At 49.3% G+C, this 60370-nt stretch overlaps 2 protein-coding genes and 1 pseudogene across 2 annotated transcripts; 2 read left to right on the forward strand and 1 right to left on the reverse strand.

Annotated features, from left to right (window-relative positions):
* Window positions 1-10153: 10153 nt before the first annotated feature.
* On the forward strand, window positions 10154-11736 carry LOC148108592 (uncharacterized; annotated as a pseudogene).
* ENHO (energy homeostasis associated) lies at window positions 10506-12395 on the forward strand. The gene is made up of 2 exons (XM_045780499.2): window positions 10506-10623; window positions 11594-12395. Exon 2 carries the CDS (start codon window positions 11751-11753, stop codon window positions 11979-11981), a length of 231 nt encoding a protein of 76 aa, XP_045636455.1. The 5' UTR covers window positions 10506-10623; window positions 11594-11750; the 3' UTR covers window positions 11982-12395.
* Window positions 12396-12453: 58 nt separating this feature from the next.
* DNAI1 (dynein axonemal intermediate chain 1) lies at window positions 12454-53639 on the reverse strand. Its single transcript, XM_045780600.2, has 20 exons — window positions 53610-53639; window positions 50930-50962; window positions 47938-48036; window positions 47663-47743; window positions 45633-45759; window positions 45243-45364; window positions 44880-44999; window positions 43828-43887; window positions 42239-42373; window positions 39211-39295; window positions 35573-35690; window positions 35281-35324; window positions 25339-25586; window positions 20675-20764; window positions 20457-20544; window positions 19712-19791; window positions 18346-18494; window positions 18138-18237; window positions 15785-15970; window positions 12454-12784 (listed from the first exon to the last, which is right to left on the reverse strand). Exons 1-20 carry the CDS (start codon window positions 53637-53639, stop codon window positions 12686-12688), a joined length of 2094 nt encoding a protein of 697 aa, XP_045636556.1. The 3' UTR covers window positions 12454-12685.
* Between the last annotated feature and the right edge of the window lie 6731 nt (window positions 53640-60370).

Genomic DNA, 60370 nt, shown 5'->3' on the forward strand with positions numbered 1-60370 from the left:
CCAGGACCCCGAGATGGTGACCTGAGCCAAAATCAAGTGTCAGATGCTCAACCAACTGAGCCACCCAGGTGCCCCTGAGGTATTAATTATATTGTTATTTATTGTTGTGCAACCATAGATTTCATTTTTTAAAAGATTTTATTTGCGGGGGCGCCTGGGTGGCACAGCGGTTAGGCGTCTGCCTTCGGCTCAGGGCGTGATCCCGGGGTCCTGGGATCGAGCCCCACGTCAGGCTCCTCCGCTATGAGCCTGCTTCTTCCTCTCCCACTCCCCCTGCTTGTGTTCCCTCTCTTGCTGGCTGTCTCTATCTCTGTAGAATAAATGAATGAAATCTTTTTAAAAAAAAAAAAGATTTTATTTGAGAGAGAGTGAGAGTGCGTGGCAGAAGAAGAGGGGCAGAGGGAGAGGAAGAAGCAGGCTCCCCGCTGAGGAAGGAGCCTGATGTGGGGCTCAGTCCCAGGACCCTGGGATCATGACCTGAGCCAAAAGCAGATGCTTAACTGACTGAGCCACCCAGGAGCACCTAGATTTCATTTTTATAAAACAGAGAAACATTACCAATTTTACATACCTAAACACACCACCTCTGGGCTCAGTGTCACAGGAAAAACACATACCAGGTGTGGGGGGCACTATGAAGAGGCAGAGGACACCCCTTAGCCCTGGAGGGAAGGGCAGGCACAGTGAGGACCCTCCCACAGTCAGTAGTGGGACAGCTGAGAGCTGGGGCTGCAGAGGGCATGGGGCTGAAGTCTGGAGGCTTCTACTGAGAGTCGGGGGCCCTGGGAGCTGGGGAGACCTGGTCAGATTTGTGTTTGGGAAAGACCACCTCTGGAGGCCATGCAGAGGAGAGCAAGGAGGGAAGAAAATGCAGAAGCTTCAGTAGCCGAAAGGTGTTTTGAAAGAATGACGCAGAAGGCCTGAGAGCAGGTAAGAGAAAAACCAGGGCCAGGTCGGTGAGAACAGTGCTTTTTAGAGCAGAGAGTCACCAAATCTTGATGAACGTGGGGTGAAGAGGGAAGGGAGAGGGAGGAGCCGTGCACAGCGCTGCTGACTGGGAGATTGTAGCGCTGTGTATTGAACTAGTTAGCAGAGGGAGGACAGGCTTTGGGGAGGCTGATAATAATCATGGCTCCTACATGTGGTCACTTGCCTCTGGTCACACAGCAAGTAAGCGGCACATGGGCTCAGATTAGACATGTCAAGTGTGAGGCACTAGTTGGGACTTCTTGGTAGAAGGCCTTTAGGTCAGTAGTTAAGAGAATGGATTCCGGTCAGACAAACCTGGGCCCCTGTTGACCTTGGACAAGGTGGTTAATCTCGCTAAAGCTCAGTTTCTTTAAGTGGAAAATGGGAAAGACTTGTACCTCATAGGATCGTTGTAAGGATTTAATGAGATGATGTATATAAAGAAATTAGCGCGGTGCCTGTCATGTTGTAAACACTCCATAAATCTTAGCTCTTAGTACCAGCAGCGGCAGCAACAAACACCAGTCCGCGACTCAGGAGTGAGGGCTGGGTCAGCATTTAGGCGTCGTCAGCATCAAATGGGCACAGAAGCCATAACGCAGAGGAGGACCTCACTTAAGGAGAGGAGAGGAGAAGAGTGGGTGCGGAGAGCACAGCCCAGTGGAAAGGAGGGGCCAGGGAGGTAAGGGAGACAGAATGCGGGAATTGAGGGCAATGCAGCAAATCAGGGTTTAAATCTGGACTCTGTCACTGCTGCTCTGGGGTCTTAGGAAAAACCTCTTGATGACCTTCAGCCCCAGTTCCTTCATCTGTCCCATGGGCCTGTCTTGCAAGCAGGTGAGGGATATCTATGATGGATGTAAAGTTCTGACACAGTCTAGGGGCTTAATTAACAATAGTTGTTTTAGGGGTGTCTGGGGGGCTCAGTTGGTTAAGCGTCAGACTCTTGCTTTTGGCTCAGGTCATGATCTTGGGCTGTGGGATCTACTGATCAAGCTTCATGTTGGCTCTGCGCTGGGCGTGGAGCCTGCCTGAGATTCTCTCTCCCTGTCCGTCTGCACGTCCCCTCCCTCCTCCTCTTCCCTAAAAAATAAACAAAACAATAGTTGTTTTAGGAGGAGCAATAAATGTTCCCAGAGAGCGTGGCTTCGAGGAAGACAATGAAAGATGGAGTTTCAAAAAGGGATCAACAGTCTAACTGCTGCCAAGAAGTCAACAAAGAGAAGGACTAAAAAACATTCATTGGATGTGACAAGGAGGTGAAAGTGACCTTGGTGAGCCAGCTCCAGGAATGATGAGAGCAGCAGGTGGGGGCAGCGGCTGAGGAGTGATGGGAGGTGGGGGACTGGATCTGAGAAAGCAGGTGACAGCTTGGCAGGGATGCTGAGGAGTGAGTGGGAGAGTGGGGGAAGCAGTAGGTATGGTTTCAAGGTAAGGAAATCAAAGCATAGTCGTGGCAAGGCTGCTCTCCCAGAGTATGGCTGCTGTGTGCTCACCCTGCCCCCGCCCGCTGAGGCCTGGCTCCAGCCTTGGGATCCTTTGCTCTTCACACAAAGCCTCTCTGTCTGGGAACAGACCGCAGTGTAATCCCAGGGCCCTGGCTGTGTCCTGGGGCCCAACCTGGGTCACCCAATGCTGAGGTCAGTCACCTCTTATCTCTGCCCTACTTGCTATTATGGCCTAGGAAAAGTTGAAGTGGTTCATACCTTCTTTTCTGCCAGATTTTAACTTCCATCCCTGTCCCTGCCTACCTGGATCTGCACAGCCCAGGGGAGATGGACAGTATTAATAAAAATAGCTATCAGTTATATTCTTTTTTAAAAAAGATTTTATTTATTTGAGAAAGAGAGCACAAGCAGGGGGAGGGGCAGAGGGAGAGGGAGCAGCAGACTCCCCACCGAGTAGGGAGCCCGACACCACGGGGCTCCATCCCAGGACCCTGAGATCACAACCTGACCCGAAGGCAGCCGCTTAACTGACTAAGCCACCCAGGCACCCTAGCTATCAATTATATTCTTTCTCCAGGTTCTTTTCCACCAGTAGTTAAACATGCCCATGTAAGAAACACATAAGGAATTTTTAGGGGACACCCGGGTGGCTCGGTAGGTTAAGCAGCTGCCTTTGGCTCAGGTCATGATCCCAGGGTCCTGGGATCGAGTCCTGCATGGGGCTCCTTGTTCAGCGGGGAGCCTGCTTCTTCCTTTGCCTGCAGCTCCCCCTGTCTGCGCATGCTCTCTCTGACAAATAAATAAATAAAATCTCTAAAAGACAAGAAATTTTTTAGAAATTGAATATAAACTTCCTCTGGTTCCACATCCTTGCATATCTATCCTCCTTTCCCCGATTTTTTAAAATAATCATCTTGAGTCATCTCTACTGTATCAGCTTGTTACTCATCAAACCACTCAGATCTGGTGGCCAGCACATACCCCATCTCCATTGCCCACTGCCCATTGCCCACTGGAACAACTTCTTGCCAAGATAATCAACAACCTCCTTTCCTTTAAGTCCAATGGTTTCCTTTTCTATAACTACTAGACCTCTCTTTGACATTCTGGATTGCTGACCTCTCCCTCTTTCTTGAACCTTTGTCCCTTCTTGGCTTCTCTGAAACTAGGTTCCTTCCTGGTTTTCCTTCTACCTCTGTGACAGCTACTTCCTTGTTTATTTTGCAGATTTATCTTTTTTCCTGCATCCATTAATGTTAGTGTGGTGGACTCCTTTATGTTTTGTTTGGAGGGCCCACCCTCCTGGTGGGAACTGCCTTTTACTCAAATGGTTATCATGGGAGCCAGCAGATTATGACTTCCCTACCCCGCCATGGATCACTGATACGGGGAATGGCATCTGACCAAAGCCAGCCTGATGAGAGCAAGGCCCTGGGAATTTTGAACCCGGAACTGAGCAGGGTGAGCTGGAACTGAAAAAGATGAGCCAACATCTTGCTGGGTACACCTGGATTTAAGCTGTAAAGCTGAGAATTGTCAGAAGCTGGCTTTTTTATTACATGGACTGGAGAAGCATGGAAGCTTGTCTGGAGAGAAAAAAGGAGGCGAGACAGGGTGGGGACAACAAGCAGGGCTTCCCAATTTCTTGGACTCTCCCTGTGTCCCACCATCCTGATTGCTAGGACCTCTCAGTTTTCTCATCGTCAACATTCGAGAACGGCTAAGAACTCAGCTTCTGCGATTCAACATGATGATGCAGGGAGATCTAGCCCCTAGCAGTCTGAGGTCAAGACTGAAACACACTTCCTTTCCCAAGCAATCTACTTACTCTGTTGGCCCCCTAACTGCTTGCAGACCACCCATTTTGGATGTTCCTACCCTGCCAGGCAAACGTGACGGTGCTTCTCATTGTAAAGTGAATTGATTAGAATGCAGGGGAGAGAAGGGCATCATTCCAGGGCAGGATGAAGAAGAAAGCCTTCTAGCCCTGTCACTCCAGCCTACGGTTTCCCATGAAGCCAGAAGGCAGAGTCAGAGGGATTGAAAGTGCCCTGTTTAGCACCATGAAAAACATAGCGTTAGAAAAGAGAAATTGCTCCAAGAGCTCACACAGGTCCTGCATTTTTGTGGCAAACCTGAGGATTCAGAGAGCATGGTTCTACAAATTTCTAGTATTGATTATGGTAGTAGAAATATGTTGTATTCATAGACGTCCTTCATCTTTTAAATAGCTTTCCTCTATGGGAAAATTCCCATTTTAAAACCCAGTCTCCTTAGTGCAGGCGTCAGAACCAAACTTCGCAGAGCCCGATGCAGCTTGTGTGCAGACGCGCTCCTTGCCCCCACGGGAGACTTTGACTTGGAAGTGAGCTGTAATACGCGTGAGGTAAATAGCACTGGAGTTCAATATCCCTGGTTCTCCTTTCCTTCTGAGCACCGGGAGGGCTGCCCTTCTCTTGTCTCCCGATGTTAGGTATGGCCATGAGATTGGTTTCGATCGACGCAATGTAAGCGGACGCCAACGTACATTTTTCCTCACTCTCTTTACCACAGCAAATGCCGAAGGAGCCTGTCAAGAAAGTGGCATGGGGTGCCTGGCTGGCTCAGTCCACAGAGCATGCGACTCTTGATCTTGGGGTTGTAGGTTCAAGCCCCACACATGGGATGTAGAGATTACTTTTAAAAAGTCTAAAAAGAAAAAGAAAGAAAGAAGAAAGAAAGAAGAAAGAAAGAAAGAAAGAAAGAAAGAAAGAAAGAAAGAAAGAAAGAAAAAGAAAGAGAGAAAGAAAAGAAGAGAAAGAGAGAGAGAAAGGAAGGAAGGGAAAGAAAGAATTAGAAGAGGAAGAAAGAAAGAATTTGAAGAGGAAGAAAGAAAGAATTTGAAGAGGAAGAAAGAAAGAGGCATCATCATAAGATGGTAAAACCTCCATCAGCCTAGATCACTGAGTGACCACAGTGACCAGTCTCCTCATCCTTACTTCACCCATGCCACCCGCGCCAGAACCGTAGCATGAGCAAGAAATACATCTTTGTAAGATCTGGGGGTTGTTTATAACCATTGTTACCTGCCTAATTCTGACTGACGTAAGAAGGAAGCAGGTTGGACAAAAGACTTCAATTTCTGCTACTGCTGGTAGTGTAAGTGTCCACTTTTGGGGGGGGGGTTTCCCAGTGGTGGCAATATCGAGTTCTTACTGCAGAAGTGCCACAGAGCTTGTAAAGATGGCAGTCAAATTAAACCCTTGGTACTTAGTATTTGGAGAGGCAATGGCTGTGGTTTCCTCATCAGGTTGTGTGGTATGGTTTGAGTGTTGTTCCTAGAAACTGAGCCTCAAGTTCATTTCTCCAGTCCTCCTAACGCTTCTGAGCTAAATAATATCTTTTAACAAATCCCTTTTGTGTTTTAACTATCCAGGGTGGATTCTATTATTTGTGAAAAACAACTCTGATGAAATTACTATATTTAACAAATCTCATGCTCCATCAATTACAAGAGGCAATTTATTTTATGAACTACAGTTGACCCTCAACACAGGTTTGAACTGCACAGGTCCATTTATGTGTGGATTTTTTTTTATAATACTGTAAATGTATTTTCTCTTACGATTTTCTTAATAACATTTTATTTCTCTAGCTTTATTATAAGAATACATTGTATAATACATATACAAAATATGTGTTAATCAACGGTTTATGTTCTCAGTAAGGCTTCTGGTCAACAGTAGGCTATTAGTAGTTAAGTTCTGGAGGAGTCAAAAGTTACACATGGAGGGCGCCTGACTGGCTCAGTGAAAAATGCATGTGACTCGACCTCAGTGACATGAATTCAAGCCCCATATTGGGTGTAGAGATTACTATAAAAAAAATAAACTTAAAAAATGTTTTTAAAAAAGTTATACATGGATTTTTGACTGTGCAAGGGCTTGGTGCCCCAACCCTGCATTGTACAAGGCAGGGTCAACTGTACTAGAAGAGGCTAAAAAACTATTACATCCCATTAATTGTAAGACTGTATCCTGATCTCAGAGTTGTTTATTTTTTTTAAAGATCTTATTTATTTATTTATTTATTTATTTATTTATTTATTTATTTATTTATTTATTTGACAGAGAGCGAAAGAGAGAGAGAGGGAGCACAAGCAGGAGGAGCGGCAGAGGGAGAGGGAGAAGCAGGCTCCCCACCGAGCAGGGAGCTCACTGAGGGGCTCCATCCCAGGACCCTGGGATCATAACCTGAGCCAAAGGCAGACGCTTAACTGACTGAGCCACCCAGGCGCCCCTAGAGTTGTTTAAACTAGGGGGGGAAATGTGCTTTAGGATGAATAAGTTATTAGCAAAAGGAAATCTCCCCCAGATGAAACTGACAGACAGCTGATTACGATTTGAAAAGAATTGTATCATCTGGGAGGAAAATAAAACCACACCCAATCCTCATAAATGCAGAGATCTGTGATTGCTCAATGCCGGGATAATCCCTAAACCACCACCAGAAAGTGTAGTGCTAATCACTACAGCGCCCCCCAGAGAAATCCTCCACAGTGATGCTCACAGAACACTGGATGAGGGATCACATCCTTATGGGCAAAACCTGGGGCAGCCAGATTGGCTGAGAAACTCTGTAGCCAAAGAAGTGAGTCAACAAACAGATGCCATGAGATTTCCCAGTTCCACCATGCTCACTGTCATTCATGGCCAAACAATATATGATGCTCTGGATTACTGACCACATTACAGTGCCTTCTTTTTATTTTGTTCTTCATTTCTTCCATCTCTACATATCAGGAGTTTTGGGGTTATTTTTGGGCAGGGGGGTAGTGGTTTAAAGGTAGTTCAAAGGCAGTTCAAACAAAGGTAATGAGGTTATCAGTAGCCATATTCACACCTTATAGAAACCTGACTGGAGCATGAAGAGACATTACCCAGAGAACTTCCATGTGAAGAACAGTGGTCCTATGATATAATCCCCAGAAGCAGGAGCTACATGTGTCACCGAGCTGCCCTCCATGAGAGAGGTGGTGAATTTATTGGCATATGTATAGTGGAATGGTTGGAATATGCAGGTGAGGACGTTTTTGGAATCATATATATGTAGGAAAATAATGTGTGTGTGTTGGGCAAACAAGGGGAGGACTACAGCGAACACCTGCCATTCTGCATTCTCTCTTCTCTTAGGACACCCCCCCCCCCCGCCCCGCCTGCCACAATGTCCATGGGGTTTTCATGTGAGCCATGTTAGGGAATTTGGGCTTCATCCGTCCCTTGGCCACAGCTGATGGGGTCCAGAGTTAAGTATCTACCTAAGCTGAGCCAATCAGAGCACTTCCTGAGGAATTTGCAAACTGCAACCAAGAAAAAGCAGCTAGTGTCTTGCTGGATGCCTAGACAATAATATTTTTAAGCTTTGGGATAGTGCGAAGTGATGTTTTTCACCACGTGGACCAGAAAAACATTAGAAGCTAGTCTGGTGGTGGGGATGTAGGGCTGGGCAGGGCAGGGAAGGAAAGGAAGGAGCCTGGCAGAGAGTAACAGAGATGAGCGCTGGAGAGATCGTAATGGCTTGTGTGTCTTTAGTCCCAGTTATTCCTGAGGCGTCCCTGCCTTTAGGTTTCAGTATCTGATGCTGTGTTTTTGTTTTTTAAGAGAGGGAGAGAGGTGGGAAGGGGCAGAGTGAGAGGGAAAGAGAGAATCCTAAGCAGGCTCCATGCCCAGCGCAGAGCCAGACGTGGGGCTCGATGACCCTAGATCATGACCTGAGACAAAATCAAGAGTCAGAAGCTCAACTGACTGAGCCACACGGGCAACCCGCTCAAGTCACTTTTCTGGTTTGACTATCATTTATTGATAACTCACAAATGCGTCTTCAGCCTGAACCTCAGACCTACTTATCCTACTGTCTATGGGACATCTCAACTTGGTACTTCAAATCTAGCATATCTAAAATGGAATTCCTCATCCTCCACCTCCCCCACACATCACCTCAGGCCCCTGCTGAGACACCCCTCTCTCGTGTTTTCTATCTCAGTAAAGGGAATCACAGTATTCCTAGTCACCAACCTGGAAGTTACCCCAGACTTTTCGCTCCCTCTTATTCCCCATATCCTGTAGGTCTAAGTGTCTAAGTTCTGCCAATTGTAATTCCCAAACATCCTCAGTGCTCTCTTGTTCTCTCCAATCCTCTTCCCCTATATCATTTCAGTCCTTTGTCATTACTCAATTGCCTTCAATCTCCCCTTCCACCCAGCAGTCCAAATCATCCCTCTAATTTCTGGATATGATCCCCTTTACTCCTCTGCTCAAAATTCTTCAGTGGCTCCCCACTGTTTGCAGGATAAAATCTGAACTCCTGCAGCTGGGTCACAAATTCACTCACATTACACTCAGATGTGCAACAGTATATGTCTCCTCTCTTTCCTAGAACGGATTTGATCTTGCTCACAATGCCCCCACCCTGCTGGGTAACAGGGGCAGGGGAACTAAAATTAATCTATTCTGGTAAACTCAGTAGGGTCCAAAAATTTATTTTAGACAGTCTGTAAGCATGACTCAGTCCTTCAGATTATCTTTCCCTTCCCTTTCTTGTTTTCAAGATAGCATTTGGATTTATAGGGATCTCATGTAAATTTCATGGCATTGAGGGAAGGGGCCCCCTTAGGCATATGGTCCTTGGGGTTGTGTCCGTTGGCATTTGCTGAAATGTGGTGGGTCGGGTACAAATGAATTGGTGAATTATAACCCTGAGAGGTAGCTATTACTAAAATAACTTTACAGACGAGGAAGCTGAGGCTAAAAGAGGGTAACTTGCCCGAGGTCACAAAGTTAGTTAAGTGGCAGAACCAGGAATCAACACCTCCCTGAGTCTGGAAGGCACTTGAATTCCAGGGTAATGTTGGATTTGGGAGCACCGGGAGTCTTCATGGTATAGCTTTAGGGACGTGCGCATCCATGGAGAATATGTAGAGTAGAATGAGAAAAGGGTGCAGTTCAGAACACTTAGGAATCACTGACCTATAAGGTACGGTAGGAAGGCCTACCTGACAGCTTCTGCCCAAACTGATCTTCCTCTCAGGAGAGATTCTGGGACGGAGAGAGTCAGAAGCTTCTAGGAGGGAGAGTCATGCCTAGTCCTGTTCGAACCATGGCTGACCGATCTCTCGGAATACTCCATTACTGTCTATCCTAGGCGCCCCCACAACGCAGCAAAGCACCAACTCGCGGCCGATACGGGGTAGGAACTCAAAAAATACGCCCAAAGAACCTGTGTTGGCAGAGCTGCTCACACCTCCTGGGGCCAGGGAATGTAGAGCCACCTACAGACCCTCTAAAGTGGGGATGTAGAGTCCACCCCCAGCTGGGAGTGGTTATCTAGGGGGCTTCCAAGATGCGGACGTTCAGTCTCCTCCTAGATGTGGGGACCCCAAGGCCTTCCTCCAAGGATGATGCGGGCAGAGGCAGCTATGGAAGGGCAGTCTCCTCACGTATGAGGGTACAGAGGCCTTTCTCAGATGCTGGATGTGCAGCTCTTCCAGGTGTTGAAGGTGCAAGAAATCCCCGCAAGTAGGTGGGCCTGGTTCCCACCCCCTTCCCCCACAGGGATCAAGACCTAGTAGCCCCTTCAGGCTTCCTCCCGCCCCCGCCCCACGCCTGCAAAAGGGGCGAGCCAGTCCCCACCCCAGCGCGCGACCAATCGCCCGGGAGCCTGGCGCAGTCAGCCAATTGAATGACGGCAGCGGCGCGGAGATGGCTCCACCCCCCACAGGAGGCCGGCCGCCGGCCTTCCAGGAAGCGAGGTTCTCAGCTGTTCTTGCTGCCTGCCGAGCCTAGCCGAACCCAGCCGAACGTAGCCGAACGTAGCCGAACACAGCCGAGCCTAGCCGAACCCCGCGCCCGGGCCGCAGCCGCCGCCCGAACGCCGCCGAACGAGTTAGCGAGCCGCCGCGGCCGCGGAGGAGGCACCGCCCCAGGGGGAGGAGGTGCCGGCTCGCCGCAGACCGCCCGCGGCAGAGGCCGCCCCGGTCGCGCCGCGGCGGGAGCGGCGGGCGGAGGCTGCGCGGCCGAGGGGGAGGGCCGGGGGAGGGGACATCGCCCCTGCCCGCCTCCTCCCGCCCCCCCCTCCCCCGCCCCGCGCCGGCAGGCTCCCGAGGCTCAGTCGGCGCCCAGCATCCCGCTGCCCCGGACCCTCCCGCGGGTGCGCACCGGGCTCAACTCAGGTAAGGGGGGCCCTCCCCCCATGGGCATGGGGGTCGAGAACCAGAGACAGAGATAAAGAGACCCAGACCCACATGGAGACATAGAGACACAGCCGGGGAGAAAGAGACAGACACAAAGAGACACATGAGACTCACAGAACTACAGAGACAGACCCCACGGAGAAGGGGAGAGAGACACGTCCACGGGGACAGAGTGACCCACAGCAGGGAAGAAAAGAGAGACCGAAAGACACAAGAGACCCATACACACAGAGACCGGTACAGAGGTACACAGAGATAGACTGGGAGGGAAAAGAGACACCCTCAGCCCCTCAGAGATGGGGACACGCGGAGACAAACACAGAGGTGGGTATGCAGAGGAGGGGCACACATCTAGGCAAGGGAACGGAAGATTAAGAGCCAGACACACAGACACACACAACTGACCGGGAGAGAGAGTCCCACAGAGAGGCACACCTAGGTACACAGCCTTGGATACACAGACCCACACATGCGTGCCAGGGCCTCCACAAAGTTCCCTCTGTCTGAGCTGGCACCTCTGGAGGTCTCCTGGGCTGGCTGGCTGGAGTCCTGAGAAGGGGGAGGCGCCCAGGCCACACAAATGCTGGTCACAATCCCCATCCTCTAAGGCCTTGGGCTTCCTCAGTCTCATCCACTCACACAGTGCTTTTGAGAGCTGGACTCTTGGTGGGCAGGGCCAGGCCATGCCCACTGGTTCCAAGGAGAATGAGATGTAGGCTGTCTGCTCCAGCTTCCCCGCTGTGGCTGCACCGCCATCCAGGTGCCCAGAGCCAGGCCTGAGGATGGGGGCGTTGGCTCTATGGGGTATTTAGATCTGCTGGGACCCAGAGTCCTCTGCCAGGGAAGCCAGACATGTGGGAAAGGACTCTCTTCTATACCCCGCTCCTCCTAGGCCTCACACTACCCCTTCCTCCTCACCACCCTTTCCTCTGCTCTCTACCTGCCACAGGCTCAGGACTGCAGGTGGACATCCACTGCCCAGGAATCACTGAGTGTGGACAGGACAGCCTCTTTGGAAGGCCAGCTATACTGGAGTTCTGCCTCGGCATGGGCCTTGCCATCGAGCCAGCCCCGTGGTCTGTGCTGGTCTGAGGGTGCTGCCTGTCATGGGGGCAGCCATCTCCCAGGGGGCCCTCATTGCCATCGTCTGCAACGGCCTTGTAGGCTTCTTGCTGCTGCTGCTCTGGGTCATTCTCTGCTGGGCCTGCCATTCCCGCTCTGCGGACATCGACTCTCTCTCCGAATCCAGTCCCAACTCCAGCCCTGGCCCCTGTCCTGAGAAGGCACCCCCGCCCCAGAAGCCCAGCCATGAAGGCAGTTACCTGCTGCAGCCCTGAAGGCCCCTCACCTAGCCTGGAGTCTGGGGCCTAAGTCTGCCCCACCCAGAGCCTGGAATCAGGATCCCAGGGTCTAGCCAGCCTGGGGTCCAGAACCCAGAGTCCAGCCTGTCTGGAGCTGGACCTGGCAGCCCAGAGTCTAGCCAGTCTGGCTCCATGAGGCGCTCTGGTGGCCCTGGTAGACAGGCCTGGGGTGGGGGTTCATGAGTTGGTGCTAGGGCCAGGGCCATCTTGACTCTGCTCCATACTGAGGGCCAGGGACTGGGGCCACCTCTCCCTAGGCCAATTGCCTCCAGGCCCTTGAGGTTGGGGAAGCAAACTGGAATCCATGGCAATAACGGGAGGACGTCCAGGCTGGGCCCCTCCTCGGGTCCTCCCACTGTTTGTTGGATAATAAATGGAACTATGGCTCTACCCTGAGATTTCCTCCTCTTCCTGAGGGCCCCGCGGTAGCAAAATTAAAGGTGTGCGGTGAGCTTCCAGACACAGGTTTATTTGTGCAAAGTAGGACGGGATAATGGTTGAGGGCTAAGTCCTGGGGTGAGGTGCTGGGACCCGGGCTGAAGTAGAGTGCTGGTGGTAGATGCTGGGACCTGATCAAGGGTGGGGTCACATACTGGGTACTAAGGCTGGGCTTGGGTACCAGGGTCAGGGGTTACAAGTACTGGGTTCAAAAAAACGGGACAGAGACTGAGGCCAAGCGCTCAGGTCTTGGTTTTCACTTCTCTCACCAGGTTCAGCAGTTTATCCAATTTTGCGATCTCCACAGCTGGACCCTTCTGTACCTCCTGCCCCTTCTTTTCCTGGCGGGGAGGGGGGGAAGTACATGGAGGGGAGGAATGGTGAGGGATGGGCCACCTTTCTCTGGGTCCCAGCTCTGCCTCTGCCCAGCCTGCCCCCGCTTTGTCCCGCCCCTCTCCTCGCCAGTTAGATTCTGGATCCCTGCCTCTCCTCATCCCCAACTCACGTTAGGAGACCCAGGCCCAGCTAGGGCCTCTGAGAAGCATCCAGTCTGGCTCTGAATCTCAGATCAACAAACGGTCTTGATGCTGGGAGGAGTGGCAGGAGGTATCTACGTGCTAACCCTCAGAGGAACTAGCCTTTCAGGCTAGGAGAACTGTAGCTCTGGGGAGAGGTAAGGCCTCTGACTGTTGGGACCACCCTTCCCACAGGAGGGGTCCTGGCTGAGTCCCAACAAGGAGCTAAGAGGTGTGTGTTTGCGGACGGAGAGAGGTGTGGACAAAGCCACAGGTGCCCTCACCTAGTACCAAAACTTTTAGGTCAGGTTGGGAGTGAGTGACATTTGGGGCCAGGCCTGCTGTTTCAGACATACCCAGGGTGGAGGAGGGTGTCAAGAGACCCAGGAGGGCAGATGAGATGTCCCATGTGATTCCGGATGTTCTTAGCTGGGACCGTCCCTTAGAAGAGCAGATCCTAAATTTATGAGCCCTCACCCCAGCCTACAGGGCACTTTAATGCCCTGAGAAAAAGAGAACTGGGACACTGGGGTATATGTCACTCACAGGCCCGAAGAGCTCCATGGCAGACCAGCACCAGTCCCATCCTCCCTTCTGTCCAGGCAGCAGGGTGTGGGCTAGGCTGGGGCAGCTGCCATTTCCTGCCTTCCCTCTGCTCCAGAGCCCCCTCTCCCCCGCCCTCTCAGCCACCTGTGCCCACTGTTTGCTGGCACCTGCTCCAGCCTTGCCTGCTGAGGGCCCAGCCCGGGTCTGGCCTGGGCTGCGAGGAGAGGAGGGAGTGCATGGCCAGCAGGGCCCTTCCTGGCCCCATCCTGGCTGCTGACACCATGCAGAGCTCAGATTTCCTCCTGGTGTGACCACTGCAACTGCTCTCAAACCTGTCTCCCCTTCCCCTTGTGGCCCAGTGCCTTTGTCACCACCCAACTCACTCCTACACTCTCTAGGCAGAGGACAAAGACATCTTTTCCTTTAACTACTCTCCTTTCCAAATCCAGTTAGTGTTCTCTTCTTGGCCTCACCCTATCCCCTGGGAGTTATGGGACCTGGCTTACAGTTCCAGCTTTGTCATTAACTCCCTATATGACTTTGGGCAAGTCCCTTGCCTTCCTGGGCTCAGTTTCCCATCTATACTGTAGTGAGGGAAAGATAGTCTTTGACCTTTGACAAGCTGTGCTCTGACACCAATTAGAGGAAGCTTCCCAGGTCAGGAAGTTGGGCCTCTGTGGCCAAACCCTCCTGGAAAGGGCAGGGAGACTGCAGCCCAAAGAGGAGAGGCAGTAGGGATGCCCAGAGGATTTCCTTTTGCACAAGTCACTTGGCTACTGATAAGATCAGATGACAATTTCACAGGAACCTCCAATCCACCAAAGCATTAGCCCTCAGCTGTCTCCTGCTCAGGTCCTCGGCTCCCCAGGTACCCATACACTCAGGTCTTCAGAGATAAAGTTCCCCAGATACAGATACACAGAGCCCAGCTCTCTTAGCCATGGCTGACGCTTGCTCAGAGAGGAGTTGGGACCGTGGGAGATCCTTGCCTCCCTGGGTCAGAGTGGGCAGGGCAGGCCCCCACCCAGATCTACTACCCTCCAGGTGTGATGGCCATACCCTTGCCCCAAAGGGTAACCACCGTCCCTCCCACTGGGCTGTCCAGTTCTGCCAGCTCAAGCCTGGGTCTCCTTCCTAAATTATGAGCAGATTTACTGTCTCCTTCCCCCTCCTTCAGACCAACTAGCTGGGCTCAGCAAAGAGCTTCGGACCATGCCCGACCCCACCCCCTCATCCCTTCCCATCCCCCCCCCCCAGCCCACCACAGCCTCTAGGCCACAGCTGCAGGCGCTTAGCAGCCTTCTGAGTATTTATAGCCAAGTCCACCCCCTCCCCCAGCTGGCTACAATTACAGGCCCGGCCAAATTCCCAGCCCTTGTCTCTGGTCACGGTAGGGAATAGACCAGGCAGGTACCAGAGGGACGTTGCGGTGACCCCTGCTTTGGTAAGGGTGTAGGGGGGCAGGTATCAGTAGTTGAAAGCGATAGGGCCCTGCCCTTGCCTCAAACGGCAAATAAATGCCTTATATTGCAACCAAGTATATTCATCAGGGCAACTTGGCCCAGCCCTGGCCCAGCCCTGATCCTGGCCCAGAACCTGGCAGAAAGCAAATTCTGTATCTTCTCTTAGCACCTAAATGGGCAGGACTGGGCTCTGGATTTGAAGGCCTGGATGCTCAGGTCTGAATCCGGGCTCTTCGGATTTTGAGGTGCTGGCTCTGGGCTCCATAGCCTGTTTTCAGGGCCTTGGGCTCTGGGTAGGGTCTCCAGATCAGCACAAATCCCAGAAAGGAGCCAGAGCTCACAAGGAGGACTGCCAGCTGCTGATGTAGTTACCCTCTTTTCCTTTTCACATTCTTCCCTGTGTGGACCCACAGCTCCCAGCTCAGGGACCACTGGAGCAGAGGCCTGTGTAAGTCCAGCCAGTGAAGCAGTGACTAAGCCCCAAGCCCCCTTCCCGGATAACCTGGTCTACACCAAATAAGCCAATGATGTCTACGTGCTCCTCCAGCCTTTGGACCCATACTGTCGCCTGCTTACCGGATGTCTCCACCCGGAAGCCCCACAGGTAACTGAGTTTCAGCATGGCAAAACTGACCGCGTTGTCCCTCCACAAACCCACTTCTCCTGTGCTCCGTATTTGGGCAATGACCCCACCCTGACCCTGGGTTTCCCTAGCTAGAAAGCTGGGGGCCACCCCCTGACTCCTCCCCTTTCTCTCAACCCCCACCATCTTGGAGACTTTACTCCTTACAGCAGCCCAAGCTACCCAAGCCTGTACCTTCGGCATCTTGCGCAAGTTGGGTGAGAGCTTGAGGCAAATGACGTGCCCACGGTCATCACCCACAATGATGATGGGGTGGATAGGATTGAACTGCACGTGGGTGATCTTGTTCTTCTTTCTGGCCACCACGGGCTGGTTGCAGATGGCCTCATACTTGTTGATGGACAAGTCAAACACATGGGTCTGTGGAGAGGTGGGTGTCAGCACACTCAAGCATAAGGGGGCCCCTGTCCTCCACCTCAGAAGAATCAGCACATGGGCTTTCTGGGGAAACGCAACAGAAGCCCAGCATGCTGGAGCTGGAGGCAGTGGGAGAGGGGATTTGTGTCTCCGATCATGTTTTTCCTGTGGTTGAGGGAACGAGCATAAAAAGCTCAGGAGAACATGTAAGTCTATGAAGAATTAACAATACTAGCAGCTACCATTTATTGAACACTTACTATGGCCTAGACTCTGGGCAAGCATGTTACATAGTTGTTTCACCTAATAATCCTCACAGACCTTCTATAAGGTAGGTTCTGTTATTATCCCTGTTTTATAAATGAGGATATAGGCCTCTTAAGGGTAACTTGCCAGTAAGTGGCAGAGCCAGGGGTTATAGCAGTTAATATATGCAAGGTGCTTAGACAAATGTTTAATCTTATTTTTACCATTCCTTGAGTCCAAACCATTAGTAACTCTTGCCTGGACAACCGTGGCACTGTCCTGACCCGTCTCTCCTCTTCCACGCTTGCCCCTCTACCATCCATCCTCCATGCAGCCACTAGCCTCAGCTTAAACGATCTAAAATCTTCCAGTAGTTTCCCTTGGCAGTGTACATAAAATCCAGATTCCTCACTCCAGATTGCTCCACTCTCACTTCCTGCGCTCTCCCCTTTGCTTCCTAGATCCAGGCACACTTGCCTGCTTGTCTCTGAAACCCCTTCAAGCTCATTCTCACCTCAGGGCATTTGCACTAGCTTTCCCCTCTGTCTGGAATGCCTTTCCTCGTCTTCACCTGGCTAGCTCTTGTCATTCAGCTCTCAGCTTGGATGCCACCTCTTGAAGAAGCTTTCCTTGACCACCCGTCCCTTTCTGTTACATCACTCCTTTTCTCTCTCTTTTAAAAAAGATAATAGCTTTATTGAGATATAATTCACATATAAAAACATTTACCCACTTAAAGTATACAATTCTTGGTTTTTGGTATATTCATAGTTATGCAACCATCACCACAACCAATTTTAGAACATTTTCATCACCCCAAAAGAACCCTTGTACCATTAACAGTCACTTCCCATGTTCTCCCACACCCCCAGCCCGAAGCAACCACAAATCTACTCTCTGTCTCTGTAGTTTTGCCTATTCCAGACACATACAAATGGAATCATACAGTGTGTGGTCTTTTGTAACCGACTTCTCACGCTAGCATGTTTTCAAGTTCATCTGTGATGCAGCATGTATCCAGTACTTCATTCCTTGTTACTGCTGGATCATAATCCTTTTGGCTATACCATATTTTGTTTATCCATTCATCAGTTGATGGACATTTGGGTTGTTCCACTTTTGGGCTATTATGAATAATGCTGCTATGAACACTGTGTACACACTTATTCCTCTGTTCATCTCTGCCTAGCACTTAATGCTAATTTTGTGTTTGCTCTGTGTCCCTTTCCCTTCACAAGAATGTGAGCTCTATAACTGCAGGGACCCGAATCGCCAGGCCCTGTCCTGGTGCTGGACACCATAGTTGGCCCTTAGTAAACATCTGTTTGGCAAATAGGTGACTGATTGACTTTAGGGTGATGCCTTCAACTGCCATCTTTCCTTGAGTGGGTGCCTCTCAGGTTATATCAAAGGCCATAAGGAAAAATGGATTTACACCCAAGAATTTCTTTAAAAAATATTGGTTTCTGAGTTTTTACCAATTCTCAGCGTTGCACAGACCCCTCCCATCTTCCTTCCTCAGACTCCACTTGCACATTTCCCAGGCATGGGGACCTTGCTACCTTTTAGACATTATTTCAATCACAGATAAACTCTGGCTCAGAAGTTTTTCCTTACATCAAGCTGGCCCCTGCCATCCTGTAGCTCCCTCCCCAGGGCTGTCAGAGAAGATAACTGCTCCTCACGGTATCATCCCCCAGAGTGTTCTGTCCTTCGAGATGAACAGCCCCATTCTCTCCTTGAGGCCTCATGGGATGAATGATTCCTCTTTTGACAGGGCCCTGGATGGCCTAGCCCTTGAGAATACAGAGTCCTTATGTCTCCCCTTCCCCTACCTGATTAAGGCACTACATGGGCTCTCTAGGAGGAAGACCCTAAGATGCTTCATCCTATCTCTTGTAGAGGGTCCCAAGGGGGCACTCACCTTCCCGTTGGTGGTGACTGCCGCAAACACCGTAGAAGAGTATGGTGCCCAGGCCACATCTCCCACAGCTGAATTCAGATCATAGATGAACATCGGGGTCCTGCAGTGGTGGAGGGGTGGAAAGTTCACCACACAGAGGGCTCGCAGTGCTAGAGCCCCACAGGCCCCAGCCCAGGGCAGGGTCCGAGGGAGGGCACATCTCTCTCACTTGATGGTATGGTCCCAGATCTTCACAGTCCAGTCGGAGCTGCAGGACATGAAGACCTTGGTGTGGTACGGGTTCCAGGACACAGCGTCCACTGCCATGTTGTGGGCATCATAGGTGTCAAGGAATTTGCTGGAGTAGGATTTAGAGCACTGGGGCGAGGGTGAGGGCAGTGGGGGGATCAGGGATCAGGAATGAGAGAGACATCAGCAGCCATTACTTCCCTGGGGGCCCTGGAGAGTCAGAACCTAAGACACCTCTTCTGTCCCCACATCATTGTCACAGCTGAGCTGGGGCCAAGCCCCAGCTGCTGGCTGCTCTTCTCTGTGCCCTCAACACAACCAGAGACTGGGTTGGGGAGTTTTCCTGGAGGGTGAGAGACAGTGCTATAGTCTACGCAGAGGATTCCAGGCCAAGTAGAGAAGGGCTTCTCTCCCTGAGTCAAGGCAGAGCAGGTCTAGGGGCCCTGGGTGAGGTGTGGCCTAGCCTGTGTCCAGGCCAAAGCCTATGGGCAGACAGACAGAGCCCTGGGTCCACTCACAGCCCACCGACAAAATCCTTGCAATAGTGATAAGCATCCCACCTTGCCCAGGTAAGAGTAGGCGCAGAGCCAGGAGCAAGTCCCAATCTCATGATTTCCCATTGGATTTCTTGCCCAGACCAGCATGCCCCTCCTCTCCCTCCAGGAGACAGTGTGACTGATTAGTCTCCTCCCTCCTGCCTCTCCCGAGCTGCCTTTGGGATGGGTGTAGAGGGGGTTGGGGACCTCTTTTGCATTCAGACCAGTTCCTGCTGGGCCTCAGGGGCTCCTGGGAGGCTGCTGGTAATTAACATTCTGAGTCTCTGAGCCTAAGAAAAGCTTGCAGCAGAGCTATTTCTGGACGGAGGGAGGTTCAGAAGGATGTTCACCTACTGACACTGAGACCTTGCAGAAACTGGCCACGAAGTTCCCTCCCACCGGCTGGAACACACCCAAGATTCAGAGAGAAATTTTCTTGTTACCCGGCCTTCAGAGCTCAGCTCAAGTTCAGATTTCCTCCAGGAAGTCTTCTTAGATGTTCCAACACTCCCCAACCCCCACTCCCACATCTGCTTCTTCTACTCCTAGGAAGGGAGGGAGGGCCCAGAGGGAAAGATACCACCAGGCTGGGCTAAAGTCAACCTCTAGATTTTCATCCCCTTTTCTGCAGTCATCCCTTCTTCCTGCCACGCAAGCAAGTCAAGAATACAGTAACTTCTCCCAAGAAGCTTTCTAGAACTGATTAACCCTGAGATCTGTCAGAACGGGGTCTGTTGAGAAGGATAAATTCCCATGGTTCTCGGGTCTAGACGGCCCATAAGAAGCTGGCACCGGGCAGCGCTGCCTCACCTTGTAGATTTTTCCCTCCTCTGTGCCCACTAGGAACAGATAGTCGATCTCTTTGTGGAAGTCAAAGGCCGTGCCGCAGCCTTGGGAGAAGAGGTAGAGCAGCTTTAGGCCTGTGCTGGGAGGGAGGCTCCCAGCACCAACTCTGCCCAGCAGGCCCCTGTGACAGCCTGAGCCCTGGCTCCTGCAGGAGCTCGGGCCAGGCAGACAAACAGAAACCGGCCGTCAGGCCTGCTGCCTGTCCCAGGCAGTTGGGACTCTGCAAACGGAGAGGGCTTCTGCAGACAGGAATGGGGCCTGGGTAAACAAGGCAGGGATTGATTTAAACAGGGTCAGGGTCAGGGTAAACAGGGATAGGGTCTGCAAACAGGGACATGGTCTATGCAAACAGGGATATACTCTGCATAAACAGGGTAGGAATTGAGTAAACAGGGACAGGATCTGGGTAAACAGGGGCCTGATCTGCATAAACAGGACTGGATCTGCATAACAGCGCCTGATCTGCATAAACAGGAACAAGGGTCTGCAAACAGGGATGGGATCTGCATGAACAGGGAGGGTCTGCAAACAGCCAAGCTCCGGGACAGGGACGGCAGGGCCAGGCTTTCCCATTACCTCCTGTCCAGGCTTCTGTCCAGCACAAGTGGAGGAGGGAGTGCTTGCTAAAAGGAGATGGCCACGGTCTCTGACACTCAGGGGGCCCGAGTGAAGTGGTCAGGTGTGGAGGTGAGCGGGCTGGGGTTCCTACCCGCTGTGTGTAGCTGCAGCCCAGCGGGACCATCCGTGGCGGTGCCCTCCGCCTTCAGCTTGATGACATCTGTGTGGACCAGCTCGCTCTGTGGCCAGAAGGGAGGGGGGAGAATACATGGGTGGGGCTGCAGCAGCAGGGCTGAAGGCTGCCTGTGCCCTTCAGCTCCCCCCATCCCCCATCTCCACCCCATATGACCCTTTCCGGGAACCAGGCACCTTCAAGAGCGTCCAAGACACAATCCTGCCGTCAGATGACACAGAGAAGAAGTTGAGGTTGTTGTCCATGTCATCCTTCTGCCACCTGACCTGAAACATCCCAGCCTGTGAGCTGTGGGACGCTACCAGGGTGTTGAGTTAGGGCTGGGAGCTGAGCAGGGCTCCCTCAAGAACCCATGTGAGCTTCAGAAGCAAGTTCTGGGAGCCCATTTCCCAGTCCCACAGTTGGCCCTTCCTCTTTCCTTCCACCCATCTCTGTGTCTCTCATCCCTCTCTCCCCGACCATCCTGGAGTAACCGTGCCAACACTGGCCTACACCACTGGCTTGGCAGTGGGAGGTGCCAAATTCCTCCCTGGGTTGGGTTCCAGGAGCCAGTTGTAGGGGGCAGGTGGAGTCTCTGGGCTCATCCTCCTTATGTAGACAGGCCTGGAAAGAACAGGGCCCATCAACTAGTTTCCTCACTTCTAAAACGGGAACCATAATAGCACGGGTTTGTTGTAAGGGTTAAATGAGACATTGCAACTATTAAAGGTGCAATAGGGGCGCCTGGGTGGCTCAGTCGTTAAGCGTCTGCCTTTGGCTCAGGGCGTGATCCCGGCATTTTGGGATCGAGCCCCGCATCAGGCTTCTCTGCTGGGAGCCTGCTTCTTCCTCTCCCACTCCCCCTGCTTGTGTTCCCTCTCTCACTGGCTGTCTCTCTCTCTCCGTCAAATAAATAAATAAAAAAATAAAATCTTTAAAGGTGCAATAAATGTTAGCGAGTATCCTCATTATGACCCTCATCCTAGGAACTGGGGTGCCAAGTTTCAGCGGGGGGCTTTTTCCTGCTTGCTTGGGGCGGGGTGTCCTCTTCTTCCAGGTTGACCTTTCTCTAGGACCTCCTTCACGTCACCACTAGCTCCTGCTCCCAGAATCTTGCTCCCAATCTCAGATTTGAGCTGCCTTCCTCTATCTGCAACTCGGGGTTAATAATCGTGCCCCACCCATCTTCTCGGGGCTGGAGGCAAACATATGGGAAAGTGTTTTGGAGACAGAGCTGTTGTCTTATGAAGATGACACGCTTGAGGCTCAAGTTTCTGTTGCCAGATGTGGAGGCCTGGCCAAGTCCTGTCCCAGAGAGCTGGGGTGGGGCTGGGTGCCCAGAGCTTTCCATTCTCCAGCTCCCTCCAGACCTCCCATGCGGGGACCCTGTCCCTTCCCCTGTCACAAGTAGGGGCCCAGTGAGGGAGGACAGAATTCACTGCCGCTGCCTGTGACCACAGCTGTCACCATGGCTGTTGAGGGGTGTGGTTGGGGGAGAGGGGATCGCCTGTCCCCAGCCAACCCCCAGGCCTGGCTGATCAGAGTTACAGAAGGGCGGGCCCAGTCCTGCCTGGGCCTGTCTAGGCAACTGGCTCTTTTTTTCACTGGGGGGCCTAGAACACCACAGAGCCTCTGCGGTATAAGTCAGAGCTGGCCCTTACACTGGGACCACTTCTCCTTCTCTGTAAAGATGGTCTCTTTAAAGGGGGGAGGGGACAGGGGGTGTCAAAGGCCAGGCTGTAAGAGGCGCTAGGGAGCTACAAAGGGAAGTGTTTAATGAGCACCCTCCTGCGGCGCATGGAAATTGTAGTTCACACCCCACTTAGTGGCCTGATGCCCGGTGGGGGTTGCTGCGTGTATTTGCAAGTGAGCAGGTATGTGTGTGTACAAGTCACACACGTGCTCCTGGGGTGGAGGTGGGAGGGTAGGAGTAAGGAGGGGTGGGTGGGCAGGTGGTAAGTGGGGTTCAGAGAATGAATGAGTGCCCGGGAAGTAGGTGGTAAGGAGCCTGCTTCACGGATTCCTTCTCTTCTGCCTTATCTGATTAGGGCAGACCTGCCTGCCCCCTCCCCCATCTCTGCTCATCTATCCATCCCTGCTCCCTTCCCCAGTATAGCACGGAACACACACACACACACACACACACACACACACACACACACACACACAGTGTTGCTGCTCGAGGCTGCACAGTGGGGCTTGAACAGGGCTGGGCTACCCAGATGGGCTCCCTTGGGCAGTAGCCTGTGCCATGGGCTAGAAACCTAGTCCCCTTTGAACAGACAGTTCTCTCCCTGGCTCCAAAACCTTCCATGGCTCCCTGCTGCCAACAGAATAAAGTTCTTCTGCCACAGCCTGGCATTTGGGATCCAACATAACCTCTCTGGTCTCTCCCAAGACACAGTCCTTTTAAGAAGGACCTAGACTCTGATGTCGCTGTCGTGCCATTTACCAGCCCAGTTTCCCTCCAAGCTCCAGGCTTACACAGCCCACGGCCTGTAGGAGGCCTCCTCTGGCTTCTTTTCATTGTAGATGTTCCTCTGGCTTCTTGTATTCACTTCTGGCCAAACCGGCTCCTCCTCAGTCATTCCATGGCTCCCCTGGGCGCAGTCCCAGGGCAGCATCTCGTAGCTGTCTAGTTGCCTTCTGTTGCTTTTACTACCTTGGCAGTGCTCACCCTACCTTCTCATTTCTATCTCCACTGTCCCTGCTGTAGCTCGGGCTTCAGAGTTGCTCATGCTGCAGTGAGAGGACATCTCCAAGACAAAGCATGACTCTGTTCTCTGCCCCAAACTCTCTGATGGTTCTGCAGCCATTTTCAAACCGTGCTGGAGGGAGCTCTTAGGAGCCTTATGAAAGTACCTTGGAGGACAGGGGGAGTGCGAACAGGGGACCCTCAAGCAAGCAGGACGCTGAGTCACCAGAGCCCCATTCCCACCTCTGAGATATCGGGTTTCTGTACTAGCACTTCATCTGAAGCCCCTGAGTACAAGGCGCAAGCTCCCTCCTTGCTAGAGAAGCGCGCTCACGCAGGTGCTGGTGTTGTCCTCGGTCCGCGCCACCCTCCCTGCCTCTCCCACTGAGCCCCAAATGCTGCTCCCCGCTGCCACTCCACTCTGCCTGATGCCCCTTTGTGCCCTTCCTCATCTAACTCATACTTTTTTTCTTTTTCAACTAAAATCTAGACTTCACTCGATTTTCTTAGCTTCCTCCAAATAGCCTCTTTTGTTCTGCTCTAGGATCTCACATTACATTTAGTTGTCATTAGCTAGTGCTTTCTCATCCCTTACCATTCAGCTCACGTGTTGCTTCCTCTGGGAAGACCTGGCCCCCTGCCCCTGCTCCTTACCCTGGACAATCTCGAGGTCCTTCCTCAGTGCCCCCAGGAACCCTCTTTCCGAGTTAACATATTGCCCTGTCCTGCTCAGCCCATGGCTGTGCTTATCCCCCCACTGGGAACCCCAGGGACCAAGCCCTTAAGCACCCTCAGCTCCCAGGGGAGCACAAAGAGGACTCACTCAGATGAATGAGGAAAGGGGGAGGGAACTAGAGGCAAAGAGGGAACAGGAAGTCAGGAAACCAGGGAGCGAGTGAGCGAGCGCCAGGCAGCCCCTCCCCTGTCACAAGCCTCGAGTCCAGCCAAGAACTCTTGAGTCTTTGGTTTTGCAAAGGCACTAGCCCTGTTTCCCCAGCAGGATGGTGGGAGAGCAGAAGGCCGTCCCTGCCTAGGTCGGTGCCAGTCTCTCTGGTACCCGCCCAATGAAAGTGATAGCATGTCTTCTGCATGCCCCAGTTCTTTCCCCAACCTGCTATCTGCTTCCGAGAACACAGCAGAGGTGTAGCCGGATGGTTGGCCTTGGCCCCTTGCCCTCTTCTGGGCTTGAGGAGGGTGGTCAGGCCAATCAGAGATGCTCTGTGCTTGGCTCTGGGCTATTTGAGCTGGGAGAGCAAGGGCAGGCCTGCTGCTGGTTTAGTCTGACCAAAGCAGGTCTTTTTCTCCTCTCTTGGTTCTTTAAAGTCTCTGCAGACATCCTCCCCATGTCTCGAGACCTCCGCGTGCCTGGAGACGATGAATGGGAAGGTGGGATTTTCAGAGGAGAGAACTCCTGAGACTGTGAGCTGTGGTCCCTGCTTTGGTAAAGAGCCGGCAGGGGTGGGGAGGGGGTGTCTCATGGGAAGGTGCCTCCCTCTCTGTGCCCTGGCTCTGGGCAAATGATAAAGAAGAGAGGGCACCATGTCCCCTGTGCCTGGACAGGCCCCCCTCTGCTCAAGGAGCTGAGCTGTCTGAGAGCTGAAAGCCAGTGCCTAGGGCAGGTGTCTGCATGACACAGGGAGCTCAGGGCCAGGAAGGCAGGGGTGCAGAGCCTGCCTGGAGACTCTTATTAGGGCAGGGGACTAAGGAAGATGAGAAGACAGAGTACCAGCACGGCCCCGCCCAGAGGGCAGACACACTAGCAGCACCCACTCGTGTCTGGGAGTTGCCCCAAATCTAGCCCAGATGGCAGGGGAGAGTCCTGGCAGGGAGTCGAGGAAGCCCAAACACAGGGAACTGGAGTCCTTGATGACACAGCAGAGGCCCGTCAGGCTTTCGAGTCTTCCAGCCAAGGGCTAGGAGTCCCTGAGCGCTGCACCTAGGAGAGCCTTCGCAGAGAGAGGGGCCCTCCTGCTAGCAGCTCCGCGCCACAGACCCCTCCCCTCCCGACTCTCACCTCCTGCCCTTCTCTGCCCCTTCGCACACCCAGCTCCTTGGCCTCTAAGCTGGTGCCTGTCCTCCCCATCCCCTTGCCTGTGGTCCGTCCTCCCCAAGGTCCCTCCTCTAGGGGTTCCACCCCCACTTCTCCCGTCTGGGTTCCAGGCTGACCTGCCACACAGGGTCCGTGTGCTTGCCAGACTTGGCTGAGCTGCGGAAGGAGGGCTGGGAGTGGGGCTTCTTGAGGTTGTAAATGGCCACGTTCCCGTCGTAGTGGCCCACGACCACCAGGTAGGGGTGGTCCGCGTGCATGTCGAGACACATGATGCCGCTCTCGCTGCTGAAGCTGAACTCAGGGAAGCTGGGGTTCTTCATGCTGTAGAGCAGCAGCAGGCCCCGGCCCTGCTTCAGGAAGTCATCTGCCGCAGGGAGGGCGCCAGGCTGTGGGGGCGGGTTCGGCTGCCCCGCCCCGCCCCCACGGGGGACAAGCCCTGCCACTGCTTGTCAGAGAGGGTGGGATTCCTCTCTGGGCTTCATCTTCTCTGTCTCAGAAATGGAATCATGAGCCTTGGCTTCTCCCTTCTTAGGGTTCCTGGGAGGGTAAGGTGACCAGGCTTATCTGAGGGACAGACAATCATTCTCTATATTCTCCCTGGGGCACAGGAAAGAGGGGTGCAGGCGCGAAGAGTTGCTAGGTGAAGAATGCGTGTGGGCTCGGGAAGAAGCAGCAACCTCAGAGAGGGCTCAGCGGCCCAGCCCAGGGGCAGGTGGTTGTCCTTAGATGCCCGAATGATGCCCGTGTGTTCCCCAGCCCAGCCCAGGACAGGAGTTCAGTTTGGACTAACATGGAATTCTCCATAGGAGTTCCAAAGTAGCCACCCATGGGCAGCTTCCCGTACCCGCTCGCCCACAGTCCCTGGCTGCGGCCTGTGCCCTAGCTGAGGCAGGTTCCCAGAACTGGGAAGTCCCAGCCAGCCAGCCACGGGCCACTATGGGTGACAGCTTTTGGTGACCAACAGCGGACCACTCCGCAGAGGCCCTCCTCCCTGCCCACCCCATATCAGGGGAGAGCCTCCCTCTCTCTCATTCTCTGCTCACGAGGCACCCAACCTGACAAGGTGTCACTGAACAGAACACAGTCCAAGCCCTCGAGTCCAGCTCTCCTGCTACCACTAGTCCAGGACCCTTCCCAAGCTCAGAAGAGGAGGAAGTCTAGAGCAGCCCCCATCTTGGGGACCCTCTGCTAAGGGAAACTTCTACGTGAGGTGATGGCTCTGCTCCCTCCCCTCCCAGGGCTACCTCTTTTGCCCCCTGGCACTGCAGGCCTAGGGCCTCCTGACAAAGTGGCCAGTCCTGAGGTCTTGAGCCCATGGGTGGGAAAAATAGGGAGGCCACTCCACCCTGACTAGTTTTGCTGAGTCATTCTTTCTATCTTATTTCTTTTTCTTTTCTTTTCTTCTCTCTCTCTCTTCTTTTTTTTCCCAAGATTTATTTATTTTTTTTTTTTTAAAAGATTTTATTTATTTATTCATTCGACAGAGATAGAGACAGCCAGCGAGAGAGGGAACACAAGCAGGGGGAGTGGGAGAGGAAGAAGCAGGCTCCTAGCGGAGGAGCCTGATGTGGGGCTCGATCCCATAACGCCGGAATCACGCCCTGAGCTGAAGGCAGACGCTTAACCGCTGTGCCACCCAGGCGCCCCTTTCCCAAGATTTATTTACTTATTTTTAGAGAGACAGAGACAGAGAGAGCATAAGTGGGAGGGGCAGAGGGAGGAGGAGAGAGAATCCCAAGCACAAGCCCAACACGGTGCTTGATCTCATGACCCTAAGATCATGACCCGAGTGGAAACCAAGAGTCAGAAGCTCAACCAACTGTGCCACCCAGGTGCTCCTCTGTCTTCTTTCTAATGCTGCCCCTTACTCAAGGGAGTAAGTCCCTGGGTTGGTTTCCCTGGGCTCTGGTGATGAGCTCGGCTACAACCAGTTACCAGATATTCCCACCCCAGGCACTCTGCCAACACCACTTGGTGCTTACTGGGAGCCAGGACTAGGGAGCAGGGTGCAGCAAGGAGCCAGGCTGGCCTTAGGTGGGTAGAGTTGGAAACTGAGGCAAGCCGGTATGCCCACCAGAGCAGGTCTCTATGGGGAAGCCCACCTTCCCTTGCTAATCCTTACCAGCTCCGGGATTCCCATTGGGCATACCTCCCTCCCCACCCCCATCACTGCAAAGGAGGCTTCGTGTACCAGGAGGGAGTTGCCCGTCCAGTGGAAGGTGCTGGGATCCAACCTGAGCCATGGGAAGGGCACACAGTGGTCGAGGAAGGAAAGTGTTTCTGCTCTGGAGAAAGCGAGCCTCTCACAAAGAGGAGGAGCTGGGGGTTTCCAGATCCCCCAGAGCCAGGTGGGTCACCCTATGCCTGACACTACCTCAAAGCCAGTAAGAACTGTGGTGTGGGGAGCTGGGCCTCCCCTTGGGCAGGACCCTGACAGGGACAGAGACACTCCACTGGAGATGTGGGCTTGCCCTCAGCAGCACCTAGTGTGATGAGAGAGCCAGACCCTGCAGCTGAATGAGGCCAACCCCTCGATGGGTAGTGAGCAGTTACTGCCAGGACACGGGTGAAGTACTGATGCCCTTACCGCGCAGTCTGTCCCTGACGCTGGGCGAGGCTGACAGAGGATGGGCGCGTAGGCACACGGGACAGTGCGTGAGCAAACGAGTGAAAGCGTGAACAGGTGCTGACTGACACTCGGCCTGAGGACTCAGATGCTCTCCTCATTTCACCAAGGGGCCAAGGCGGGTATGACCCTCACACTCGTTCCTTCTGCAGCACAGGACCCGGCCCCTCAAGAGACACAGGTGACCCCCCCGTCCCTGCATGTGTACAGGGTCTTCATGACCAGTGAAACCAGAAAAGGGGGGTAAGAAACCCTAGTCTGGCTTAATAACTGCATAGTGAGGGCATCTCTGACCTGCTCACAGAACCACTGAGACTAGAGGCTGGGCTTTGGCTCCCAATTTTTATAGATGGGTAAACTGAGGCCAGAAGGGGAAAACAGTGTGCCCGGCTGCCTCAGACCCATCACATGGTGTTTGCCTCATGCAATATCTTGTTTATAGGTGACGTTACACTGCACTGACCCAGACCTCATGGGGTGGTGGTGACTGGAGAAGCCAGTCCAATCTCCCCAGGATGTGGACTAGAGAATGTGTAAGGGACAGGGCAGTCACACATGATAAGGGGAAACTTCTGGCAGAGAGAAGCATGGATTTCGAGAGATGGGGACACAGAGAGCGATCAGTCACACTAAGACCTTAGATACTTCCTTCGTTCCCAGGCCACATGCACCCTGACAAGAAGCCTCTGTTTCTTAGCCGGCCCCTGGCGGTCTCTGTTACTTGCAACCAAATGAGCCCTCCTGACATAAAGATCACGAACTCTTTTCTTTCTTTTCTTTTCTTTTCTTTTCTTTTCTTTTCTTTTCTTTTCTTTTCTTTTCTTTTCTTTTCTTTTCTTTTTTCTTTTTTCTTTTCTTTTCTTTTTTTCTTTTCTTCTCTTTTTTTAAAGTAAGATCTACACCCAACGTGGTGCTTGAACTCACAACCCTGAGATCAAGAGCCTCGTATCATGTTCCAGCAACTGAGCCAGTCAGGTGCCCCAAGATCGCAGTTTCTAATCATGGCTAGACTAGTGTTTCCTGAATTCCAATTCAAGGTGCTGTCTGCCAAACCACAGCGGGAAAACACAGAAAACTCTCATTTAACTGGTGCTTCCTCTCCACTCCATCTTATTCTATGATGTTCTCATCCCTGATTCCAGTGGCCCCCGTGACCTTACTATTTCATTCTCTGAGCATACCCAGTGTGACATCACAGCCCAAACCTCCAACAGTACCAGCATGAGATCATCATCTTGTCTTCCAGAAGTCCTAAAATGACATCACTACTCAGGCCACCAGGGATCCCCATGTGGTATCATCACTCAGGTAACCAGCAGTCCTAGTGACTTGTCTAGTGATCATTGCCCAGCTCTCCAACGTGCCCAGTATGATGTCAACAACCAGGTTACCAGCAGCCTAGGACATCATTGCTTGGCTCTCCAACATTCCCAGTACGATGCCACCCACCAGGGTTCCCAATACAACATTAGCATCAGGGGGTCGTCTATAGTACCTCAGTTCCCAGTGGAGACTAGAATCGTATCAGGCTCAAGGCTTACAGGGCCCTGGGCCCTGAGCCCCGGGGTACTTTGTCCTGAATACCACAAATTCTCTGGTTCCTCAAAGTAGGGACTGGAGGGTCCAGTGACACAGATGGGAGCCCCTAACCCCACATTCCATTGTATGAGGCAGAAACTCTGAAGTCTGAGGCCAGTGAGGAATTCCAGGTTCCTCCAGGCTACAGGATTTCAGTAAGTAACTGTGGCTAGGTAGAAGGAGCAGAGGAACAGAGGAAGAGAAAGAGGAAGGGCAGGAGGGAAAGAGAGAAGAAAAGAGGGAGGGGGAGGGAGAGAGAAACAGAGGAACAACCTGGTCTGTGACTCTGAGACCGAGGGAGAGGGCTGCTGGCCTGGTCTTAGCTCCGCTTTTATGTTCTTGCCCTTCTCCCGGAAGCCTTCCAGATCATTCAGCCTCTCCTCTGTGTATGGGCCCCCCTCCACTCTTCTCTACCTATATGTCATTATTACAGGTGGACATGAGCAGGTCTTTTCCTCAGCCTGCCACAAAGGCTCCATCAAAGAATGGAGTGAGCACGGCTTAGCAGGTTTACTCTCTCCACTGGGAGGGTTGACTCTTGGTACTCCTGCTTTGCTGGAAAATCTCTAAATCCTCCCTGACTCTGACCTTCAGTGATCCACAAGATTTTGGGAAAGAGAGTCAATCCCCTAATAGAAGCTGATCTGGCAGCTCTCAGAAGGCCATGGTCTCAAGGGAGCAGGGGCTTAGTTCCACCATAGACAAAGGCTGTCACTCCCTCGGCTCCCTGTGGGAGGGCCCTGGCAGAGTAGGGCCCAGTGAGAAGCATGGATGGATGTCTCTTGAACTGGCAACCACCAGTGGGGGCCTCAGTCCCAGAGCTCTACCCCTGCCCTGCAAGTAAGAACTCTAGATCACAGGGGCCACTCTGGAGAGTTCTGGCTGTCAGGAGAAGCCCAGGCTCTTGCTCAGGATTCAGTGAAGGCAAGGCAGACAGAGGGCATGTCGGGCTACCAGGCTAAAGCCAGGTCAGTGGTCAGAGGGAAGTGGATTGCCAAGCTGCCAAGGCAGGTTCCTGAGCCAGCCTCCGACAGCAGGCCTTCCCCTCTCCTACTGTGGCTTTCTAAATGAGTCCAGCCCAGGGCTGCCTCCAAGGCAGCAGCGGCTTAACGACTCCCTTATTAAGTCATGCAAGAGGCATTTGGAGAGGAGCTGTGGTAGGCAGAATAACACCCCCTTCGATGTCCATGTCCTAATCCCTTGAACTCATAACTATGTTACTTAGCAGGCAAAAGGGATTTTGTGGAGGTAATTAAGTTAAAGACCTTGAGATTATCCTGGATTATCTGAGTGGACTCAATGTAATCACAGGGGTTCTCATAAGGGAAAGAGGGAGGCCGGAGAGTCAGAGAAGGAGATTGAGAATAGAAACAGATGTCAGAATAATGCAGTTGCTGGCTGGAAGGGGGCCACAAGCCATGGAATGTGGGCAGCTTCTAGAAGCTGGAAAAGGCAAGGACGTGGATGTTCCCCTAGAGCTTCCAAAAGGAATGAAGCCCTGCTGACAATGGACTTTTGCTCAGCAAAACCCATTTTAGACGTCTGAACCCCAGAACTGTAAAATAATAGATAGGTGTTGTTTTAAGCCATTATGTTGGTAGCAATTTGTTATAGCAGGAATGGGAAACAAATGTAGTAGGCATTCCGGGAAGTCTGACCCAAACTCTACTTTGAGGAATCAGAGGGAGAAGCCCCAGAGATGGTACTTTTTCCTGGGATGGTTTGGAAACAGTGTCTCTAGAAGTCAGGGGGGATGGATGCAATGATCCCCAGCTCTTCTAATGACAATAATGAAACCCTCCCTCAGCTTCCCACACCCAGTCCTGCCACCTTGGACTCCAGGAACAGAAATGCCCTTTGGGTTAGGATTTTCACAGTCTCCAAAGGCACGGGACTAGCCCAGGGCTCACCGAGAAAGGGCACCAGTGCTAGAGGGTTCCAAACCTCCGGCCTGGCCCAGAGGCTGTGGTGCCAGGCTGAGAGGGTTCACTCTCAGGCAGCCCGGCTCTTCGGAGCACAGTCCTCCAATGAGAAGTCATATTTAAACAGTGTAGGAAATAAGAGCAAGGCCTTGGAGACAGAATACATCAAGCGGGACATTTAATTTGATTTAGGGAAAATGAGGCAAACATTTGAGAACCTAAATAACTAACCAGTAATTAAACTAACAACGGGAATGCCCTCGCACTACAACCCGGCAAGCACAGTGGCCTTTACGGACCGTATTTACAAAGAGACCTGACAACATAATTAGTCCTGTAAATTTTACACGGCCTGCAGCTGAGGAGTGATGGATTTTGTGTATGGAGGACGAACGGGGAGAAATGAGGTGGATGAATTTCCATTTTCAGTAAATGAAATTAACACTGCTTAATTAGTGAAGCTGACAAATAAATGATCAGGAAAGATTTAAATCCCTACAAGTGTGTCTCTGGCCTCGGCAGGCTCGGAGACAGGCCAGGATGTGATGGGACAGAGAGAGAAAGCATTCCGTGGGGGGGCTCGGGGCCTGACTTTGGCCCCTTTTGAGGGCTGCCCCCAGAGGAAGGCTGGGCTGAGGGACCGCTGGCTCCTCTGTCTCTCTTTGATGGGGCCCACTGGGCGGCTTCCCCCTCATCTCCATGTGAGCCAGGCAGGACCGCGCAGAGTGTCCAGGATCTCTTCCACCACCCCTGCCCAACAGACCATGAGGAGTTCCCATTTCCCTGCTATCAGCCGGCTAATGGGCTGGAAAGGACCCCTTCAGTGCAGTGGGCCGATATAATTGCATCCTGCTTTGCCCCATGGGCCGCCCCTTCCTAGACTACTTTCCCTTGCCCGCCAGTGTTCCTCCATCTGCTTTCACCTGCTGACAGTGTCTTTCTCCACTCTGGGGAGACACGGAGCCTGGCCCTCGGGGGCACCCCAGTCTCTGCCTTATATGCAGCTTGACATGGCCACCGCCGCCTCCCCAGCAGCCACCCGGGGAAGGCAGGTGCGAATGCTTCAGGGCTGTTTCGGGCAAGTGTCTGGACTCCCTTTTCCCTACCTTCTTGCTCCTGGCCTGGTCTAGCTCCAGCCAACCTGCTCTGTGCCCGAATAGGAGATTGGCCCCAGTCCTTCTTAGGTAAACGCCTACCCCTGCCAAAGTCCTTCTTAGCTGGGTTATAGAAGAAATATCTGGGAATTCCAGGTAAAAGGAGGCTTGGGCTGAGCTCATCAGGGGCAAATCCAACAACAAGCCCAAATTCTCCCTCCAGGGTTTGTCTGTATGAGGCCAAGCCTGAGGATAGGAGGCTGGCATCTGGGAGTTTCCAAAGACGGTGTGGTGGATGCTGGGAGCCAGCTGCCCCTCACGATAACCTCATCCAGTGACTAGGGCACCCTTCGCCCACCTCAGCTTTGCCCTCTTTCTTCCAGGAGGGTGTCTGGGCACCTGAGAGCACCGGACTCCCAGAGGTGACCTCAGGAGTGAACGCAGGGGCCCTTCTGAGTCCCAGCTCAGCCTGGCTCTGCTCAGGCCTCTGCAGAGTGGTGCTGAGATATGCAAGGTCTGGAGAAAGATGCCCATGTGCGAGCTGGTCCATGACCCCTGTGCCAGTGGTGGCAACCGCAAATAGCATCCCTGCCACTGCTGGGGCCTGCTCGCTAGAGGCGGTAGGGGCCTTGTCTGATTCTCCTCTGTCCCCACAGCCCCCTCGCTCTGCTTAGGTCCCCTGAGACCTGCAGGAAAGCTAGGGGACAGGGGCGCCTGGGTGGCACAGCGGTTAAGCATCTGCCTTCGGCTCAGGGCGTGATCCCAGCGTTGTGGGATCGAGCCCCATATCAGGCTCCTCCGCTATGAGCCTGCTTCTTCCTCTCCCACTCCCCCTGCTTGTGTTCCCTCTCTCGCTGGCTGTCTCTATCTCTGTCAAATAAATAAAATCTTTAAAAAAAAAAAAAAGGAAAGCTAGGGGACAGAACGACAGACAAACGAGCAATGGCTGTCCTTTCTCTGTGGGTGGTTCCTATAGTTCACGGGGCCCTTTTCCTTTTCTTTCAAGTGAGCCTAGCAACAGCGCCGGGATGGAGGTCTGGCAAGGGTCAGCCTCTTCAGGTCACCAATAAGGAAACCAAGGCTCAGAGCATCTTCTGGCCCCAGGTCACACCACGGGGCAGTAACCCTCCAGCCGGAAGTTCTACAACTGACTGGTGCTACCCAGGCGTGTGCTCGTGGCCAGCAAGAGACAAAGAGGCCCTTCCTGGGTGCGTGCTTGCCTCAAGGCGGGTCCTGGGTCTGCCAGGCCTGCCAGGCTCACTCCTCTATTCCAGAGGGGTGAGTTACTCTTCTCCACCGCCCCTGGCGAACGCGGCCCCTGTGGACAGTGTCTGCATGACCCCAACTGGCTGCTGCTGCTTCTGAGCCTGGGTGGGAAGAGGACCGGCGGAGAAGTGATGCGGTTTCTTCTTCCACGTGCTAGGGAGCCTCTCTCACCCCTGCTTCAGTCCTGGGCAGAGAGCCTGAGCAGAGAGCAGCCTCGTAGGGGTCCACACCCACTCCTGGGAGGGCCTGCCCAGCCCCCAGGCCCTGTGCCAGGCCCAGTAGCTGCAGCAGAGGGGGAGGAATGTGCTAGTTCCCTGCCAGAGGGGGAGGGTGCTTCCAGCTTGGCGGCAGCCCCCCCTCAGGAGTGGGGACACAAAGCAGGCATTTAGGGTATCCTCAAAGGCAGCCCAGACCACGAGACTGGGAGCAGCTCCAAGGTCTTCTCCCTGAGAGGAATAATAAACACTGACTCCTCCTTGCCCTCCCTCCCACTCCCCAACCCTGGTCAAAGAATGGGCTGGGTGCACAGGCGGTCTGAGGGGTCGAGACCAGGAGTTTGCACGTCTGCCAGCCAGCAGAAGCTTGGAGAATGGAAGGATTTTTCTGCTCGTAGACGCTGACCCTCCCAGCCAGAGAACAGGCTGTTAGCCCGGGGAGCTCCAGCTAACATGAAGTGTGGGGCCCTCTCCTGTTAGGAAGGGGGAATGTCCAGCCCAGCGCGGAGGTAGGGGCTTCTTCAGGGAAGGCGGAACATGAAGGGAAAGTGAACGACCACACAGTCACGGCACTGCCGTCTCCTGCTGCCGGGATAAGGGTGGACTGGCAGGGGCAGGGACAGCCTGGACAAGAGTGCTCTTCCAGGGCCCAGGGGCCAAGTGATGAACACCAAGCACCTGCCCCCACCCCTGCCTGCTCCAGGGCCAGATCAGGAAAGTTCCTTCTCTCAGCCTCCAGTCTCTCCCCGGGTCTGGTCCAGTCCACCTTCTCAAGCTTCGCAAACCTACTTCTCCATTCCCATGCCACAGTCGTGGTCCAGGTCCTGCCATCTCTTCCTGGGGAGCCTCACCAGGCTCCCAAGTGGTTTCCCAGCCCCTAGTCTCATGCCTGCAATTTCCCCCCTGCTCTGGTTCTGTCCCTGCTCTTCTCAAATTCCTTCAGTGATTTCCCCTCAGGAGAATGTCATAAGACTGCCCCCAGATGGATTTTCAAGCTTCTCGGAATGGCTTTCCAAGCCCTTTGGGGGCCAACCCTGGCTCCCTTAACAGCTTCATTTCCTCCCACATCTCTTGTGCCTCCGGACCTTTGCATATGCTGGTTCCTCTGCCAGAAGTGCTCTCCTCTCTTTCTTCACCACAATAACACCTTCAAGGTTCACTTTGGCATAGTCTTTCCCCCAGCGCTAACTGCTGGTATGATTGTCCATCTTCCCCATTAGACTGTGCGCCCCTGAGGGCAGTGACTATATCTCAGTCATCTTACTTCTTTCACACCTCGCAAAGAGCTCTGCACAGAGTAGGTACTGAAGTGTTTGCTGGTTGAGTGAGCAAATGAACAAATAGCCAGATTACTTACAGGAGCCATGTCCCACCGCAAACAGATCATTGTACTTTGGATTCCTGCAAAAGAAATATGAACCCATTGGCCCAGTAAACGAACGTGGCCTTCCCATGAACACTGGTGCCTAACTACACTGGAGACATCTACTGTTGACTTTAAAGACCTGGGCTGATCCCACAATCCCATACAAATCCCAGTCCCTTTTTTTTCTATAATGCTGCGTGTCAACCTCAGGGTGTGAAGTGCAGTAGAAGTGCCCGACTCAGGCGCTCAGGGGCTCCAGGTTTGCTGCAATGTCTATACTCACCAGCAGAGGGCGGTGACGGCCAGGCGCTTGGCTTTGTCGTTTTGGAACTTCCAGAGCGGCAGCAGCGTACCCTCCTGGTCTCGGTATTCGTCAGCAGCATCCTCGTAGTACTTAAAATCTTAAACACACCCAGGCTGAATCAGCCCTGGGACTGCCATTTTATGGCAAACCCAGGTCTGCCACTTTCTGTCTGTACCTCCTTGGCCAAAACAGACTCTGTGTTTCAAAGTGGGCACAGTAATAGTACCTATCTCAAAGGACTGTTGTGAGGATCAATTGCTAATATATGTAAAGTACTGAGAGAAATACCTGGCAGGTAGTAAGCTCTCTGTATGTGTTATTGTTACTGTCATCACTGTTGTTGGGGGCAATTTACAATAAAGCGGCCGTGTCCTCATAGCTAAAACCCCGGGTTTGTCCATCTTCATATCCCCTGCCAAGCCCCACTATGTTGAAGCGCCTGGCTCCCTGAAATGGGTTCTCTGAACTCAAGTTCATCTCCTGCCCTAAACTGTCTCTGCCTCCCGTTTCCTCTAAATTAGGTAGAAGCTCCATCTGTCTTGCCACTTGGCTAAACCAGAAACCTGGTAATCCTTGACTGATCTCTTTCTATCCTCTCTCATATTTTTCTTCTGATGACTTTTTTTAATCCCTTCACTTGTCTCCAAACCCACAGCCACTGCCCAAGCCTCAAGAGCCATCACCTGGATTCTTACATCACCCTCCTAGTTGGTCTCCCCACCTCCAGGAAGTCCTCCCCCAGGCGATGCTCCACAGAGCTACCTGCGCGAGAACAAATCAATCACCTCAGCACACCACCCCCTCCACCCCACTGAAAACCCCTCAGTGGCTCCCTTGCACAGGCTCCCTGGTCAAAGCAAGGCTCCAGGCCACCACTGCCGTGTCATTTCCAGTCAGGTGTTCACGTAACTTCTATATCAAATAGTGTCGAAAATGTCCTGCTCCTCCATCTTCCTGGCAAACTCCCACTCACTGCAGATTCAGATTAAACTTCTCTGTGAGGCCTTCATTTTCGTGTCAAGCAGAATTCATCACTTCCTCCATTCCAGCCCTGCCTCTTCTCTACTGAAATATCTGTCACGCTGTGTTGCTTCTCTTTAGCCTTTCGCCCGTCTCCCCTACCAGACAGCTCCCGGAGAGCAGGCAGCATGTTACAGTCATGGCTGGACTCGCAGTGCCCAGCACCGTGCCAGCCGCAGAGCAGACCCCCGGTGACCGCTCGAACAATGCAATGAAATAAATCACCAGAAGTGAAAATTTTCTCAATCTTTCTTTCCAACCAAGGGTGACCCATTAGAAAACAAATCCTCTTGTCCAGCATGGTCAAGGACATGCCCAGGCACTGCCCCAGCCTTGAGGCTGTGGGACCACATTTAAATCTCAAGAATGTCTGAGAACAAAAAAAAAATCAGACTGATCAGAGGCATGAGCCTGGATCGTATCAGAGAGGCCTGAGCTTCGGCTATCTTTGAAAAGACCTCAGCTCAGAGAGGAGATTAATTGGTAACACTTCTCTGTTTTCACTTCTTCATGATTAGACTTTCCCAAAGGGAAAAGAGTATGCAATTAAAAAAATCAAAGTTCAATGCATTTTTATGTGATTGTGTTCTTATAAATGAAAAGGTTCACCACGGCCAATTTCTCCATGGATATTAATCGTGTTTGCAGCCCTTTGGTGGGCTGGTTGCAGAGGCTGGGTTTCAGGAAGCCAAGCTGTGTGAGTGACAAATTCATTCACAGCTGCTGTGTACTTTGACAGCTTTGAAAAGCACTCAAGGTCGTTTTCCAGCCTGAATGATAACAAGGGGGCTTGTTTAGGCTGCTGGTCTTGGCAGCCCTGGTTTTTATGTCCCATGGGTGAGCAATGAGCATCAAGTCACCAAGAAGAGCCCTAGGCTGTCAGCAAAGGAGACCAGCCAGCAGCGAGGAGCTGCCAACTTTGGGGAGGCAGCTGCTCCAGATAAATGCACGACCTCTTAGGGAAATACAAGCCACTTGGGAACGTGCTGTTCATGCCATGGGAAGGATTCTGTTTCCCTGGCTCTGTCAAAGACACCAGGATTTCCCAGGCCCCCAGGATTTAAGCATTTCTGAATCAATCTCTTTCTTCACTTCATCACTAATTAATCACCAGCATAGACTTATTGAATGTTTACTTGAAATGTCTCTTCCAGCTCAGTGGTTCTGTGGCCTTGTGCTAAAGTACTTAGGCTATGGATCCAGGGGGCCTGTGTTCAAGTCCTGATGGCTCCACTCGCTCCTCATTCTAGCTGTGGGTTTGAACAAGTGGCAATAGCCCAAATTTCTCACCTATAAAATGGAGAGAATAATGGTATTCACCTGACAGTGTGGATGTCAGGATGATATAAGGTAATACATGTAAATTGCACAGCACAATGCCCAGTACACAGGCCGTTCCCAGGGAATGCTGATACTGGTTTTTCACTATTATAACCGCTTCCTTTTCTCCATCCCCTGGAAAAGATGTGATGAGGCCCCTCCTACCCCACACCTGAACCTCATCTTCATCTCTCTCCCTATATTTGGCCCAATCACATCCTTCTCCAGCCAGGTTCTCGCTGGGCTGTGTTCCTGCCCGGACAGTATCTTTGATCTCTCTGCAGAAAAAGCTCAGATTCCCTGAGATATTCCAGGCCCTTCATTAACTGGCTCCAACCACCTCTGTAGCCTAAACTCTCACTACTTTCCAACAAACCCCTGTTTGAGTCACTGGCCTGCTGCCCTTTGTCCTCAGAGTCCATTCCAATTTGTTTTTACCACCGAGTGACTGCTTATGCTGTCCCTTGCCCAGAACATCTGCCCTTCTGCTAATCTCTCACTCAAACTCTGCTTATCCCTTTGCACCTAGCTTACCCCTCCCTGCTGCTTTCCTTGACTGCTGCCACTCATTCCTCATTTCCCTTCCTCCATTCTTGAGGATCCCCAGAGCAGCTTCAGTCTGCATTCTAGCATTTATATTGCCCCCAAGCTGGACACAGTAGAGACAAGAATTAGGAAGCCCAAGATCTAGATTTGGGTCCTCTCTGCCATTCACTAGCCAGGTAGCCTTGGACTTAGCTTCCTCTTGTGTAAAGTAGGGGTAACACTCTCTGCTCTCTACAGGCCTCCCCGGACTGTTAAGATGACATTGGATCACTAATGTGCAGGTGTCTTTGCTGCACCATTGTCGGATCTCATCACTAGACCCATTTTTTCTTACTCCATTGTTTGTAGTGGACCTGTATATGTCTTGTCTCCCTAGTGACATCCAGAGGAGGGAAGGATTAGTTTTTTCCCCCTTGCACCTATAGGACTTAGCATGGGACACTCAAATACTTGTCTTGTATGAGGAATTTTTTAAAAAGATTTATTTATTTATTTTAGAGAGAGAGCGCGCACTTGTGAGCGGGGTGGAGGGTGGCAGAGGGAGAGGGAGAGGGAGAGATGCAGACTCCCCACTGAGCATAGAGCCCATAGGGCTTGATCCCAGGACCCTGAAATCATGATCTGAGCTCAAATCAAGAGTCGGACGCTCAACCAACTGAGCTACCCAGGCACCCCATGAGGAATTTTTTAATACAGGCAATAACAGTAGTTGCCAGCACTTCAAAATTTACCTTGAGCAACATCATCATATGTGTTCTGGTTGACCATCCGCTCCACAATTTTAGCGGCCTGAGTCACTTTGGTGATGTCATCACTCTGTGGAGATACAGAGGCCACAGGTCCTCATAGCTAGCACCTGGAAAGGTTATGGCTTGAGCCACAGCCCAGATGTGCAATTGTCTCTCTGACACCACCCACCCCAGACAGCTCTGTAAAGAACTCTCTTCATGCCTCAAGGACCAGCTCAGGTCACCACCCCCTTTTGGGAATGCCCAGCTTGTAAGTGGCATAAGGAGTCTGCACTGCCATACTGGGCTCCTGGGCACAGCCTGCCTCATGATCTTTCATTCTGAACTTGTTCTGGAGAAGGCATATCTTGGAGTACAACACAGGACATTGAAGAGAGCCCAGGAAGGGTATCGGAGGAAGAACAGAAAAGGGAAGGTAAGAGGCTTCTTTAGTGGAGACAGAGAGGTTTCACCATCTCAGGCAATGACAAACACTCCCATTAAAGCCCTTAGAGAGCTTCTGATCCAACTTATTTAGTCAAGAGTTGAGGAAGAGACAGAGACCCAGAGAGGGGGCAGAGATATGCTTGTACACAGGGAGTAGAAAGCAGAAATGACTCCTAATCCAAGGCCTTGACTACTGCAGGAAAGAACCAGCTGAGTGGGTAACCCTCGGGGGGCTCAAGCCCATGGTTCTTGAAAATGAGACTTCCCAGGAGTGTCAGCATCAGCAAGTAGCTAAGAGGATGGCTTCTGGAGATACACAGACCTGCATTCCCTTCGCATTCCATGGATTAGGAACCAGGTGGCAATGTTAGGTGAGTTACTTGACTTCTCTGAGTCTTCGAGTACACATGATATAGCAGGGATGGATGTCACCTGCATCATAGGGTCACTGTACTATACTAGCAACTGTACATGATCTTGGGTTCTCACAACAATCTTGCAAAGTAAGTATCATTAGGATGTCCTTACCAGTGAGGAAACAGGTTGGAAAAACCCAGGTAATAAGTAGCAAAGACAGGATGTAAACTCAGCTTTGTGGACTCCAGGTCCCATGCCCTCAGCCCCACACAGAAAGCCTCACTAGCCTAACCACCCTTCCTGGTCCTGGCAGACTCAGGGTTTTAGATGTGCTCTGAGGACTGAGTGTGGTGGACTGCTGTCTCCCTTGTTCTGGATACTATGCTACTTGAGCAGACAGCTCTTCATTAGTTCTGACTAAACTTGTGGCCTCTGAGCCCTTTCTCCCTTTCCTGTCCTAATCTTTCAGACCAGACAAGCTTACATGAATCCAAATCATTAATGAGACAGAAACCTGAGATCTATCATTGCAGACCTTCCTACAGGGTATCATGGAGTTATTCTGCTTTCTCCCCTCCCACACACTTGAGTTTTATATCAACCTCATCAGATGCAGGTCCCTGAAAAAAGGGTATCACTCTGTTCATGCACTGGGCCTGAGCAATGAGCCACTCTATTCTACAGACAGCCAGGCTCAGTACTTGGGATTCCCAGTTAAAACTCAATTCCCTCATGTAGAGGTTGCACACTGGTGTTGGGGGGTACCTTCCACCCCACAATGTCCTGCCACCACAGTAGCCTCTTGGTCCAGGGCCTGGAATCTGCTGCATTACAACCTTCAGTGTCAATCAAGCTGGAAGAATTAATTTAGTGTAGTCCCCCTTCCCTGGCCATGTTAGGCACCAAGTCTGATAGACATGTTAGACACCAAGAGCTTAGACCTGAGGACAGTTTTCAGTCTCAGCCACAGGGACATTTCTTCTGTTCTCCAGGTCCTGGCAGCTGCAGTTAAGGTTTCTGCAATAATGGTCCTAGCACACAGCCTATAGCCAAACCTTTGAAGGATCTTCAAGTGAAACTTGACCCAGGCCAACAGCCCCTCCAAAGCCACTAACCTCTAGGCAACAGCACAGGGGAAATCAAGGGTCTGGACAGGGCAACCCATGGGGCAGGGACTTCGTCTTTCACTTCTGGGTTCCAGTACCCAGCATGATCATGATCACAAGTTCTTGGTCTGTAGTTGAATGAAACTGAATTGGGGAAGTTCATATTAAGCCAAAGCAGGGAACCCTCAAACCTCTCGTAAAATGTGACTTTTATCAGGGACATGAAATTGAGTGGAAGTGGGCATACCTCAGACAAATCAAAATTTCCTTTAACTGATCTAGCTTCTATAGCAGAACCACTTCCCAGAGAGCTGTCTGGGAGCTCTCCAAGGTGCTGAACACAGACCTCAGCTTCCTGTGGCCCTCTGCTCTCCCACTCCATTGTCGGTCAAACTCATCCTGATATCCATACTGCAACTCTGGCTCCTGACCCAGCTTTCTCTCTGTTGAAGGGACAAATGGGACCCTTCATCATCTCCTTGTGGTGGTCTTCCCTGGGGTGACCTATCACCATAACTTCCATGATGATCCCCAACCTATACTGGCTGTACCCATAGTGAGTCCCCCAACCATGACCTCTATAATGACTCCTATAGGGTTCTTCACAGTAAAATCCAGCCCAGAATGACTACACCCATTTGCCTGGACTTGCTGGTGACTGATCAGCTCTGACTTAGCTTCTGGCCCATAAGACTCACCTAAAAATCTGAGCAGAAGTAAACCCGAGGATTGAAGGTCAAAGAGCAAATCACTCTTCCAAACCCCAGGAGCACTTGCTCAGGGAGGTGGTGCCTTATTCTCATATTCTACCCCATCCTGAGAAGACTCCTAAGCTCTTTCAAGGTGTATATTGGACTTTCAATAACATTCATGTTTTCTGTTACCCCCTAGCCCAACAATCCTGAATCCTATATAAGACTGGGGAGAGGTTTGGAATGCCAGAGGCAGCTGTAGCTCTTCTCACATCTTCCCACAAGGAAAGAACTATTCATACTTCAACATTAGCAGCCCCCCCCTTAAATCTGTGAAGTCCTTCCAAATAGCCAGGCATCTCTCTACCCAGAGACCAAGATCCCACTCAGTCATTCTCTGTGACAGAGCCATGGAAACCTCCACCAAACCTGGGACTCCATAGATGTCATCTTCCTCATGGTCATCTTCCCCATTTTTTTAGCCACTGGCGTCTTTGCCTTCTCTTTCTCTTTGGTCTTTTCCTGCTTCTCAAGCTCTTCTACATAGGCATCGTAGATCTCCCACTAGGCAAGGGCAAGATGAGAAGTATCATCACAGGGCAAAATTTTCATCCAGCTAGCTCCTATTCAGCTTTTAGAGCTTGAGGAATAGATTATGTCAACCCCTGTCACATGCCTCTATAGCATCCTATACTTGGCCCACTTTAATTATGTATCCAATGTCTGTCTTCTCTGCTGTCAGCTCTAGGACAGGAATGAAGCTCTCAGGGCACCTCTGGGGTGAGCTTTCCACCCTGCAGCTCGGAGGCTCAATTATCAGCTGGAGATCAGTATTGTTCCAACTACAGACCCCACTAGGCAAAACAAGTTGGCAAATATTAGACCAGCTCACATTTTTCTTGGTGATTTATAAGACTCTGAACTAAGACATTTTAAAAATGTTTTCCCCATGGAGATGTGATAAACTTTACTAGTTCATGTTGGCTGTCTATGGCACTGACCACACCTCCTGAGCATAAAAAGATAAAAGTATGGGATGGGTGCCTGGGTGGCTCAGTCAGTTAAGTGCTTGACTCTTGGTTTCAGTTCAGGTCATGATCTCAGGGTCATAAGATTGAGCCCCGAGTTGGGCTCCACACTCAGTGCAGAGTTTGCTTGAGATTCTTTCCCCATCCCCTCACTCCCTCTCTGCTCCTCCCCCTGCTCCCTGCTCGTGCCCTCTATCTCTCTCAAATAAATAAATAAATAAATAAAGTAAGTAAGTAAGTAAGGGAACCCCTGATAACTGGATCTGACAGCAAGAGAAACCCAAGGATGTAGCAAAGGAAGCAGCAAGAATCTGGGACTGGACAAAAACCCAAATCATATTCTGCTCTCTCCAGAGTTGGGCAGTCACTGCCACCTGGAGGCCAGATAGACACACCTTACATTAACTATTCACCCATGGGCGAGTACTCCATGCTACAATATAATTCAATGTTTGTTATCTCATTCAAAGCCTTCCAACAACCCTTGAGTCTGCTTTTTCTCCTCATTTGACAGAGAAAGAGAAACTGATGCATTAAGCGTGATATGATTTGCCCAGGATCGTAGAGTATGAGTAGCAAAGTTGGGGCCTGAGCTCAGGTCTCCTGGCAGCATACTCTGCCTAATCAGCATGGCTATCCAGTAGGATTTGAGAGGGAAGGAGGGTCTGCAGAAACAATGAAGGCTGCTGGAAGGCAGGTTAGAGTGCTAACACTTCAGAGTCAGCCTTGGGGTGCCATGGGCTGCAGAGAGTCAGAAACTATGCCTATTTTCCTCTTTGACAGCCTTGCCCTGTAGGGGGCCATGTAGCTGATCCAGAACTCACTGGGTGGGGACTGACTGTCTCATATTCTTAGTGTTCAGAGCCTGGACAAGGAGCAGGGAGATGGATGGATGAGGAGGGAAGACTGCCAGAGGAATCTTTGACAAGGATGCATGGGGTGAATGGCTGGGGATGTGGTGATGACTTTTAGACTGACCCAGGGTCTCACCTGATTGGCTGTGGCTGAAAAGTTTGTCCTGGGAGGAGGCTCCATCTGGCATTCTCGGTCCTGGAGAACAATGACAACAGGAAACCCACAGAAAGCCCTCAACTCCTTCTCACTTAACCCAATAGTATATCCATGGGTGAAACATTTCAGCTGGAGCAGAGGGAGGGATGGGACACAGAACTGGGGAAGTAAAAGAGGACCTGAACAAAGGACCAAATGACACAGTGAAAGTCTACGTTTTCCTTCTAAGCTCCTTCAGAAGAAGACTAAGCTAGAAATCAGGGGCAATGAAGACAAACTGCCAGTTTCAACCAAGAAAAATTCCAAGTGGGGAATGGACTGGTCTCTGGCCAGCCTTCTGATGCAAGACACAGAGGTCAGCCCCTGGCAAGCTACTGGGCTAATATCCCTCACCCTGAGAAGACTTCTCCCTAATACAGGGCTCTCTGGCTCCACCAGAGGAATGCACTCCCTTCTCATTGTGTATCACCCAGATTACTGAATAGGGAGTACACAGCATGATTAGGAGCTGCCAGAAACCCATCCCATAGACTTCTGTCCTCCATTCACAGGTTGATTTCTATAAAACACTGTCTTACATACATGAGTCTCTCCCCTGAAACCCTGAGAGGTTCTTTCTGCCTGGTACTCAGGGTCCTCCATACATAGGAGCAAGGGAACTTTTCTAGCCTTTTCCTGCTAGTCTATCACAGAGACCATCAGCTTCAGTCAAACTGGCTTAGTCCTGCCTCCCTGGCACATTCTGGCCTCCCCTCTCTCCCCCAGATCTTGACCTCTTCTCCAAGGCCCATACACGTTTCAGTCTCAGTGAAGGGCTCCAGACTCCTTGTTACCCACTCTGAACTCCTACCAGGATAGTTTATAAGGACCCGAACACAGGTTCCCAGCTCTCCTTGGAGAGATTAACTGTGGCGTGTGCCTGTCATCCTTCCAGGCTAAGGGCTGCTGGGGCTGGGATCAGGCCTGCTCCTTTCCTGCCATGCACAGTGCAGAGCTGGGAGGTAAAGGGGCTGGGGGGGGGGCTGCTCTACCCGGAGAGGGTTGTTTAAGGTCTGTGAGGCCCTCTCACTGAAGTTGAACTGGTTGGTGAGCTTTCGCTCCTTGGGCTGCTTAGGAGTCAGCAGTTCTTCTTCAGTCACTTTTGCAGCTGCCTAGAAGAAAAGACCCACAGGACCAGGGCTCAGCTGTGAGAAGAAGGTGGTGGGGAGTCAGGGGTAGGGAGAAGTCATGTCCTAGGAGAGGATGGAAGTGGGAGAGGGTAATGATGCCAGAGGCGTTGGTACCTGCAGCCTCTAACTTCTCCCCTTCAACTCCACCCCCCAACAAGTCACCCCTGAGGCTTCCACCGCAGCTGGAGCTGGAAGGGGAGGGGTGGGAGCGAGAGCATACTGCACCTCAGCTGCAAGCACATCTGTTTGACTCGCAGCTTCAGGTTCAGCTTCCGCTTCCTTAGGCTCTTCTTCTTCTTCAAGGATTTCGGTTTCTGAAATCACCACCTTGGCGGACTCCTGAGAACCTTGGTAAGATATTGCAGCTGAGCACAAAGTCCAGGCCTACTCCCCCATCCACTGGCAGGGCAAGGCTCTCTTGGTTTCTGCCTTGGAGACCTCAGCCACCTCAAGGTTCTCATGCCTTAACTCCCAGACGTAGCCAGGGCAGCTGGCTGTGGGACTTTATGTAAGTAGAAGCTCTGCAAAGTTATGGCTTAGTGTGTGCTCCCTAGGGTGGCCACAGAAAGGGCACTGGGCTCTGGGCTGCAGCTTCGGGCTGGCCCCAAGGCCTACCTGCCACTAACTCATCACGGTAGTGCTGCCGCCGTCCTTCATCCGAGTCTTTGGGGATCAGGTTCCCGACCTGGCTGAAGTGAACTGCCAGTTGGTTCACAACGCCAATAAGCTTATATGTGCCTTCCTGAGAGGAGAGGGGATTGAGTCAGACCAGGGGCCCCAAAAGAGCTGGCGTGAGAATATATATATTTATTTTATATGTATATATGTGTGTGTATATATATAATGTATAATTTATATATTATATATAATGTATAAATAATATATATAATATGTACATATTATATATATAATTTATACATTATATATATATAATCTCCCCAAATCTTCAATTAACCTGAAGTTTTCATTACATTCCAGCTTAGGAAGAATGAAATAAATGAAATAAAGGTTTTTTTTTTTAAGTTTTCATCAAAGACATATTTTTATTTTTTTTAATTTTTTTCCCTTTTTTTTAAAATGATTTTTTATTATATTATGTTAGTCACCATACAGTACATCCCCGGTTTCCGATGTAAGGCTCGATGATTCATTAGTTGTGTATAACACCCAGTGCACCATGCAATACGTGCCCTCCTTACTACCCATCACCGGTCTATCCCATTCCCCCACCCCCCTCCCCTCTGAGGCCCTCAGTTTGTTTCTCATAGTCCATAGTCTCTCATGTTTCATTCCCCCTTCTGATTACCCCCCCTTTCTTTATCCCTTTCTTCCCCTACCAATCATCCTAGTTCTTATGTTCCATAGATGAGAGAAATCATATGATAGTTGTCTTTCTCTGCTTGACTTATTTCACTTAGCATTATCTCCTCCAGTGCCGTCCATCAAAGACATATTTTTAAATACCTTTTCTTTTCAACTTTGAACAGCTCTGGGTTTGTCTATCACTGGCTCTCACATCCATGCCAAGGGATCCTGGTGTACCTGTCTCACCAGAGATTTGAGACAGGTCACACACAGTCATCAGACATACCCGGTCTGACCTTCTCTGCACTGTATTTAGTGGATGCGAGGACTGGACAGATTCTCAGAGACACCAAACCCCCAATCCCCCTGTTCCATACAAGGGCCACAGAAATCTAGAAAAGGTTTGAGTTTGGCACTTGTCCAGTTGATACAGCAAATGAGAAGAAGGGCTCAGCTTAAGATCCAGGCAAACTTGTTCATTCCTTCTTCAACAAATAATTTTTAAGCAGACACAACACAACATGCCAAGTGTTTTCTAGGTTACAGGGATAGAAATCCTAACAAAAGCAGATGGGATCCCTATGTTCATAGGGCCTATTAGTCTGGTTCCTCTAGATAGCCTCCTTACTGACAAGCATCTTAGTTGTACTGTTGACTCTGAGACCTTCTTTCAAAACATTTCTTCCCAACCCTTTACAAGCCACATAGAAAATTATTACATTTATATGACACACAGGGGTAAATTCTAAAGAGGAGAAGCTCTAGAGAGAAAACCAGCCCATGGGCTCTGGCTGTACCAAACCCACCTACCCCTGGAGGGCTGAAAGAATTACTATTTCTGCACATAGGTTGGAATGCTCTGCCTTAAAAAGTCACCACAAAGCCCTTCTCTCGGTAGGTCAGATGGATGGGAGGAGGAAACAGTGCGGTAGTTAAGAGCGGGATTTATGGCGGTGGGCAGAATGGATTCAAACCCTGATTCTGTCCCTTATTTTCTGCATGACCTAGGGCTTAACCACTCTAAGCCCTGATTTTTTTTCACCTGTAAAATGAGGATAACACTATCTAATTTTCAGGGTAGTTGTTAAGTGTTAAAAATAATGAAAATAATTTATTAGCACAGTGTCTGACATGTAATAAGTACTCATTAAGACTGCAAGGGAGATTAGTAAAGAAAATTTTAAAATCTCCAGAAAATTCCATGTAAAATTTCAAGGTTCCAGCCAAAGACCAAAGTTTAAAGGTGATCTCTCTAATAGCAGAGAGGCTTTTGCAATATAGCAAGTCACTGCCAAGATGAGGAGTACCTAGAGGCCCCTACCCCCGAGGGGATGGCTTACTTTGAAGCTGTACCTGACGATGTTCTGAGGTGCGTGCGGGTTGTTGGCTGTCAGAATGCGTGTGAACTCCTCCTTCAGCTCCTAAGGGAGAGAGATACCAAGAGGGCCATCCATGGAGAGCCCCCACCCCTTCTGATACCAGGGAGGACCCCTAAGGGTATCAGCAGACATCTCACAGCCGGGTTCTGTGCAGGCTGCTAATCAGTACTATGAAAGAACACATTCCTGAGGCTGGAGGAGGTGGAAGGGGCAGGGGCAGGATGCTGCTAACTCACCGCATCAGTCAGCTCCAGCTGGTCAGGGGGTCTAACTGTGGCTTTGGACTGGGCCCATTCATCTGCCCCTTCTCCCACGTCGGTCCCTGAATCTTCATCCTGGACAAAAACCTCCTGTGAGGATCAGCCAGCAGTGCGGCAGGAAGCCGCTTCGTTCACAGATCCTCCCAGAAGCTGAGCTCTGCCCCTAATACAGAGAATGCAAAATGCACAGTAGACCACTCTCGGAAGGGTCCAAAGGAACTGCTCAGGCCAGAATTCTCATTGCCTGGAAGATGTTGGCCACCTCGGCCCTTGCCGTCAGGGGCTAGCTGGAACATTGTGGTGGGCCTCTGGAGGCAGTAGTGAGACCAGAATTCGCCTCTCCCACCTCTCTCCCATACAGCCTAGAACCTAATGGTCAGGACCAGCGGCCCAAGGCAGGGCTTTACATAAAATGAAAGGACATCGATCTGTTCTTAAAGCTACTTCAACTCTGATGCATGTTTTATCTTCCAATTTGCCACCTTATCTTTACTCTTACAACAATACTACCAACACTTGGTAACTTTAAGCCTCACAGTCCCATCAGATCCTTGCTGCAAAAAAATCAAGGACTAGAAGTTTTTCCTTTCCCTAATAGATAGCTAAACACCTTGCCAAAGTGGCCCATGACATATTTTAAAAAATTAACCCTTGTTAGCAAAGATATGCAAAAAAAAAAATGCAATTTTTCACTATAAAACTCCTGAAAATTATGGGGCCCCTGCGTGGCTCAGCTGGTTGAGTGACCAAGTCTTGGTTTCAGCTCAGGTCATGATCTCAGGGTCAGGAGAGGGAGCCCCACAACAGGCACAGTGGGGAGTCTGCTTGGGATTCTTTTTCCCTCTGTCCCTCCCCCTGCTCATGCTCACTCTTGCTTTCTTTCAAATAAATAAATAAATAAATAAATAAATAAATAAATAAAATCTTAAAAAAAAAACTGTTGAAAACTTAAGCAACAATAAAAACCCAAAACAAAGAGACCCCTCAACCAAATGAAATTAATATCCAGTGTTGGTGAGGGTATGGGAAAATTGATACCCATAAATTAGCACAATCTTCCTTTCCTTCTTTCTTTCTTTTTTCTTTCTTTCTTTCTTTCTTTCTTTCTTTCTTTCTTTCTTTCTTTCTTTCTTTCTTTCTTCTTTCTTTCCTTCTTTCCTTCTTTCCTTCTTTCTTGTGTCCATAAATAGTTTTATTGGGACACAGCCACACTCATTCATTTATGTATCGTCTTTTGCTGCTTTCGCCCTACAAGCAGAGCTGAGTAGTTATACGTGAGACCATACGGCCTGCACAGCCTAAGATATTTGCGATCTGGCACTTTGTAGATAAAACGTGCCCACCCCTGAGGTACATGATTAACAGTTGGGCTGCTGGTGTTCAGTAGAATTAGATCAGTTTTCCTATCTTTATGTTAATAGTTTTTTCTTCTGTGTGGCAGACGACAGTTTCTGTATGTTTTGTAGGAGAATTTTACATTTAATCTCTTTGCTACTGTGAAAAATAGAAGATATTTTATTTATTCCTCAAAAACATGACTGTGGTTATGTGCAGGGCTAGTCTGGGTCATTTTTTTAAATTTCAAGTTTTTATTTAAATTCTAGTTAGTTAACATATATGGTAATATTGGTTTCAGGTGGAGAATTCAGTGATTCATCACTTACATACAACACCCAGTGCTCATCACAGCAAGTGCCCCCCGCACACCCATCACCCATTTAGCCCATCCCCCACCCATCTCCTTCCATCAACCCTGTTTGTTCTCTATTGTTAAGATTCTCTTATGGTTTGCTTTCCTTTTACTCTCTCACTCTCTCTCTCTTTCCCTCTTTCCCCCTTCCCTTATGTTCATCTGTTTTGTTTCTTAAATTCCACATATGAGTGAGGTCATATGGTATTTGTCTTTCTCTGAGTGACGTATTTCGCTTAGCGTAATACCCTCTAGTTCTATCCACGTTGTTGCAAATGGCAAGATTTCATTCTTTTCAATGGCTGAGCAATATTCCATTGTATATATATATACCACATCTTCTTTATCCATTCATCAGTTGATGGACGTTTGAGCTCTTTCCATAATTTGGCTATTATAGACATTGCTGCTATAAACATCGGGGTGCATGTGCCCCTTCGAATCAAGCACAACCTTTCTAAAGAACAATTTGGAAATATTTCTCAAATGCCTAAAAAGTATTTGCACTTTTTTGACTGAAGTTTCTATGTGTAAGACTTTATATTAAAGAAATAACCATGGGGTGCCTGGGTGGCTCAGTTGGTTAAGCATCTGCCTTCAGCTCAGGTCATCATCCCAGGGGCCTGGGATAGAGCCCCACATGGGGCTCCCTGCTCAGCGGGAAGCCTGCTTCTCCCTCTGCCCCTCCCTGGGACCCCCCCTCCCCGCAATGGACACACATGCTTTCTCTCTCCCTCCAATAAATAAAATCTTAAAAAAGAAAGAAAGAAAGAAAGGAAGGAAGGAAGGAAGGAAGAACCACAACTATGGACAGGTCCAGAGATTTAAATGCATGAATGTTTGCCGGAGAATTGATCATAATAGTGAAAAAGAGGAAACATCTAAATGTTCAATAATGGGGCATGGTTGAACAAATTATGGTATGGCCTTAAGGAACATATGGTAAAATATTGTACAGTAATTTTAAATGATGCTATAAAAGTATGTTTATTGGCAATGGAAAGTACTCTGTATTATGTAAAAAGCAGATAATAAAATAACATACAGTTTGATTCCATTTAAAAATAAGTACATATAATTTTTATATATGCACAGAAATATCTGAGAGTATATAACATCATGTGTTAACTAAGAGGTTTCCAGCAATGGTGGGTTTAAGGGTGATTTTAGTGTTTTTTTTGCTCATTTGAATTTTCTAAAAAACATACAGCTAATATTTTCAATGGAAAACTATGCTGTTAGCTTTTTGCTGAGAGCCTGCTTGGGCTCAGCACTTACTCTCTTCCTGGCTCCTCTGCCCACACTGATGCTCTGAAAGAAAGAACAGAAACAAGAGGTAAGTCATAGGCAAGTCTCTGTGGGAATATCAGAAACAGTGTTACAGGGAGGCTTCTGCCCAGAGACCTCTAAGACAGTGGACATTGAGCTTTCCCAAGTCTCTCTCTCTCTTTTTTATTTTTTTTTAAATAATTTTAAGGTTTTATCTATTTATTTGTCAGAGACAGAGAGCACAAGCAGGGGGAGCGGCAGGCAGAGGGAGAGGGAGAAGCAGGCTCACCACAGAGCAGCGAGCTCGATTTGGAGCTTGATCCCAGGACCCCGGGATCATGATCTGAGCCAAAGGCAAACGCTTAACCGGCAGAGCCACCCAGGCGCCCCTCAACAAACGTTTTTAAAAAGCATATTCTAGGGGCACCTGGGTGGCTCATTCAGTTAAGCATCTGACTTTCGGTTTCAGCTCGGGTCATGATCTCAGGGTTGTGAGATCAAGCCCCAAGTTGGGCTCGGCACTGGGTGTGGAGCCTGCTTAAGATTCTCTCTCACTCTCTCTGCCCCTCCCCACCCTTCTCTCTCTCTCTTCAAAAAAAAAAGAAAAGCATATTCTAAGTGCTCAGCTTTGTACTATGCATTAAGGGGATTTTGAGGTCAGACTATATTCATTAACACTTGTTTGGGATGAATGTAAACCCTTTCTGAGCAGGTACTCTGTTTTGTGTGCTGCTGTCTGAGAATATAGTAAGCGTTCAAAATACTTATTGAATAAATGAAGGAATGCCATTAAACCCATCAGTGATCATGATGCTGGGAAAAAATGTTTTTTTCTCTTTGGGCCTCAGTTGCCTTGTCAGTAAAATGCGTAGGGTGGGTGCGATAACCTTCCAGTACTAATATGCTAAAATTTCATGTCCCCAAGAGCAGCATGGTCTGTTCAGCTTGATAAACATTTGTTGAGCATCGATTTGTCTGTCAGTGACACGTCTAAGCAGTAGGACAAAAATGAAGAGAGATGAGGTCTCTGCTCCAGTTTGCTCAGGGCCCATGGAGGAGAGAGCAGTATCGACAGTGCTCACCATTGCTCTCTCATTCACTCATTCACTCACTCCCTCACTCACTCATTGTATGTTCCTTTGAAAGTCTGTTCTGTGCCAGCAGCAGAGATATGCATGCCCAGGGTGCTGGAGGGGTGCACAAAGACACTGACCCGACACAAGAAAGTCTCCCAGAGGTGGCTATTTCCTAGCTGGGTGTCAAAGAACAAGTGTGGGTTGTCCAAGTGGAGAAAATATTTTTCAGAAGATGAAAGCAGCATGCACAAACGCAAGAGAACAGTGACAGAGCACTAAAATGTTCCCTAAACAAAAACCGTGCAGTATATAAACAGAACGATAGGTGTTTCAGATGATCAAGCCGAAGGGAGATGTGAAGGAAGGGCTCTTGTAAGAAGCAAGTCTGACGTATTGAAGGAGGGACCAGAGCAGTGTGACAGCAGCACAGCACATGGGACAGAGGCCTCTGCTCCCTGCGCTCACAGGCCACCTGTGTGGTTTTGGGGAAGTCTCTTGGGCCTCAGTTTCCCAAACACAAAGTGAGAGAGTTAGGCTAGATGGGCTCCTACAGCTCTTACAGGATAGTCTATGGGAGAAGCTTTGATGGTGGAGGGGAGGAAAGGGATCCCAGGGAGAGGGAAGAGCATGTCTCAGCTTGGGCTGGGATTGTTGCCGGTAGAACAGGCAGCAGGATTCAGATTTCTGCCAGGTTGCCAGGGTTTCCAGTGATAGAACCCTTCTCTGAGGCTAAGCGGCGTGAGCCAGAAAGCTGCTTTTTTTTTTTTCTGAAGCACCTCTGATCCCTAAGGTAACAAGATAGAAGTGCCCCAAAGTCCAACAGCTTTCTGGCCCACAACAGAGCACTGGAGGGCCAATCCCAGTCCAAACTGCCAGCCTTAAATAGAAAATGGGATCCAGTTACTACTGCCCCCCGTAAATATGTCTGTAAAACATTCATCTGGCGATAAAAGAACTGACAAGGCAATTTGAGTGTAATTGTTTTTGGCAGTTGGAAATATTTCAATTAACACACTATAAAAGCCACACTATAATAAATGCAAAACAGGCCAATGAAATCAGCTGCAGCCCTGACTTCCCAACCATGGCGAAGGAGATTGAATGTCAGGCTGCCACTTTGGGCCCTTGGTCTTCCAAAAGGAGAAGCCTGAGACAGACAAGGCTGAATTCCTGGAAAGCTTTTGATGGTTCCTCCCAGAAGCCATCAAACCACAGAAGAACAAAGCCCAAACTCCCTCCCCTGGCCCTCAGAACTCTATCATCTGGCCCCACATCTCCATTCCAGCCTGTTCTTCAACCCTTCATGTGTTAGCACTTTGAGATGCAGCCTAGCAAGTCTACTCACATTTCCTAGGCATGGCCTGTGCTTTCTCACCTCTGCACCTTTGCTTTTTTTTTTTTTAATTAATTATTTATTTTAAAGTAATCTCTACATCCAACATGCAGCTCAAACTCATGACCCTGAGATCAAGAGTTGCATGCTCTTCCAACTGAGCCAGCCAGATGTCCCCTGCACCTTTGCTTTTTATAGTCCCTCCTGCCAGAAACACCATCTTCCCCCTCCCCCTTGCTGCTCCCACTATCTCTGCCAAACAAAACACTACTCAACTAACCTCTGCTAGTCCTTTATCTAACCCTGCCATATTATCACTTTTCTCCTACCTCCCTCCACTCTTCCATTCCTCACTTTGAGCAAGGCTCTGCCCCACCTTCCATCAACACCACAAGTACTGGCTGTTATGAGACGAAGGATGAAATGTATCTTCAAATAGACACTCTATTATCTCTGGGTTTTGGTCTGCAAAAGGGAATAGTGTAATGAAAAGAAACATAATACTGCAGTACATATTGGAGGCAGCTTGGAGATTCCAGCAAAGGAGGTCCACCATTCTTATGCTATTCACCAAAGAAGATCCTCTACGTTTGGATAGGTCATTTTTATTTGGCCAAGGGAGGATGTCTATTAGAGGAGTGATACAGGAAGAGGAAACCTCCCTAGACCACCATGGCAGTCAAATTAATCCTGATGATCAATGGGATAACAGATGTCCCGGTTTGAACTCCTCCATAGTAGAGGATTTTCTATTCTCATTATCACAGATTTTAGTGTGAGCATCCTGAGGGAAGAAACTGGTAAATACTCAGCTCCCTAGTGGTTACTTCTCATTTCTCTTTCAGGATGAGGGCTGGGCTCCCTTGCTCTCTCTTGAAACTTCACCACCTTCATTTCCATGTCACCTCTCCAGTAGCTCCTTCTCAATATCCTTGACCAGGAATATATGCTTGAACCCCTTAGTCGTCATCTTCTTTTTTTTTAAGGATTTATTTATTAATTTTGAGAGAGAGAACGCCTGAGCAGGGGGAGGGGGAGATGGAGAGGGAGGGAGACCATTTCAAGTAAATTCCCTGCTGAGTACAGAGTCTGATTCAGGGCTCCATCTCACAACCCTGAGATCATGACCTGAGCTGAAACCAAGAGTCAGACGCTCTGCTCAATTGACTGAGCCACCCAGGCACCCCCTGATCCAGTCTTCTTATTCTATACACTCCCCTTGGGTGTTCTTATCCCCACCTATAGCTTCATCTTGCACCTTACAATAGAGTTCAAATCAATTTCTTTTTTTTTAATATTTTCATTATTTATTTTATTTTTTTTAGTAATCTCTATGCCCAATGTGGGGCTCAAACTCCCGACCCAAGATCAAGCATTGCAGGCTCTACTGACTTAGCCAGCCTGGTGCCCCAAAGTTCAAATCTATTTCTGTAGCTTAGACTTCCTGGAACCCCCAGGGTTTGGTTACTCAATTTGGTTACTACAATTTGATACTCAAATTGGTATCAGAGTACTTAAACTCAATATATTTAAAAATCAACCTCAGTATGTTCTTTTTCCACCAATCATTATATTTTTTTCTACACCAAATTTCTTTTTTTTTTTTTTTAAAGATTTTATTTATTTATTCGACAGAGATAGAGACAGCCAGCGAGAGAAGGAACACAAGCAGGGGGAGTGGGAGAAGAAGAAGCAGGCTCATAGCGGAGGAGCCTGATGTGGGGCTCGATCCCATAACGCCGGGATCACGCCCTGAGCCGAAGGCAGACGCCTTAACCGCTGTGCCACCCAGGCGCCCCCTACACCAAATTTCTATTTCTTCCAATATTTCCTATCTCACTCAAGTGCATCCCCATCCACCCAGTCACCCAGGTTGGAAAGTGGAAACCATCAGAAATGCCTGCCTCCCCCTCCCTTCCATTAGCATCATGTTTCAAAGTCTAACAATTCTATCTCCTTAATGTCTTTCATAACTATCCTCTCCATTTACACCTCCCTTAATTCAGGCCCTTACTATCTCTTGCCTAACTACATTTGATTTCCCTGACTCCAGTTTCTCTCCAATCTAATAATTATATCATTATCATCATTCTCAGCTATTGAGCATTTACTCTGGGCTAGTCATTTACTAAGCAATTTATATGAATTATCTTATTTAACCTTCAGAACTACCCTGTCAGGTAAGAGCTATCATTATTCTATTTTACAGATGAGGACATTGAGGCTTAGAGAGATCAAGCAATGGACCCAAAGGTGACCAGGATTTGAACCCAAACGAATCACTATAGGTGATCTTCCTGAAACATAAACCTGATCATATCACTTTCCTGATTTAAAGCCTCCAAGGGTTCCTCATTGGCCATGAGATAAATCTCAACTCTCTAACACAGCATCCACTTTGTCCCCTACTCTATTCCTCCCACAGCTATGGGAGGGTGCTTTGAAAATGAAAATTCTGGTCAAGGTAACAGATGATTATTATTAACACCTACTGGGCATTTACCTGAACTTAGATATGTTTTGGTACATGGCCCACTGAAGAGTGTAAGCAACCCATTTGTCCCTGAGCATATTTTAGGGGTAAGGAGATAAAAACATTCTTAAACTGTTCCCTATCATGAAGATACAATATTTTTTTAAACAAGTACATGATCAGATATATTCATGGAGCCCAAATGTGGGCTCTGAAGTCAGCCATACCTTGGTGTGGGTCCCCACTCTGCCACCTACTAGTTCTATGACTCTAGGTAAGTTATTTGTCTTCTCTGAACCTCAGTATCCTTATCTTTAAACTGGACATAATGACACCCTCTCAGTCATGGGATTGTTATGAGGATTAAATGAGTCAATGCACATAAAGTGCATAGTGCGGTACTTAGCCACAGTTCATGCTCAATTAATGATAGTTGGCAGCCTTTATTCCCATTTATAGCTCTTGCTCTGCCCTCAGCCACCCAGAATCTGTGTGGCCTTTGCTTACTAGGAGGCCACCACTCTAGGGACTAGAGCCTACAGCAGCTCACATTTCCACCAAGGACTTCAATGCTGAAACATGTTTGTTCCTGGAAAGAGGGGCTCTTCGAAGCATACAAACCCACAAATGCAGAATCCTCCTTCCTGGAGCCCAGGAGACTTCGTTTACCATTTCAGTTGTCTTGGTCCTTATTTTAAAACTCACTAACAGGTTTCCATTAAGCTAAATTGAAACTAAATACCTCACCAGCTTGCAGTTTCCATTTTTAAAAGGGTAAAAGCTCTTAGTCCCAAAGGAAAAGTAATTCACCAACAAATCTTTCTCTTGCTACACTGACTGCATTTCGAATCTCTGAGCCTAGTGCAGTGTCTAAAGCACACAGAAGGCACTAAATAAGTGTAGTTGAAAGAAATCTCAAAAATTTGAAACACTAGAGATGAAGGTAGTAGACATTATCATATGCTATTGTGGGAGTGCCAACTGATGCAAACTTTTTATAGGGTTATTTGGCAATACCTCACAAAATTTAAAATGCAGATACCCTCAACTCCACTTTTTTGAATTTTTCCTATAGCAGTATTCGTACACATGCATAAGATGTATAAAATTTCTCACTGCAGCATTATTTGTCATGTTTTTAAAAATGGAAAACACCTAGATATTCATTGGTAGGGGCCTAGTTAAATAAATTATGGTATAGCCATTCAATAAGATACTATCATATTTTTAAAAGAATGAGACAAACATTTATGTACTGTTATGGAAAGCTCACCAAGGTACGTTGTTAAATAAAAAAGCAAGCTACAGGAATAGATGACCCATCTGCTTACTTTAAGGCTATGTATGTATGTGTATTTGCATATACATACAGAATTTCTAGAAGAATATATAGAATCTGTTGATAGCAGTTTGGTTTAGGGAATGTGACTGGGGAATTGTAGGGGAAGGGACCAATAATGTTCACTGTATACTCATTCTCATGCATGAATGTGCATTACTTTTATAATTTAACATGCTAAGAATTTTTATTTATATATTTATTTTTTAAAGATTGTACTTATTTATTTGATAGAGAGAGAGACAGCAAGAGAGGGAATACAAGCAGGGGGAGTGGGAGAGGGAGAAGCAGGCTTCCTGCTGAGTGGGGAGCTCTATACAGGGCTCAATCCCAGGACCCTGGGATCATGACCTGAGATGAAGGCAGACGCTTAATGACTGAGCCACCCAGGCGCCCCCTAACTAAGAATTTTTAAAATCAACAAAGTACAATTAAATATGTTTTTCTTTCCTATTAATGCAGTGTTAGTTAGCACAGTGCTCTGAATGCAGGAAAAAGGGATATGAGACCAGGCTGGTGCCTGCCTGGAAGCCCAGGAGGGCAGAAGCCAACTCCAGGGGACCCTTGCCAGATAAGGCTACAGTAGGCAAGGAGGGTAGGATTTAAAAGCAGAAGCTTTAGGGTAAGCCTTGGCTGGATTCCTAACTTGGCCATGAACTATATGTGAAATCTTGAGCGAAGTATTTGGTCTCTAATCCTCATTTTCTCATCTACAAGGTAGAGAAAAATATTAGTGCCCTTCTCAGAGTTGCTCTGAGGATAAAACAAAACAATGCCTGAAGAGCACCTAATTGAGAGCCCAGCACTCGGTAAGCCAAGTAACGGTGGCAGTGTAGGCTTTGTGGTGTCATTATGTCATTATTCTATCATGATCTGCTGTGCATGGCAATTGAGTCCCACTCTGAGGGCATTTATTGTACAATTGAAAAATGTGTTGTCCAGGCCCCAAGAAGTCCTTATCAGAAAGGAGCCTATAAACCTAAGGGTTTTGTAGAGGGATGACAATAAAAACATCTTCTGTTTCTATAACATCTTTCAGTTTACTAAACATTTTTGAGTACATCATTTCATTTGACCCTTATACTAATCTTTTGTGGTTGGTTGTTGAATTTTGACCTTTTTTCCCCCTGAATCTATTGAGATGTCATTATATGAGATTTCTCCTTTGTCCTATTAATGTGAAGAAAGACTTTTATTTTTTAATGTTGAGCTAACTTTGCATTGTTGGGTTAAACCCCACTTGATCTATTCTTTTTATGTTTGCTGAAACAGATTTGCTAATTTTGTTGCATTTATGTTCATAAGGGATATTGGCCTGTCATTTTCTTTTCTCGTAATAACTTTGATTTTGATATCAGAATTATGCTGGCATCATCAAATGAGTTGGTATTTATTCCTTTCTCTATTTTCTGTAAGACTTTGTGTAAGATTGGTGTTATTTATTCCTTTTTAAGAAAGAATTATTTATTTTAGAGAGAGGAGAGAGAGAGCATGGGAAGGGGCAGAGGGAGAAGGAGAGAATCTCAAGCACACTACCCAATGAGCGCAGAACCGGACATGGGGCTCAATTTCTTGACCCTGAGATCATGACCTGAGCTGAAATCAAGAGTTGGACACTTAACCAACTGAGCCATCCAGGCACCCCTGGTGTTATTTATTTCTTATGTATTTGAGACAATTCATCAGTGAAACCAGTTGGGCCTGGAGTTTCTTTGTGGGAAGGTTTTAAGTTATGAACTCAATTTTTTAAAAATAGGTACAGAGTTTTCATATTTTCCATTTCTTCTTGCGTCAATTAAGGTAAACTGCATTTTTCAAGAAATTTGTCTATTATGGGGCACCTGGGTGGCTCGGTCAGTTAAGCCTCAGACTCTTGATTTCAGGTCAGGTCATGATCTCAGGGTCATGAGATCAAGCCTATGTCCAGCTCCAAGCTCAGTGAGAGTCTGCTTGAGATTCTCTCTCTTTCCCTCTGCCCCTCCTGCTCTCTCTCTCTCTCTTAAATAAATAAATAAATAAATAAATAAATAAATAAATAAATCTTCAAAAAATTTGTCCATTCCATCTAAATTGTTGAATTTATTGCCATAAAATTGTGGTAATATTTCTTTATTATCCTTTCTAATGTCTGTAGGATCAGTAGTGATTTCTCATGTTCCATTCCTGATATTGCTGTTGTGATTTCTTTTTATCTTGATGAGCCCTGTTAGGTTTGGTCAATTGTATTAATCTTTTCAAAGAATGAATGTCTGGCTTGTTAATTTTCTCTATTGTTTTTCTCATTGTTTCTATGAAACATTGATTTTAAATCTTTCCTTTTTTTCTAAAATAGGCATTTAAAGCTATATGTTTCTATTATGCACAACTTTAGTTGCACCTGCAAATTTGTGATGTTATATTTTCATACCACTCAGTTAAAAATGTTTACTAATTTCCCTTGTTTGTTTCCTTTCTTTGTTTCTTTTTTATTGAAATAGAGTTGACACACAATGTTTCATTAGTTTGAGGTGTTCAACATAGTGATTTGACAAATTTATACATTATGCCAAGCTCACTACAAGTGTAGCTACCATCTGCCCTTGCTCCTTTTGACTACCTTTATTTAGAAGTGTGCTCCTTAATTTCTAAATATTTGGGGATTTTAAAGATGTTGCTATTTATTTTTAATTTAATTCCGTTTTGTTCAAACTATTCCTAGTATGCTGAGATTCTTTCTCTCATGGATGGATGTTAAATTTGAATTGAATTAAAATCTGTAAGATTTTAATCTTTTGATATGTCTTGGGACTTACTTTATGTCCTAGCATATGGTCTATTTTTATGAACACTCTGCAGTTCTTGGGTGTAGTGTTCTATAAATGTTAATTAGGTCAAGTTGGTTAACAAATCTTCTATAACTTTTTTAAAAAAAGATTTTATTTATTTATTTGACAGAGAGAGAGACAGCCAGAGAGAGGGGACACAGCAGGGGGAGTGGGAGAGGAAGAAGCAGGCTCCCAGGGAAGGAGCCTGATGTGGGGCTCGATCCCAGGACTCTGGGATCACACCCTGAGCCGAAGGCAGACGCTTAACGACTGAGCCATCCAGGCATCCCAACAAATCTTCTATATCTTTCAATTACTGAGAGACAAGTATTAAAATCAACTACCTTTGTGTATTTTTCTATTTCTCCCTTTAGCTCTGTCAGTTTTTGATTCATATATCCTGAACTTCTGTTAATAGGTACATA

Source organism: Ursus americanus, chromosome 18 (assembly GCF_024610735.1).
Source record: "Ursus americanus isolate L20-20 chromosome 18, mUrsAme1.1.p, whole genome shotgun sequence".
Lineage (NCBI taxonomy): Eukaryota > Metazoa > Chordata > Mammalia > Carnivora > Ursidae > Ursus > Ursus americanus.

What these genes read in the sequence shown, in the direction of transcription:
- ENHO (XM_045780499.2), top strand. Translation starts at nt 11,751, where the DNA reads ATGGGGGCAGCCATCTCCCAGGGGGCCCTCATTGCCATCGTCTGCAAC.
- DNAI1 (XM_045780600.2), bottom strand. Translation starts at nt 53,639, where the DNA reads ATGGCAGGGTTAGATAAAGGACTAGCAGAG. An exon ending in TGCGGTGGGACATGGCTCCT is followed by an intron (nt 25,587 to 35,280) that starts GTAAGTAATCTG and finishes TCCCTGCGGCAG; the next exon opens with ATGACTTCCTGAAGCAGGGC. An exon ending in TGTCTTGGACGCTCTTGAAG is followed by an intron (nt 20,545 to 20,674) that starts GTGCCTGGTTCC and finishes TTCTGGCCACAG; the next exon opens with AGCGAGCTGGTCCACACAGA.